The sequence below is a fragment of the Chiloscyllium punctatum genome, chromosome 43, assembly GCF_047496795.1.
Source record: "Chiloscyllium punctatum isolate Juve2018m chromosome 43, sChiPun1.3, whole genome shotgun sequence".
NCBI classification, from domain to species: domain Eukaryota; kingdom Metazoa; phylum Chordata; class Chondrichthyes; order Orectolobiformes; family Hemiscylliidae; genus Chiloscyllium; species Chiloscyllium punctatum.
In genome coordinates, this window is record NC_092781.1 from 3,831,646 (window position 1) to 3,903,734 (window position 72,089).

The 72,089-nt window shown below is 41.9% G+C and overlaps 1 protein-coding gene across 1 annotated transcript; it reads right to left on the minus strand.

Moving 5' to 3' along the window:
* Window positions 1-15,148: 15,148 nt before the first annotated feature.
* LOC140466501 (cathepsin J-like) lies at window positions 15,149-40,848 on the minus strand. The gene is made up of 7 exons (XM_072561983.1): window positions 40,707-40,848; window positions 39,765-39,887; window positions 36,171-36,350; window positions 27,982-28,200; window positions 20,025-20,190; window positions 17,691-17,793; window positions 15,149-15,280 (listed from the first exon to the last, which is right to left on the minus strand). The coding sequence occupies exons 1-7, from the start codon at window positions 40,836-40,838 to the stop codon at window positions 15,181-15,183; spliced, it is 1,023 nt and encodes a 340-aa protein (XP_072418084.1). The 5' UTR covers window positions 40,839-40,848; the 3' UTR covers window positions 15,149-15,180.
* Between the last annotated feature and the right edge of the window lie 31,241 nt (window positions 40,849-72,089).

Consider the following 72,089-nt stretch of genomic DNA (forward strand, 5'->3'; position numbering starts at 1 on the left):
CTCTCATTTTTCTCCTTGCATTTTCTCACGCTTTTATCCTTTGACTCCTCTGCTCTATCCTATTGACTGTACAGGCAGCATTGGGAAGACATGGACTCAGTGACACAGAGAGCTGTGCAGTTAATGCAGTGGGATCCTCCTTACACCGCCTCTGCCCCACGTTATACCACCACTATTTTTCTCAACAGAGGATGGGGGAGTGGAAGGGGCATGCAGTGACCTCCTGATGACAGTGTGCCCAGGATGGCTGAAGACTGGAACCTTGCATTGAATTCATGTGGTCAGTGAAACGGCTAGATCGTATTGAGCGAGGGTGGAGTGTTTTATGGGGGTTTGGGAGGGAGGAAGGAAGGGTCTGTTGTATGAGAGAGATAGAGGAGTTAGCACGAGATGCAGTATGTAGGACAGGATGAAGGAGTGGTCTCCACAGAAAGATTAGTCAATGAGGCCATTCGCGGAAAGTCCTGAGCAATCGCACAGGACCAGGATGATTGAATGAGGAGCCTAAGAGGACAGCCATTGTGACTTGAAGCTTCTGTAATTTTGGCACTGGGGTCTTGCTTAGCGTTAAAGCCATCTGATATTTATAAGTCAGTCCACACAGACTCACTTATGTCTACCTCAGAGAGTGGGCTTGGCATAATATTTGGGGACAATGGTAAGGCCACTGTTTGCAATTCTCGTCTCCCTGCTTAAAGAAGGATGTTGTGAAACCTGAAAGGTTTATAAAAGATTTACAAGGATATTGTCAGCTTTGGAGGGCTTGAGCTGCATTGAGTGGTTGAATAGACTGGGCCTATTTTCCCCGGTGCACTGGAAGCTGAGGAGTGGTCATATAAAGGTTTAGAAAATCATGAGGTGCACTGATGGGATGATTAGCCAAAGTCGTTTCCCTTGGGTGGGTGAATCCAAAACTCGAGGACATGTTTCGAGGTGAGATGAGGAAAACGTATAAGGGATCTAAGGGGCAACATTTTGATGCAAAGTTTGGTGTGTCTATGGAACGAGCTATCAGAGGAAGTGGTGGAGGTTGGTACAATGATAACATTTAAAAGGCATCTGGATAGGAATGTGAGCGGGAAGGATTTGGATGGATATGGGCCAAGTGCTGGCAAATGGGATGAGAGTAATTTCTGTTATCAGATCGGCATGGACAAATTGGACCATAGGTTTTCTGTGCTCTACAACTATGACTCTGTGACAAACGTAGAGACACGCTGATACATTTCCAGGCAGAGGTAAACCCCAGGAGAGGAGGAGTGTCAGAAAATATCAAAAGTGCTCGGAGTAACTGGGATAGCGAGAAACATCCTTCATTCCGCCGTCCTTGTTTCTCTTTGTTCTCTCTCCCGCCTTCTCTGTCCTTCTCTCCATCCTTTCTCTCTGTCCTTCTATCCATCTTTTATATCTATCCTCCCTTTCTCCCTCTTTCAGATCTGTGTGTGTTTCTCCGTGGCAGTGTCTCTGTGAATGGGATCTCTATTATATTTGGACTGAATCCTGTCTGCCTCTCTCATGTTCTCTCTCTGTCCAGCTTGTGCTTGGAGTGATAAAATACCACCTTGTACTGGACAGCCAAGTCACTGCATAAGAAGCTGATTTCTGAGGCGGTAATATCAGAGTCTGTGTGTATCTCACATTGCAAAATAAAAATCATACATTGTGGATGCCATAAATCAGAAACACGCATAGAAAATGCTGGAAAAGCAGAGCAGTCTGGTAGCATCTGTGAAGAAAACTCAGAATTCTCTTTTGCGTCGGTGCAGTGGAAGCATTCTATATAATGTATATAATGTCATGAACACTGCACAAACAATAATCATTTACCAATTGGAGAGGGAGCACAACATTTCCACCAATGACGATGTTCAACACTGAGACGTCGACGTCCAGTTGCAACCCTTTCCACAGCTGTCTTGTATTTGTGTCTCCGAGTGTGTGTGTATGTGTGTTTGCATTAACAGTGTTGTTAGTTTAGATGATGTTGTGAGCTGCTGCCTTCCTCCTCTCCCTCCATGATTGAATCCACAAACATCTGTTCCCACATCACCGACCGTCATTAGCAGAAGTGTGTCCCATCTACAAGATGCGCTGCAGACATACATGCAAGATCCTCAGACAGTACCTTCCAACCACGCGTGCATTTCCATCCAAAATGTGTTGCAGCCTCTAAAGAAGGACAAGGGCAGTAAACACATTGGAACACCAACCTTCTGCAAGTTCCCTTCTTGATTAAGAAATATATCACATGTTCTTTTGTGATACTGCATCAAAATCCTGGAATTCCCTCCCTCACAATCTTGTGGGTCTATCTACAGCACGTGGACTACAGCAGTTCAAGAAGGCAGCTCACTGCAACGTTGTCAAAAATAAAAGCAACGAGGGAAGGGTAACATGTTCTGGACCCAACCAGTGATACCCTCATCCCACTAGTGAATAAAAACGATTAATTCATAATCTGGAAACAGTGGGAGCCTCCTGTGGACTACACTGAGGAGTTTGTTTAGTCATAATTCAAGGAATTCATGTTAGCAGTTATTTTATTGCATGACCGTTCTTCGGTGTGCACCTAAACAATCATGTCTTTGTGCAGCAACGTACGCTTTATGACATGAAACCAACTACAATAAAGTCATATGGAATCAGCAGGTAATCGACAAGATTAAATCCTTGAAAGACATAATATGAGAAATGTAAATGATCGACTGAACACAGGTAGTTGAAGCTCCGAGATATTCAAAAAAGCAAAATCACAGAATTCCTCCTGCCTTCCATCTCTGGGTCTCTGATTCTCTCCTTGTTCTCTACCGTCAGCCTCTTCCAAACTTGACTGATCACTAAAATGTGTCTGACTGTCAGAGCACTGAGCAACAGACTTAAAACGAATGGCAGTAAAGGCGTTAGAAACAAATCAATCCAGTCTAGTGCCACCCACCAAGTCTCAGTAAGATAGCTTCATTTTGTGTGGGCCAGGCAGGATCAATCGTTGTGTTGGGGCCTGAAACGTTTCACCTGAGTGTGTGAGGAGGCAGGGTGAATTGAGGATTTAGGGACAGGAACAATGTGCCTAAGAGTGTGGTGTAGGCAAGGTCAATTGAGGGGTTAGGATCAGGAACATAGTGCCTGACAATGTGGGCGAGGCAGGTTCATAGAGTTGTGCAGCACGGAGACAGGTCCTTCAGCCCAAACTGGCCCGTGCCGACCAAATTGTCCATCCATGGTTACCCTATTTCCCTATACCTGGCCCGGATCCTTGTAAACTTTTCCGATCCATGTATTTGTTCAAATGTTTTTTTTTAATGTTGTCAATTGAAGGGTTAAGATATTGAACACATTGACTGAGAGTGCTTCTCAAGGATTTAAGGTATGAACATGCTGCCTGAGGGAATAATAGATTTAGGGTCCACAAAACACTGCCTGAGAGTAAGGCAGGGTCGATCGAGGGTTTAGCGTCTGGACATGCTGCCTGACAATGTGGGGAAAGCAGATTCGATCGAGGATTGAGGGTCTGAACATGCTGCCTGAGAGTGTTGGTAAGACAGGGTCAATCGAGGTGTTCAGGCCTGAAACGTGCTGCCTTGGTGTGTGAGGGAGGCAGGGTTGATGAAGGGGTTGGGGTCTCGAACATTCTCCCTGAAAAAGCAGTGCGAGCAAATTCAATCTGGAACCTGTGGAGCAGAGTTCGTCAAAAATGGAAAGCGACACTACAATACTGCGGCACTTCTTCAATACTAACCCCTGACAGTGCGGCATTGCATCTCTACTGTCCTGAGACAGGACTGTACTAAGGATTAGATAGTACAGCACTCCCTTAGTAGTGATCCTTCCAACAATACAGCACTCCCTAAGTACTGATCATCCAACAGTACGGTGATTCCTTAGTTATGACCCTCCAATAGTGCAGCACTCCTTCACGATTGAAGTCATTTGCTACCTTTCCTCTTAATTTATCTGCCCAGTTTTCCTTCGCTGTTCTGACAGTCATTTCATTGCAATTGCTGTTGATGCAAATTACTCACTCCCAAACTGAATATTATATTCTATCATGTTATAATTGCAGCATCCGAGAGGATCTTTCACTCAGAGGTCCTCCCCTAAACATGCCCCATTCCCATTTTCAGATCCAGTGTAAACCACAATAACAAAGTAAGAACAAGAAGCACACATAGTCCAATTGGCCCATTGAGCCTGCTCAGCCATTCAATTACATCATGTCTAATCTTTTCATGGGCTCAGCCCCACTTCCCACCTTCTCAACATCGCCCTTAATTCCTTTACTGTCCAAAAAGTTATTTATCTTCGCTTTAGGACATTCAATGAGGAAGCTTCAACCATTTAATTGGGCAAGAAATTCTATAGATTCACTGCCCTCTGGATGAAGAAGTTCCTCCTCAATTTAGTCCCAAATTTGCTCCCGCTAACGTTGAGGTATCTGCCTTCTTGTTCCAGTTTCACTTGCCAGTGGAAACATTCTCTCTAATTTGATACTATCTATTCACCTCATAGTTTGATATGTTTCTTTTAGATCCCCCACTATTCTTCTAAGCTGCAATTTATATATTCCCAGAAACCTCTGCCTCACGTCATCGGTCAATCCCTTCAACTTCAGCATCAAACAAATGCATCTCCTCTGCTCCCTCTCCAGAGCTAGTACATCCTTTCTCAATTAAGGAGACCAAAAGTGCACACAGTGGTCTCAACAGCACCCTGTAGCATACACGCCCATTTGCAATGAAGGACAAAATTCTAAATTACCTACTGTACTTGTATACCAACCTTCTGTGTATCTTGTGCAATTCTACTGAGGTCCCTGTCCGCAGCAACTTGTTGCAATTTTTCCCATTCAAATAATAATCTTTTTAAATGTTATTCCTACTAATTTGGATGACATCACGTTTATTAACATGCATTCTTTCTGTCAGATGTTTGTCCACTCATTAAAACCATCTTTGTTCCTCTGCAAGCTTTCACAGTCTTCTGCACACGTTGCTCTACCACTCATACGAATGTCCTCTGCAAACTTTGACACACTACACATGGTCCCCAATTCCAAACCATCTATACAAAGTGTGAATAATTGTGGTCGCAACACGGATTCCTGAGATGCAAAACTCGTCACTGATCACAAACCAACAATGCTCATTTATCCCCACTCTGATTCCTGTTAGTTAACCAATCCTCTGTTCATGCTAACAGATTGCCCATAACGCCACACAACCTTACCTTATCCAACAGCCTTTTGTGAGGCATCTTGTCGAATGGCTTTTTGAAATCTTGAGAAACTACATGTACTGTTGCCCCATTGTCCACAGTGCTTGAAATGTCTTCATCGGATTTCAGTGAATTAGTTAAGGATGACCTGCCTTTCATGAACCCATGCTGCATCTGTCCAATGGAGTAATTTCTTTCTTGGTGTTTTGCTAATTCTTCTTTGATAATAGATTCAAGTATTTTTCCCACTGTTGAAGTTAATATCACCTCCCTATAATTCCCCATCTTTTGTCTACGTCCTTTTAAAAAACAAAATCGTTGTCATATTTGCTGTTCTCCTATCTTCCAGAACTGCCCTTGAGTCCATTGAATTTTGGAAAATTACCAAAAGTGCACTTGGTATTTCTGTCCCTATCGCTTTTCATACCCTAAGACGCATTTCATTAGGAGCAGTAGAGTTGTGTTATGTTTAGCTTCATTAGCTTCAACAACACTACTTCTTTTGTGATAATGATCATTTGTAAGTCCTAACCTACATTACCCTCCCTGACAATTACTGAAATGTTATTCGTGTCCTCCACGGTGATGACTGACAAAAAAAAAGCTTTTCCATGTATCACACATTTCCTCATATCCCATTATTAAATCACACTTCTTGTCTTCTTAAGGACCAATGTTTACCTGTGCCACAACATTTCATTTTAAATTTTGAAACCTTTGCTATCAGCCTTCTCATTCTAAGTTAGTTTACTATCATAATTTATCCTACTTTCGGTTATAACTTTTTTGTGGCTTTTTGTTGTCCTTTGATGTTTTCCCAATCTTCTAGATTCGGGCAGGTCTCTGCCATTTTGTATGCCTTCTCTTTCAATTTGATAGCCTCCCTTGTTTCCTTTGGCATCTATATGGCAGATTTCCACTTTTCCTACAGTCCTTCCTTTTCGCTGGTATATACTTTTCATGAGCACGTTGAAGAATTGTGTTGGAAAGTCCTCCACTGTTCGTCAACTGATCTACATTAAAGTCTTTGCTTCCAGTCTACTTCAGCCATCTCCTCCCTCAACCTATTGTCGTCTCCTTTGTTTTAGTACGTGACCTTGAAGTGGGATTTTCTTTTCTGAGTTTCCATCTGTATTCTAAACTCAACCATACTGCAATCTTACCTACCAACAGGATCTCTTACTAGGAGATCATGAATTATTCCTGTCTCATTGCACAGGACCAGACCTCGGGAAGCTTGTTCCATTGTTGGTTCCGTTATAGACTGTTGAATAAAACTATTGTGGATACATTCAATGAACTCCTCCTCAAGGCTACCTTGATTGACCTGGTTCAATCAATCGACATGTAGATTAAAAATCCCATAACACTTACCATACTATTTTTACAGGCAAATGGTACATCATTGTTCGTTGTGTACATCACTGTGATGCTATAATTTCATGGCCGACAAACTATGCCTTTCACTGACTTTTTAGAATTTCTAATCTCCACCCAAATGAATTCAATCTTAATCTCTACAGAACTTACATCATCTCTCACCATCGCCCTGATCCTTAAATATGAAAGCTACATTACCTTCCTTACCTTCTTTTCTGTCATTCTGAAGCGTCTGAATCACCTGGATATTAAACTCCCAGTTGTGATCATCGGCAACCATGTCTCTGTAATGGCTACTAAATCATATTCCTTCTCAATGATTTGTGCCATTAACATTGTTTCAAATGCTAACAGCATTCATGCAAAGTGCCTTTCTGGTAGTTTTTATACCCTCTTTTTGAATTGTAACATCTCTATTAATAATGTCTCTTGAGTTGTCCTTCCTTTCAACTTCTTTCATAGTTAAACTGTGCGTAGTTAAACGCTGCGTAGTTAAACTCTGCAAACAAGCAAACCTGCTGCTTCGCTGTCGTTTGCCCCTCCCATCCTCCCCACCAATGCACTCGTGTGAATTCCAAGTGAACACGCTATTTGTCCTTTTCGATGCAACACTGGTTCTGTATCGGTTCAGACGTTGACCATCCCATTCGGTCAGATTCCCTCGTTCTAAAATTGATGACAATACCTCATGAAATGGAACCCCTCTTCCCACACTACTCCAAGAGCCATGTGTTTACTGACTAATTTTCTTCTTACTAAGCAAAGTTGCAAGTGGTTCAGGTAGTAACCCAAAGATTATAAACCTTGAATACCTGTTTCTTAATTACTTTTTTAGGCTTGATAATCCCCAAAGAGATCATCTCGCTGAGGCATGCCTACGTTGTTGGTCCCAAAGTGGACCACAGCAACTGGATCATCCTTCTCCCTCTCAATCTCCTTTCAGGCCGGTCAGCGATGTCCCTCTGCCGAACTAGGGAAGGCAACAGACCGGATGAGACCTGTGATCCTCCTTACAATTTATTCTATCTATCGCCCAATTAAAAATCCCCTACAAATCTCACTTGGCTTTCTCTGCCCTCTTTTTTCTCTCTGATTTCTCTCCCATATCGCTCCTCTCACTCATGATATTGATACAAAGCATCCATTGGGACCACTACCGCCATCATCTGGTTTCAGATACGAATTATCACTGTGGTCCTGAATGCAATCTGTTTTTCTCTGGTTTTGGTTGTATCCTGAAAGTTCTAATACATTTCATTGATTTTCCTTTATTTTCGATTATCTTATTGTTAAGTTTTTCCTTGATCATTCTATACTCCTTTTTAAGTTCTGCTGTCTTCAGCGCACAGTATTGACGATAAGGATGTGTAGAAAATACTGATTTTGAGGGTTTCACGATTTTTATTTAATTGAACATCCTGGCATGTACTCTCCTCACTTTATTCTTGAATGTGCAAACTTTCCGACACTTTCAGACTTGTCGAGAAAAAGTCTTCTTCCTGTCCTCTCTGGCCAAACCTCACATGACTTTATGTAAAGCGGTCTTCCCCTCATTTAGAACTTCGATTCCAGGCCGATTCTCGTCTTTTGTTTTCCATACAAATCTTGATTAAAACGGAGTCTCTAATCTCCAGCATTTGCAGTTCTCACTTTCGCCTTGATTATAGTGGATTCGTGACCAATAGATGTACTTTAAGAATTCTCCTGCCTCTAAGCCATTCACGTTATCATTATTCCAATTAATAATCGGAAATTTGAAATCGCCAAACCAGCTCCATATGAATTTGACATTCCTGGAAATTTACAGACATATAAACTCTTTTGTTTCTTTTTCCCGAAGTAATAGAGGGCATATAGTACATTCCTTGGTGATGTAATTGCTCCGGTTTGGTTTGCTGTATTTACTTTTAATTGGATAAATTCACTTGAGGAAATTCTTCATACTTTATTATTCTGTACTCGTGGAAATTGATCACTGATCAATATTATGACTTGCCCTCCAATTTTCACTGCTTCTCTGTATTGCTTGAAGCCTGGACATTCTGGAAAATTGACCGACATATCTCTCTGCTTGCCTTCACTGACATTAATGACTTCAAACCTGTCTCTTAACTTATGATATCAAATCCTCCGTCTTTGATCTTGAGAACGCTGGCTAGAAAATATGTATCATTCAATCTTAACAATTTCAATTTTGCTTCACCGTGACTGGCTTTCTGCTTATTAGTACCTCCTAATTTATTTCCGGACTGTCTTTTCTCGATCTTACTCTGTATCTTCCCCTGATGACTCATCCCTCGGGATACCTCCCCCAACCATATTACTTTAATATTGCCCCAACAGAATGAGCAATCATTACCGGAGGGATTCAGTTCTCATTCTGCTTAAGGTACAACTAGTATGGCTTTGCTCCTACCTGACCAACAATTGTCACAAAGTCCAAGAAAGCAAAATCATCAAGAGAAATTTCATGCAGACTAAAAACAAAAGTAAGATTTATTCTTATCGAGAAAGACCTATGATGTACTTTCATGGATTGCAAAACAATTTAACACAAATATAAATAAAATCCATGAGTGGTACAAAGAAATTCAAAGGACTTGAGAGATCAGAGGAGGGTTAATGAGAATGGTCGGGGAAATATTCATCCTAGTAGAGCAGCCGACCAACTGTACAATCCTTAGAAAAAGGATTCTTGAATGAGCATCAGATAAACTATAACATTCAAGTCTATGGATCACATACTCAAAAGTGGGAAGAGTTGATAGACCATAGTTTTGGCAGAGTATCCTCGATGGTCCTAAGGCCTTATTATTTAGTGGGCGATTCGATGATTCTGTCTTATGACACGAGGTAACCCCCCCCCCCCCCCACCCCTCCGGCTCGCTAACTTAAACGAGCAAGACAGATAAGATTTACCCCATGCGGTAATATGAACATTTGAGATGCAAAGAACTATCCCAAAAGTGACTATTTAAAGGAAAAATCAGCATCTTTGTTTAAGGTCTATCAGGGAATATGAACTAACATCTGATTACAACTCATTTATCTCACCCTATCGATTACCTTTCCCTCTACAATACTGGTCTGATAAAACACCTGATTAAGCTTTGCTGAAAAATTCAATTTTCAAAAAACAGCCAGCTGTTGAATCTTCTCTTGGCATCTTCCTCTGTAGGTTTGCTCTCCGGGTCGGTGTCGATCTTTTTTTACTGTGCAAACTCCTTCTCCAGACAGGTAACTCTGAGAGAGTTCTGATGAGCAGTCTACATTTGCCAGTATTTTGGCAATTCTCTCTCAACTGATCAAGTTTCTTTTTCTTTTCTTATACCCCAAAACATCGGAACACTCCATGGTTTTAATATTGTCCAAATACCAAATTCAAATTTGATTAGAATTTGTTGTCTTGGGGCATAATGCAAACTGACTGGTTGAATTTGCATTTGCTTTTGCCTCATAGCAGCTCAGCCAGTGCTAGTTGTTCTGACCAAGCGTTACATTGTTATCTTGTTCTGGGCTCTGTGCATCTCTAAGTCCTTCTTTCAACTGTCTTCAAGGTACAGCCCCCCTTACGTCATTAATGATTGCAAAAGAATAAAAATCGTTACAAGTCAATAATTTTTTCATGAATGTGGAAAACTAAAATATTACTCGCTGAAATCACAGAAACCCAAGCTCACATGAAAGTTATGTATCATTCTTCATATTCAATATCGCACTTAATTTATTCAACATGTAATACATATCACACAGTTTACATTACAACATCTTGCAAAGGTGTCCAGCACACTGGCCAGCATCTCGGAACAGCACACTACGTTTCAGTGACGTTGTGAATAAAATATATCAAGTTGCATTTCAGCTTGATGAATCCCCATTAGAATTGGAAAATGTTTGAGATGTCACTTTTTTAAAAATGTGGCAATGGCGACAGGAAGAAACTAGTAGAACAAAGGCAAGAAAAGGGCACAAGGCTCTGGTAGGAAGAATGTTGCTGGTGATTATGTGTGGTGCGGGATGAAAACACAACAAAAAATATCTGGACAAAGTAATATTCTCTGGAATAGAGCAAATTTGCAGGATTCTTTCCTGGAACTACTAAAGGTAGAGTTGAAATTTGATACGTCCAGTGATCATCTGTGTCACAGGGGAACTTGTCTCATAAAATTCTTCTTATCGAGAAAATGGCATTGTATACATCATTAAATCTGTATCATTAATGCACATCAGAATTGAAGTATGCATACAGTGTGCCTTTTGAGACTTGACAATCCAAAAAATCCAGTTTCAAAAACACGCTTTTCATAACCTTTGGTTTTCTACAGATACCATGTAGTCACTTGGCAATACTTCCTCCTTGGTCAACATAGAGCTCCGTTTCATCAAAGTTTTCGTCATTTCATTCTTCCCAAAAAATTTCTAAGTTCTGAAAAACAACAACAGATTCATAGCCTATTCCACAGGAGAATATAAAACTTAGAACTTGGGCTGGCATGATGGGTCAGGGGTTAGCATTGCTATGTCACAGTGCCAGGCAGCTGGGTTCAATTCCCATCTCGGGAGACTGTTTGTGTGGAGTTCACACATTCTTCCTGAGCCTGCAAGGGTTTCCTCCCGAAATCCAAAAGATGGGCAGACCAGGTGAATTGTCCATGCTAAGTTTCCCGTAGTGTTAGGTGCATTCGTCAGGATTAAATGAAGGGAAATGTGTCTGGGTTGGTTTCTCTTTGGAGGGTTGGGCCAAATGGCCTGTTTTCACACTACACTGAATCTAATGTACAAAAACACATGAAGGCCCTTCAGCCCATTGAGTGCGTGCTGTCCACGTCGTCGTTTTAAACATACACCGTTTGTCTGCACATGGTCTATTTGCCAATTTGTTGGCTTTTCATGCAACTATCTGAATGATTCTTTGGTGTTCCTATCGTATCCATTTCTAACATTTGTCCGGACAGCATATTCCAGGCCCTGTTCACGTGCTGTGTAAAAAGATTTTTTGTTGCAAATCCCCCTTAAACTCTTCCACCCCCCCTACTCCACTAACTTCAAACTATGCAGACCATTATGTGATATTTCCACCCTGTGATAAAGGCTCTGACTATCGACCCTATTAATTCATCCCAACATTTTGTAATTCTATCAGGTTTTCCCTTTGCCTCTGAAACCTCTTGAGGTCATTAATCCAAGCACATCCCTCTTCTACTGATAACTAATGGATTCCGATCCATGAAAATCCTTGTAAACCACTTTTGCAAACGAAACCAAGACTTCATTTCCTTTCTAAATTTCAAATAGAACTGCACGCAATGCTCCAATGTGGCTCAAATCTTACATGCTTACAAAATGACTGGCCAACTATCGCAGTGAAGGATCATACCGATGTCAAAAAGCATAGCGTTTGCCTTCTTTACCACCTTATGCACTTGTGTTAGATAGTTATTTTGCATTTGAAGAAGATAATCTAATTTCAGACGCACAAGTATGCAAACCCTCTTTCTCAGAACCAATGTTTCACAAACACACACGAATACACATGCACACGTGTTTTCACACATACTCTCACACAAACTTTTTCAAACATTCTCATTGTATCATATACACTAACGAAAGTCTCTCTCGTTCTGTCTCTCTCTCTCACACACAAATGTAGTCACATGCGTGCTCTATCAGACATGCAGAAAGACCCGCTCAGTCTCTCCCAAATACACTCACTGACGCACATGAGCAATTCCTGCCTCGCATACATACGCTGGTCGTAATCCAGGAGTTCGTGTTTTCATTTTAATGCTTATATTTTGACAGTTCATGAAGACTTAGTTGCAGCTACAGGTCTTTAAATAATTCTTTGTTGTTCCAGGCATCTGGTCTGCTCTCTGTTTCGAATGAAGTCCAATTGATCAGTAAATTGAGACAATTCGTGCACTTAATGTGCAATTCAATGACAATTTTCTGGAATAACGGGACTTCCATTTTCAACGTTGCTCCCTCTGACAGGTAACCCTACAGTACTTTACTGATAATTGTGGACTATCGTGGCTGTTCGGGCCATGTGTCCTGTCAGCAGAGTCTTCAAATCTCTACCCTCAACCTTTACTTCTAGGTTTATTAGTTGAAGGGACTTTCGCACAAATTGAAAAAATGTTTAGTTTGTATGTTAATTCCCAGAACAGTGAGCGCCTTGTGGGAAATCACTGCAATTTGAGAGAAAAAAAAGTATGTCAACGTTATTTGAAACCTAATGAATGCAAAATTAACCGGATGCAAAGTAGGTTAACAGGTGAAGCACATAAATTATATCCTTCACTCTCAGCAGAGACTTTCGGTACTGAAAACAGTGCAAAATAGAATTAGTTGTCAGTGAATGCCTCAAGGCATAGAGGGAAAGGAGAGAGGAGAAAGTGAGGACTGAAGATGCTGGAGACCAGAGCTGAGAATGTGTTGCTGGAAAAGCGCTGCAGGTCAGGCAGCGGTTCCTTGGATGCTGCTTGCCATGCTGCGCTTTTCCAGCAACACATTCTCAGCAGGGATAGGAGAGAACCAGGGCAAACCTATATCAATTCTAATTATGACAGGTGAATATTCGAAGCCAATGCAACACCAGAAGATCTTCGACCAAATATGCAACCACTCGATTCAAAATAAAAACTCACCAGCTGGCCCCCACCTTGTAGGAGGTAGCCAACGACCAGCTGAATGTCAAAACTGTTGGCATCCCCAATGGCACCCTGCAAAACTGGATGATTCAGGACTATCTGCTGTTCGAGAAAGTGGGCGCATGCACCCTCATCGTTTCCAATTGCTACACTTACTTACCCAACCCCAGTGAGGACATCAGTAACCCAGCCTGGCATATCCAATGCACTACAGCTGTACTGCTCAACCAAAAACCAAATGGGACCGATGGAACTGGGCAAGAACTGTGACAGTTATCCTGGAGCACAGCCTTGCGACAGGGATTCATATTCATCATTACTATCATTGTCGATATCGCACTTCTTGCATGGCTATTAAAATGTGTTTAAATCGCCAGCGTTTGTCTTCCAAGGTGCTACCCCCGCCGCCTTACCATGCATCAATGAAGGCCCATTCGAACAATAACTTTGCAACCGACACGGAATATGCAGCTTTGGACCCGGACTTCAAATACAACCCAACTGATGCTGCCCCGACGGCGTCAGATAAACTTCTGGTTCTCGCGACACACCCTCTTCATCTCAAACCCAGTTCTCAGACAAAAACAAAAAAAGGAGGAATTGTCGGAGAAAAGAAAATGAACTACTCTGCGTGCCCACTACTTGATTGCAGAAGCCATGTCGGTTATTAACTAAACACAACATACGAAAAATACCTCAACTTGACTACAACGAGCTCAGTAACAAAACAGCAAAACAAGCCATTTTCTAAACAGCTTCCAGACTCAATGAATACACTCCTGAGATGATCTGACCACAGTATTCCTAGCTCACAATAGCATCATCTCGATCGAAGTGATGAGAGGACATCCCCAGTCTCCTCAAGTACATAACCCCACAAAGCCTACCGAGACTGAGTGACACCTGATACGACGGAAGATTGCACACCACCCTGCATAAGCATTGAAACGAGGATACTGGAGATGAGCACCTGCACTAGACGAGGAACGGGCACCCCTGTTTCAATTACATTTTTTTTCCCATTCCATATAATTTTATTCATATTGTCTTGGAATTAACAATGCATGACTGGAACACGGATGTAACACTATACACACTATTTGTATCTGCAGCACGGGGTAGAGAATCCTGGAATTATCTGTGCAGTGTGTCCATGCTGTACCACTCCTAGCAATTTCTCTTGCCCATGATATCGTCAGAAATAAACCAGTATTCGTCTATTTAACAAGATATGTGTGTGACCTCTTTATGTCATTGACGATTCTCCACCAGTATTGCTTTGCCACACTTAAAGTACTCAGATTTCCAGTTTTTTCTATTCAGTGCCAATCATAGATGACATTCCATCTTCGCATTTGGCTGAACTGAATCTCCATCGGGACACTCCCAGTCTACAGCCTAGCCAGCTCAACCTGTTTCCAGGAGGGTTTCTGGTTAGACTCTGTTCAATTAAGCTTGATTGTCCTCAACAACCCCATTGCATTTATTCAGTAACGGTGCTGGTGTCATAAAACACAGACACGTTAAATTTTCTATACATTTGTCTCCAACATGTTTGGACAATATATTTCATAGCAGACAAGACAATTCATTAGGCACAAAGGCAAATACGTTCGTTTGGAACAAACATGCTCTGAAAATGATTGCTGGCAGCCTTTATTATGTTGTTGGACATCAGCAGTACATGTAGATTATTGTCTTCTACAAGCTGGAGAATTTATTTATTCTATCATTTACAGTGGCTATATGTATCAATGAGACAATGCCATTGGTTTTATATGAAGCGATAGAAATGTGCAAAAATCGTTATTATTTCACTTTTTAAATTTGCAGAAGACAATTAAAGCAATGTCCTTGAATGAGTCAGCATGAACAGAAATGGTCCGGTTTTTTATTCAGCTGGGATTGATGAAGCTCTGTCTTATCAGTTGGCTCGTTACACGACAGGGTACCACACAAAACTGGCAATTCCACAGTGATTCCCTCTATCCTTAGCAATTTTTATGTACCCTTCTTCACCCCAGTCTGTTCCCCAGCTGGAAAATAAGAAAATCAATTGATGCTGGAATCAAAACGCTGATAAAAGAGACATGTTTGGAGAAGCAGCTGTTTTCACTCTTGTATATAATTGGAATTATTTTCGGGACTGAATACTGGAATTACTGAGCTCGATAACGATTTGTAATGAATAACTTGCATCAGGCTGGAAAGAGTGAATTGGTTTTTTTTGCATCAATTGCTGATCTGTACATTATGTATGGACTCACTACAACATTTAAAATGGCATGAGGTGAGATCATTATCAGGGATAGTTCTGCAGCTGGAGTAGATATGAAGGGAAAAGTGAATAGGGGCGAGTGAGAGCAGTATATGTGGCCTCCTGGAGATTTCCTTCTTGCCTTATGGAGAAGGAGATTTTCTCAGAGATTTTTTTAACCATCATCGTTCTGAGATTGCCTGCCACAGGATAGAGTCTGTGCAGAGTATGCGTTGATTTGGGCACAGGTTACCCAGTGTCTCCTAAACTGCCTTAAAATTTGTTCCATATACGGTTTCCCTGCCCAAATCACATTTCCAGCTTTACCAAACTATTGCTGCACCCATTACATTGTAATAATAGCTAACTTATTAACCAACAATGTGGATGTGGATGGTGTCGTAAGCTACCCACATACTGTTTCCTCTGGGATCATGTCGAAATATGTGTATGTGTCAATGTGTGTGTGTGTGTGTGTGTGTGTGTGTGTGTGTGTGTGTGTGTGTGTGTGTGTGTGTGTGTGTGTATTCACCCGAACCACAGGATTTATTTAATCAAACATGTATCCAGTCTGGCCGTGAAGATGTGACTGCTTCTTCCAAACCTGACTGACGTGATTGTAATAACGGCATCCAGCGACGCCTCATAGAATAAATCTCTTAAAGGAGACAGACGGTCGTTGATGGAAAATATTCATTCTAGATTTCAGTTACTAATGAAGTACTGCAAAGATCAGTTTTGCATCCACTTTTGTAAGTCGATTTTTATATAAATGAACTGAATGAGAGCACAGAAGGATGGTGGATTAATATGCCGATGACATTAAGGTCGTTAGAATTGTGGACAGTTACTAAGGATGTATGGATTGCAGAGATAAGTAGATAAGCTGCAGAGCTATGACGAAAAGTGACAAATGCAGTTTAACGCGGAAAAGTGTGAGATGATTCAGTTTGGAAGGAATCAAATGTAATGGGCGAATGGTCAGATTCGTGCTTCTGTAGATGAGCACAGAGATCTCGGTGTCGAGGTACATCGATGTTTGAATGTTGCCTCCCAGGTTGATAGGGTTATTGAGATGCCATATGGTGTGTTAGCTTTAATTGTTAAAGGAGGATTCAGTTTCGGAACCAGGAGATCATTCTTCAAGCCGTGCAAATCTCTGTTGCAAACACATTCTGGGAAATATGTGCAGTTCTGGTCACGATATTACAGGAAGAATGTGCATGCTTTGGAACGTGTTCAGATGAGATTGACTGGGAAATCGCCAGTAATGGAGGGAAATATTAAAAGGAAATACTGAGGGAGTTAATGCTGTTTTCGTTAGAACAAGGTTTGAGAGGTGAATTAATTGAGATACATAAGTTAATGAAAATATTTGATAGGTTGGATAGTGAGAGGCATTTTTTTCTTGAATGGCGATGGCTGGCAGGGGGGCTTTAAAATCTAGAGTGATAGATATTGGACAGATGTCAGAGTTAGTTTCTTTCCTCAGATTGTTGTCGGAGCTTGGGACTCTGCCTGCAACAGTAGAGGCATTGTCACATTTCAGAGCATTTAAATGGTCAATGGTCAGGCATATGGACGAGAATGGAATAGTGTTTGTTACATGGGCTTCAAATTGGTTCCACAGGTCGGCGCAACTTTACTGGGCTGTACAGTTCTATTTTCTACGTTCCAGAATTGGGGCTGTTAATCTGGTCCCATCAGTGCCCTGGTGACAGGTGAGACGGTTGATTGATTCGAGCTTTGTCTTTGTTTCCCTGTGAATAGGTTGTACAGTTGGGTTTGGGGTCTGGCTTTCCCGCCCATTGCACCAGTAAATTTCTTTTTGTTGTGTATAGCTGTTAATTTTAACCATATGTTTGTAATTTGTACTGGTAATTTTTAAAAAAGGTTGTGTTTAAGGGATAATGACACTCTGATGCCTTCCTCTGTACGAAGCAATACTTCAGGCAAGAACCGTACACTTGTAAGTGCAGCGTTACTTGGTGATTGGTTACCTGCCTCTAACGTTTTTTCAGATATCATCCCAGACAGCACAACCATTAAGCATTCACTGACAGATAAACACAGTGTCACGTGCTCGTTGAACAGATACACAGGTTGCAGCACAGAGACAGGAAATTCACGCCATGTCGCTATCATTCTCCGTCTGTGATCAGATGTTTGTTATTTCATAGAGTACGGACCTGTTTTTAACCAGCCAATAGCTCATTCCATCCTCAATTCCAAAACCAACCACCAGCACTTCATGGGTTACATATCCATAGCAATTTTCATCATAGTAAACGCCTGTTAGGAGACACATATTAAATGGTTTATCGGTGAAATATTTAATTAGTGTTAATTTAGCTTTGATTAATGAGGATTGACATGTCTCTTTTTACTAATTGTCTTCAAATTGATGGTCCTCACTCCTCACCATGACGTCTGTTGACTTTAATCAATGTTTCCCAATGACATCGCCTCTGCCATTCTCACTTCCTCTCGGCACATCCTTCAGAGTCATAGACTTTTTTAGTGTAGAAATGCTTCGATCCTTCGATGGAAATCGTCCATATCCTCAACCAATCTAGTCCTATTTTCCTGCACTTGGCCAATATCCCTGTAAACCATTCCTATACATCTACCCATCCAGATGCCTTTTCTAATGTTGTATTTGTATCACTCTCCACCACTTCCTCTGGTATTTCATTCCAGACACGTATCATGCTCGGTGTGAAAACATTGCACCTCAGGTAACTTTTAAATCCTTCCCATCTCACCTTAAACTTATGGTCTCTAGTTTTGGACTCCTGTCCTCTTTATTCGTCCCATACCCATTATTGTTTATGAAATTCCACAAGCTCACCCTTCAGTCTCTGTCGTACCAGCGAACAAGGCTGCAGCATTCTCAGCCTCGGGTGAAAGTGAGGAGTACAGATGCTGGAGATCATAGTCCAGATTAGACTTATGCTGGAAATGAACAGCAGGTCAGGCAGCATCTGAGGAGCAGGAAAATCGACTTTTCGAGCACAGATACTTCATCAGGAAGGGCGTTTGCCCGAAACTCAATTTTCCTCCTCCTAAAATGCTGCCAGACCTGCTGTGCTTCTCCACCAAACCTCTAAGCTGGGCACAATTCAGCCTCACTCTCCCCCTCAAATACTTGAACCCTTGCTAAGTCCTTGTAAATATTTTCTGGATCCTTTCAGATTTACTAAAAAAATTTCTTCTAGCAGAAAGTACAGACTTTAGCATATAATTTAAAGCTGTCCTTACCAATGTCCTGTGCAGCTGGAACATGACATCCCAAAGCTTACGAATGCTGCTTCCACTACCCTGTTTACGTGTGACTCCAAGATCATGGAATTGTGCACGCGGGCCCCGAGGTCTCTTTTTTTAAATAACACTCCCTCAGGCCCTGAAACCTACTGCTATACATTTCTTTACTTTCTTTAATTGTCTTCTTTCCATTCCTGCTGGCACTGCTCCATCATCCCTTTTCTTATTTAATCTCCTTGTTCGACCCAATCACAGACTATCTGTTTTCGAATTGATGGGTCCGAACTTGATTACATTCTTCCATTTTTGACAAATTTTGCTGTTGTGTTTTGTATCAATGATTGATATAGTATCTTGCTGAGATTATTTTCGGTGTAGGGATAATTTACCAGACACTTGCAGAACACACTGACCATGGTATCTGACTGTGTGAAACTTCAGTTTGGTGCCATGTGTGTTAACACACTCTGTTAACTTACAATATCCGACACCTGGGGTGATGAAGGAGCGCCAATCTGCATTCAGTATTTTTCGGGTTTGTCTCCAATTGTGGGTTGTACAGTAGAAGTGCTTTGTGATTTGAAATGCTGATGGAGTCAATAGGGAATGGTCCTGCACATGGAGACGACCTGTGTCATCATCACAAGGAAGCTGTGCAGGCGTCCACCTCCCTGTTCAGACCACCGTCTTTGCAAGTCATCTCGAGTCGCCACACGAGAGGAGATCAAGAACAGAATAGAAACAGCTGCTGAGAGAAGAGGTGGAGCAGAGAGTGAAAGACTCTCAGCAGGAGGCCAAGAGATTTCAAGTCGAAGGTCTCGCCCTTCCTCTTAATCCAGATACAGTGACTGTAGCGTCTTCAGTTTACAATTAATAAAACACTGACATGTGCAGGCACTCAGCAGCACATCAGGACAGTTACACCTCACTATCAGTTCTCTTAGCTATCGCACAACGTTTTGAGCTATTTGCATCACTCCGAATGGGAGCAGGTCCATTTCTCATTACCATTCATGAGCTCACCTTGTAGCATAGTCTAGCTTTAACTCGATGATATCTGACAGAACTGGACGGCATGTCACACGAGAGGAGTGTAGGGAGGAACAAGGATAAGGGTCATGGTCCATGGTGAACTTTGCAGTAATATTAATACCAAAATAGTGACAGTAAATGTGTCTATAGATTTATGATTTCTAATACCTTTTCTTGAACACTCGATAATCGGATTCAAAGACATCATCCAGTACTCTGCAACTTACCTCCTTTATAATGTTGAAAGGATTTCAGACTTGCATTAATCACAACAGACATCGGTCCTATCTCTCTCACTGCTTGTTCCAATGCTGCCTCGCCTCCCCAAACCCATTTGTAGTCAGTGATTTTAGCAGCAATTTTATCTCGTTGAAATCTGCAGAAGCCTCCATCCTATAATTTAAATAAAATGTTGAAAAGGAATGCTCATTAAGTTCATGATAAAGCTATTTTTTTATTTTCTTGATACTTTTCTGCATTCCTACTTTGGCAGCCAATTTGTTTTCCCAAATCTGTGTGATATTTGTTCACTTTTTTTTAGAAAAAAATACATTTATAGTGACTAAGCATGAAAACAAGCCGTTTGTTCCAACTCGTCCACGCCGATCATATATCCTGACGTATTGTCGTCCTATTCGCGACCATTTGGCCCTGAACACTTCCAATCCATATACCCATCTGGGTACCTTTTAAATTTTATAATTGCCCCAGCCTCCACCACTTGTTCAGGCAGGTCATTCCATACATACATGAGCCTCGGCGCGAAACAATTACAAATCAGATCATTTTTAGGGTTTTCTTGTGTCAAATTTAATATTTATTGCTCAATGTATTCGAAATATTCTACACTGAGACCAAGCAATGGTATTGCAAATGAATTGAAATGTGAGGACATGAAGAACATTGTTATTTGTCTTGACAATTCAGTATCCCAATCAAGCTCACCCCCTCGTTAGCTCATAGCGAAACTAGACTAGAAAGAGTTAAGCCTCTTCAGTGTTTTCGGTCGACTCATCTGAAAATTGTGATCGTCCTTTAGTAAACTCAAATCTTCACATGCAAATAAATGTTTCCCAAACCGTCAATACTTGCAACATTAGAGTCATTGGATTACAACTAATTAGTATTAGTCTCAGCGCTTATTCAAATATTTCCCCTTTCACCTTAAGGCTCTGCTCTCTAGGTTTGAACGCCGATCCCATGGCTAAAACATTCGGCTCTTCACCCGATCCATGTACTTCATGATTTTTTAAACATCAATAATATCACCCCTCAGCCTCTGTTCTTCCGCTGGGAGAAAAGCCCCGCCTATTCAGTCTCTCCCGATAACTGAAACCCAAACCCAGCAACATCCTCATCAATATTTTCTGCACCCTGTGAAAGTTAAAAACATCGTCCCTTTAACAGAGCAACAAAACTTGTGTAGAGTTTTACAAAAGTGGCCTCGTCGATGTCCTGTACAGCTGCAATATGACGTCGCAATACCTGTACCAATGATTTGAACAATGAAGGTAACTGTGCCAAGTGCCTCCTTCACCATCCTATCTATCCTCGGCTCCACTTCCAAGGAATTATGCACCTGCACACTTGGCCTCTCTATAAATTCCTGCATGTGGGAAAGGATGGAGTATATTGATTGTCTAAAGTATGGCCACTATGCCCGTGTTTTAACGAAAATTGGAAAATTATAAATGTGTTGACTTTTCAGAGTGTTGCTACTGACTTATGGAGTGAAGATTCTGGTCAATAATTTTCAATTACTTCTCATCAATGTTGCAGTTACTTCAGCTTCAGGACACAGGGAAGAACATGATGCCAATTCTGGGGTGAGATTGATACTGGGAGTGATATTGGAATGGGTGTCTGTGTGTAGCAGGAGGGATTGCCACATTCACCCAGGTTTAATTCCAAGGTGGCTTAAAATGTAGTTGTGGCAGACTGTGTCAGCGTTCATTCAAACTTGGCTTGGAGAAGTTGTGATGAGCTGCCTTCCACAACATTTCCAGAATTTTTGATTGGTACTATTCTGTTCGAGAGGGAGTTCAAGTCTTTTGACCCAAAGTCGGTGACGGAATGACAATAAATTTCTGAGCCCGGATGGTGACTGATTTGAGGGGATGTTGCAGGGAGTGGTGTTCATTGTATCTCCAGCCCTCCTTGGCGGAAGTGGCCTTCGGTTTAGAAGATTCTGTCGACAGTCCATCAGTCAACTTCACAGCTGTAGCTCGTGAATTGTATATACTGCTGTCACTTTGTGATGATATTGGAGGGAATTAATATTTGTGGATTTGATGCCAGACAAATGGAGTGAATGTCCTGGATGGTGTCAAACCCACTCAGTGTCAAAACATAGAACACTGAACAGTGCAGCACAGTGCAGGCCCTTCGGACCCCAATGTTGTGCCAAATATTTATCTTCATCTAAGATCAACCTAAATACACACCTCTCCAATTGCTGCCGTGCATGTGCTTGACCAGCAGTCGCTTAAATGCTGTGAATGTCTCTAACTTTACTTCCAAAGCTGGCAGTGGAGTCCACGCATCAAAACATCTGCGGAAACAACCTACCTCTGGTATCTTCCCTTTACTTTCTCCAGTGACCATAACTGTATGACCTCTCATGACAGCCCTTTTCCTGGATAAACGTCTCTGGTTACCTTCCATTTCTTTATCCAAGCCATTTATATAAAAAAAACAAAGAGCAAAGGCCCAAGAACAGATCCCTGTAGGAGATCACTGGTCTCCGACCTTCAAATGAATGACATCCCATCCACGACCATTTCCTATCTTCTCTTGGCAAGCCAATTCCGTATATAGTCAGCCAAATTTCAGTAGATCCTATAACCTCCTAACTTGCTGAATGAGCCTGCCGTGGGGAACCCATCAAATACCTTACTGCAATCCATATACATCCTATCCACTGCTCGACCTTCATCAACCTGTCTCAACACATCCTCAAAGAACGCATACGAATTGTGATGCATGACATGCTCCTCAAAAAGCCACATTGATTTTCCTTAATCAAAAATCATTATCTAAACAATCCAAAATCCTATATCTGCGAACTTTTTCCAGTACCTTGCTGACCACAGACGTAAACCTACCGAGACAATAATTTCCATTTTTGTTTCTCTATTTAATTCCTTGAAGAGAATTACAATATATTCCTCCCTCCAAACATAACGAACTACTCCTGTGAAGAGGTTGGATTCAAAGATCATTGCCAGATGTGCAGCAATCTCATTTCTCACTTCTCGTAGGAAATGTGGATATATCTAATCCTGCCCTCGAGATTGAATCATACTCACGCTTTTCACAATTTATACCATATCCACATTCTAAATATCAATCAGTTCAAGCCTAGTAAGCTCTTCCCCAGTATTCTCGCTATCATCAATCTCCCTCTCTCGCACGACTACTACAGCAAAATAAAACTCATTTTGATCCTTCTCTATCTCGCCACGCTCGATGCTTAAGTTCCCTCCATTGGCTTGGATCCAGCTTAGACTCTCGCAGATCATTCTCTTATTCCTAATGTAAGTGTGCAAAACATTCGGATATTTTCAAATCCTTCTCGCCAAGGCTTTCTCATGCCCCCAACCAGTTTTCCTTCGTCCATTTTTGAGTTCTTTCCTTTCGACGCTGTAATCGAAAAAAATTTCGCCAGATCCCTTTCTTCTGCTCTTGTCATCCAGGGCTGATTTCCTTTACAATTCCGCACCGGTTTCATTGGGACAAAGTTATTCAACACAGTAAAAAAATGCTCCACATTTCTGTTGTGCATTCCCGTAGAACAATTATTCCTAATTTACACTCCACAGGACCTGTCGAAGAGTAGTAAAACATCCCGTCCCCAGATTAAATTCCCTCTCATAAAGGAGAAAGTGAGTACTGCAGATACTGGAGATCAGAGCAGAAAATATGTTGCTGGAAAAGCACAGCAGGTCAGGCAGCATCCAGGGAGCAGGAGAATCGACGTTTCAGGCATGAGCCCTTCTTCCTGAAGACGGGCTCATGCACGAAACATCGACTCTCCTGCTCCTTGGATGCTGCCTGACCTGCTGCGCTTTTCCAGCAACACATTTTCGGCTTCCCTCTCATACAGTCCGTTTCTATTCCTACCCACGGCGACTGCACATTTGTGGCATTTATGCTTTCTGTCACCGAAATGCTCTTCCATCGAGATATCTAACACCTGGCCTGGCGAATTGTCTCGAACCAAATCCAATGTGGCCTCTCTCAGTCGGCCTATCTATTTAGTGCATCAGGAATACTTCCTGGTAACACCCAACAAAATCATCTCCATCCTGATAATCTTCACCGCGGATGTTCCAATTAATATTAGGGAATTTCAAATCACCCTTATCAGCTATTCTCTTATATCTGCACGTTTCCAAGATCTACTGTCCAATCTGTCCAATGTCTATAGTAGACAACCAATAATATAACTGTTTCTTTCTTTGTTGTCGGAGCTGTAGTCATCCAGGGATGATGAAGTATTCCACCATATCCTTGCCTTTTGTTTAGTTGATGGAAAGGCTTCAAAGATGTTGATCATGTGAGACTCAGTGATGATTACATTACGTCACTTGTTGGATTATGTCATTGCCTGGCACTTGTCTGGTGAGAATGTCATTTGTTATTTATCTTCGCAAGTGGAGATATTGTCCACACCTTGCCGCATTGGACACAGATTTCTTCAAAATGTGATAAATTCAAATGGTGCTGACAATCGTGTAGATAATCCCCCTGCTTACCTTTTGGATAGAAGGCCACTGACGAAGCAGCTGAAGGTGGCTGTACCAAGAAGGCTACACTGAGGAACTCCGATCGACATGTCCCGAGCAGAAAGCCATCAAATAACTGCAAACACCTTCCAGTGTGTTCGATATAATTACAACCAAAAGATTTTTTTCTTCCAATTTCCATTCACTCCAGATTTTCTTGGGCTCCTTGATGTCACGTCACGCCTGAATGGAAAGGGGTGTCATTCTCACTTTAACGCTTGATATCAGGTCGTTTCCCCAACTATGGAGTGTAAATTCGGGACTAAAGTTGTAATGAATCACAAGCCGAGTATTCGTGCTGGAGTCCAAACTGAGGCTGCCAAATTGGCAATTTATCATACTGAGCAGTTCTGATCCCAATGCCAATATAATTCATTCAGTGGTGAGTGAGGTGATCAACATGAGACGACAACGACATGCAAATGTGTTCAGCATTGATTTGTAGATTTAGGGGTCGGGAAAATATCAAGTACCAGTTGAGGAAGGGTACCCCTGCTGTTATCTGACCTCACTGCACCACACCCCACCCCAGCCAAACACACCCCGACTCAAAGCTGTGTTGTGATCGTCACCTCCACTCCTCTCACTCAGTCACTTACTGTTGGTCTGTTACCCAAGATCAATACCAGCCCTCAGGTTGTTGTACTGAATGTTACTGCCTTCCTGATGAGCAGCGCCACTGGCCTTTGGCTGGTAATGACCACTCCTTGGCGCTGTCCTTTGTGCAAAGCCCTTCTCTTGTCCAGCTCAGTGCCTGAGTGACAATTCCTACACTGGAGCTTCATGAAAAGAGGAGACTCTCTTAATGTTGACTCGCCAGCCAGTGGGTGAGAGGCCATCACTTCCATAAAACATAGCCAGAGAATAGGTTTAGTGTAGAGTGATGCCCAGTCACCAGATCATGTATGCCTGTCATATGACGAGAGTGTTTCTTTCATTCAGTTGTTTCTTTGGCCAATGAAACGCTGGATTTTGGAAAGCGGGGAGCGTGGGCAGACAATGAACTTAAATTTTGCGTTGCTTGTGGTCTCAGATTACCACAGGAACAATTAAACAGTGTTGACACAAACCTAAAACAAAAGCAATTGCTGTCCTGGATAATAACGCGCAAGTCTTCTACAATGAGTCCAGACATGAGAGTGTGGAAGAGCTGGGGTAAGGACTTGAAGAATGAACCGAAGAACAACGTGAAACTGTGTAACACTGAGACAAAGAGCTGGGATTTGCACGCAAGAGGCTGATCCCAAACAAATCCAAGACTCGGGGCAATTGTGACGTGTTGACAGACAACAACGGCGTCTGGAGGAACAACATCAACCGTAAAGCAACTTACGCAAAAACGTCTCCTGAGTATCGATTCAAGCCAAGTTTCTTAATTACACCACAATATGCCAAATGTCAACCCAGCAAGTCGCATGGTAAATGACATTCCTAAAGAGTAAACGCCTCTCTTAATAAATCAACATATTTACATTCCTTTTCATGTAAAATTCCAGATTATATGAGAGTGACTGACCAGCCCGTTGGGGCATGTGGGAGAAGCAGACAGACATTCCTGACTCTTCAGATCTGTCCATCGCTGTGTTAGGATGTTAACTGTTATAGTGGATGGCGCACGTCCCACTCTGAAGGACAGAATATGCTGAATGTTCCGTTGATTCAGCCGAACCTCACATCCAGATGCTAAATCACAGTATGATAGAATTCCCAGAGTGTAGAAAATGCCCATTCGGCCCTACCTTATCCCTGTAACCCTGCGTCTCCCATGGCTTAAACACCTAACCTATAATTCCCTTCGCACTCTGGTTAGGTAACATAGACAATCCCCCTAACCTCCATATCTTTGAACTGTGGGAATGGTGAGCATTAATTCACAGAAAGTGAAGTATTCTTAACTCCTCAGACATATTGTCTGAGGGTACGAGGTGTTGTGTCAAGATGTAGGAGAGCTTTCCAAGATAAGGTTGAGATGAGTGGGAGTGCTGAAAGATTTTATTCTCTCAGCCTCCTTAATGGTGCTAATACAGTGACACTTTCAGAAACCTGAGGGCAGACTCTTACGGAAGGACTGACAGAGATCCAGGATGGCAGCTCCCATTTGAAAAGCATTGCGTTTCAGGGTCTAACACCATGGATGTTGGAAAAAGTCCGTGCTTCTGAAAAGCACCGAAGAATTTTCATTTGAGTTATTTAGTGTCACGTGCATATTCTTTGCACATATCGGGAAATGTGTTGTCTCGTGTTGCCACGCTGCAGCACCATCTCAAAACACATTTAAAATCACAACATACAATATAAAAGAGAAACATATGGAGATATAAAGAGAACGTCCAACTTCATAGTCATTGCTAAGTGCTCCATCATGGACATGCTGGTCAGGCATGTGTCCCCTTCTCTATCACCGTCGGAATGAAAGTCGCCAAATCTTTGGCAGCATCTTGACTCCGCTGATGCCTTGGTCAAAAGGAGGCCTTGATGGACCTCAGCAAAGTAGTTGGCACTGATTCTGCTAGGCATGACATTGGTCCAAACACGATTCTGTTGTTACCACGAGGCTGCTTTAGATATCGCTGTCTAATGCAGTCACTGCAGTTGCTGCCGGATCTTGTACTGGGCCTAAGCTCCATTGCTGCCTCCATGAATCTGTGATGGCGACCTGCACTGACAGGAACCCGAACTCACCTTCCCCCCATCTCCATGAATCTGTGCTGGATACAGATCATGACAGGAACCCGAAAACACCTTTCCCGTCCCTCCATGAATCTGTGCTGGATAGCGACACTGACAGAAACAAAACCAATCTGCACTAATCTATGATGGATGCAGTAATGACAGGAAACCAAACTCACCTTTTCTGCCTCCATGAATCTGAGCTGGATACAGATACTGACAGGAAACAAATCTCACCTCCGCTCTGCCTCCGTCAACCCCTGCTGGATACAGGCACTGACAGAAAACTAACCCACTTGCACGCTACCTCAATGAGTCTGTGCAGGGTGCAGATGCTGCCAAAATCCCAGACTCACCTGCACAGCTAATTTTGTGAATCTCTGATAGACGCAGACATTGCCATGAACGAAAGCAGAGCTCATCTGCTGCCTGCACGAAACTGTACTCAATACGGACACTGCCAGGTACCTAGACTCATCACCGCCTGAGCAGCCATGAATTAGCGTCAGGACAGGAGCCATAAGCAACCCAAACTCTCTTGGCTATTTCCGTTGTGAGTCCATGCTGCTCGACACACTCACAGGTTTCGTTGCTCTTCACCAAGAGGTAATTAAAATAAACTCCAATATAACTTGCATGTGAACACAGACAGGACCGAAGAAATGAAATAAAACGAAATGAGAATCCCGACTCCACCACCATCTTACTAGAAGTCTTGTGGATTTACCTTTCCTGTGTAAGGGTAAGTTTCCTCAGAGTTGATGCCTTGAAATTCAATCACTTGAAGAAAGCCGTGCCATGCGAATCCAGTAGAGCATCCATCAATTGGTATACTACAATCAATCAGATTTTGTTCACTGAGAGAAACCAGGTTTCCATGCCTTTTTGCCCACTGTCCTTCTATGGCACCAGTTGCACTGAAAGCCCAGGAAGAATGACATTGACCCTAGTGTTGACAGAAATATAACCACATTAACTCATATTGATCGACAAATGATAGCCAGTTTGCATCAACATACATTTGGAACACCGTCTCACACGAACTTTTAGAACTTCATCTAAAGGTTTGTTCAGGTTTCTCAGAATTACATGGAACCTGTGAATATCGGTGTGCATGGGTTCAGATGTGATTTGATTTATGTATTGTCACGTGTCCCGAACAACAGTGAAACCATTTGTTTATGACCAATAGAGGCACATGATAGTATGCGAGGATGAAGAGATCAAAAAAGAGTTGGACAAATGGTACATCGCAGAGAGTGGGCACAAGGCAAATTCAATTTCAGCAAGATCAGAAGGATTTGAGCTAGAGAGTTTCAAAGCCGACTAAAAACAGCTGGGGAAAAGCTGTTCCTGCACCTGCTGGTGGATGTGTTCCAGCTTTAGTATCTTCTACCTGACGGAATACATGTAAGTAGTACATTACCGGGGTGAGGTAGGTCCTTGATTTATGTTGCCTGCCGTTTCATGGCAGCGAAATGTGTAAGTAGAGTTCATAGATAGAGTATTCGATTCAATGATCGTCTGGGACTCGCATACAACCTTCATGAGTTTGTTATGATCCTGAGCTTCGCAGTTGCTAGACCTGGCCTTCCGGACCCAGACAGTATGCGCTCAAAGGTGCAACTGTCGAAGTTAGTGATGGTCCTTGTTCACATGCCAATATTCCTGAGCTCTCTGAAAAAGAAGAGGCGTTGTTGTATATTTTCCAACGGCACAAACACATGGTATTTTCTGGAAAGTTTGTCCATTATGTTCAGTCTAGGAAATTTGACATTTCCATTCTCTCAACCTCATTCCCATTGATGTAGATGGAGCGTGTTGTTCTCCTTTCATTCTGAAGTTAATTATGTGTTCTTTAATTTTACCGGAATTGAGAGAGAGAGAAGCTATTCCCATTTCACCACGTCAATGATCCCTCTATCTCCATTGTGTCTTTTCATTCATCGTTAACAAATTTCCCTCCTGTTGCAGTGCTGTCGTCAGTGAATATATAGATGGTGTTCGTTCAGAATTCGTGTGTGTAAAGGTAGTACAGTAACTGGATGAGCATTCATTATTGGGGGACGCAAGTGGTGAAGGTTATTCGGGAGAAGGTACAGTTGCCGATCTTCAATGATTGGTATCTGTGGGTCAGACAGCTGCGGATACAGTTGCAGACGATAGAATCATGAACAATGTCACAGGGCTTTGAGTTCAATGTGGCAAAGGTGTGATAAGAGTGTTGAAGGCAGAGGCACAGTCAATGAGTAGAAGTCTGACGAAAGTGTCCTATTCCCAATGTTCAAGGCTTGCAGGGCGAGAGATATTTCACCCACCGTGTCCCTGTTACTTCAATCGGCACATTTTAATTGTCAGAGGGAGGCTGGGAGAATGGAGTTGATGTGGGCCCTCACCAGCTTTTCGAAGCACTTCATGATTATTGTGCTCAGGTCACTGGTCTGTACTCATTAAGGAACAATGCATGAGTTTTGTTTCCTTACTTACGAAGATGATGGTGGTCTTCTTGAAGCAGGTTGGGACTTCAGCTTGTAGAAGAGAGAGTTTGAAGATGTCGGAGAATTTTCCGCACTGGAGCTGTGTCGCCTGGCGGGGACAGTGTTTGGGCCAAGCAGCGTCCTTAGCGTTATTCCCAGGAGGACTGATCTGATTTCTACAGCAGTGACCAACAACTTGAAGCATTGAAATGTAACAGGATTATTTGATTATGAAAAGTCTTCTTAATACCAAAACTTGTCTCATTATTCAATTTCCACTCTTGACAAATTCGCAAAATGCATTGGCTATCAAGGGAACATGGCATTGGCTCTCAGAGAGGGACAGGATGAACGCTGTTTCCGATTGGTTACAAACGACCATGGTGTTCGATCAGACCAAATATCATCTCAGGACAAGATGCACAGGCTCCAGTTGTATGGGCCTTGCCCATGAACTTTAGCATCTGGCATTTGCTCGTCCCCAGTCCAGGGATCGACCATAGTCTGGTGCCGGGGCGGGGAGTTGTCCTTGCGTCTGCAATCCAGAGACTTGGTTTCAACAGTCCTTTGGCTACAAAGTGACTAGTTCGGGGATTGGGAACTGTTGTCACTGGGAGAAGAGTTTGCAATTCTTCACCTCTGAGGGCTGTGCGTTGAGAGGTCTGGGAGATTGCAGTTATGAGCGAGGTTGGGTGATAACACGATATGCAATGATGATTAAAATGAATCTTGGATGGGAAGGGATTCCATAAAGTTGTTGGATGAAGTGTGATGGTGTTAGCAGCACAGCCTTACCTCTGCAAAGCTTGCTCCTCTTCCTTCCACATGCGACACCAAGCTCACAGTACACACGTTGGTCCGATGTGACCATGTCATTGGGCATCATGGTGGTGCAGTTTTATTAAGGCTTCTCTCCACCGAGAGAAAAACAGCCAAGTGGAAGGTCAAGCTGATACCACATATCGAAAAGGATCAAATAACGTACGAGGTTTGTCACGCTTGCCACTAAACTTCATATTTTAGTGGCTAAGGGATTGGTGTGGGAAAGAGGGATTCCACTTCATGGGGCACTGGCATCAGTTTTGGAACAGGGGGGATCTGTACCGTTGGGACGGTCTCCACCTGAACCGATCAGGTACCAATGTTCTGGCGAAGAGGATAAATAGGGTGGTCAGTAGGACTTTAAACTTCTGAGTTGGGGGGAAGGGAAAGTGAAAGCAACAGGGAGTATGGAGGTAAATGGAAAGATAAGCAGCAGGATAGCATGTTTCCAGGCGGATTTAAAATTGAGGCAGACTGAGAATGCAGAAAAAAGCAAGGATAACTTAGGACATATGACTTACAACATCTCTAATAAGGAAGTTAGCATTAAGGCACTTTACCTGAATGCTCGTAGCATTCATAATAAAGCCGATGAATTAATGGCACAGATAATAGTGAATGATTATGATGTAGTAGGCATCACAGAGACTTGGTTACAGGGGGGTCAGGACTGGCAGTTAAACCTCCATGGTTTTTCGACTTATCGAAAAGACAGAGAGGTGGGCAGAGGGGGTGGAGTTGCCTTGTTAGTTAAGAACAAAATTAAATCTATGGTATTGAATGACATAGCGTCGGATGATGTTGAGTCTGTGTGGGTGGAATTGAGGAACCACAAAGGCAAAAAAACCATAATTGGAGTTGTGTACAGACCTCCTAACAGTGGTCAGGACCAGGGACGCAACATGTACCGGGAAATAGAGAAGGCATGTCAGAAAGGCAAGGTTACATTGATCATGGGTGACTTCAATATGCAGGTGGACTGGGTAAATAATGTTGCTAGTGGATCTAAAGAAAGGGAATTCATGGAATGCTTACAGGATGGCTTTTTGGAACAGCTAGTCATGGAGCCCACAAGAGAGCAGGCTATTCTGGACCTAGTGCTTTGCAATGAACCAGACTCTATAAAAGATCTTAAAGTAAGGGAACCCTTAGGAAGTAGCGACCATAATATGGTAGAGTTCAGTCTGGAGTTTGAAAGGGAGAAGGCGAAATCTGATGTAATGGTGTTACAGTTGAATAAAGGTAATTATGAGGGCATGAGAGAGGAACTGACTAAAATAGACTGGAAGCAGAGGCTAACCGGGAAGACACTAGAGCAAAAATGGCAGGAGTTTGTAGGTATAATTGAGGACACTGTACAGAGGTTCATTCCCAAGAAAAGAAAGATTAACCGGGGAGGGATTAGACAACCTTGGCTGACAAAGGAAGTCAGGAAATGTATTAAAGAAAAAGAGAGATCCTATAAAGTGGCTAAGAACAGTGGGAAATCAGAAGATTGGGAAGGATACAAAAGCAAACAGAGGATAACAAAGAGTGTAATAAGAAATGAGAGGATCAAATATGAAGGTAGGCTAGCCAGTAATATTAGAAATAATAGTAAAAGTTTCTTTCAGTACATAAGAAACAAACGACAGGCAAAAGTAGACATTGGGCCACTTCAAACTGATGCAGGGAGCCTAGTGATGGGAGATAAGGAAATAGCAGGAGAACTTAACAAGTACTTTGCGTCAGTTTTCACAGTGGAAGACAGGAGTAATATCCCAAAAATTAAAGGGTGTCACCGGGCTGAGTTGAGTATGGTTGCCATTACGAAAGAGATAGTGCTAGAAAAGTTAAAAAGTCTTAAAATTGATAAATCTCCTGGCCCCGATGGGATACACCCTAGAGTTCTGAGAGAGGTTGCTGAGGAAATAGCAGAGGCATTGGTTGAGATCTTTCAAGAGTCACTGGAGTCAGGAAAGGTCCCGGACGATTGGAAGATGGCTGTAGTAACCCCCTTGTTCAAGAAAGGATCAAGGCAAAAGATGGAAAATTATAGGCCAATCAGCTTAACCTCGGTTGTTGGTAAAATTCTAGAATCCATCATTAAGGATGAGGTTTCTAAATTCTTGGAAGAGCAGAGTCTGATTAGAACAAGTCAACATGGATTTAGTAAAGGGAGGTCATGCCTGACAAACCTGTTGGAATTTTTTGAAGAGGTAACAAGTAGGTTAGACCAGGGGAACCCAGTGGATGTGGTCTATCTGGACTTTCAAAAGGCCTTTGATAAGGTGCCACACGGGAGACTGCTGAGCAAGGTGAGGGCCCATGGTGTTCGAGGTGAGCTGCTGGGATGGATTGAGGATTGGCTATCTAACAGAAGGCAGAGAGTTGGGATAAAAGGTTCTTTTTCAGAATGGCAGCCGGTGACGAGCGGTGTCCCGCAGGGTTCGGTGCTGGGGCCACAGCTGTTCGCATTATATATTAATGATTTGGATGAGGGAACCGGGGGCATTCTAGCGAAGTTTGCCGATGATACAAAGTTAGGTAGACAGGCAGGTAGTACTGAGGAAGTGGGGAGGCTACAGAAGGATCTAGACAGGTTGGGAGAGTGGTCCAGGAAATGGCTGATGGAATTTAACGTGAGCAAGTGCGAGGTCTTGCACTTTGGCAAAAAGAATATAGGAATGGACTACTTTCTAAATGCTGAGAAACTTAATAAAGCCAAAGCACAAAGGGATCTGGGAGTGCTAGTCGAGGATTCTCTAAAGGTAAACATGCAGGTTGAGTCTGTGATTAAGAAAGCGAATGCAATGTTGTCTCTTATCTCAAGAGGGTTGGAATATAAAAGCAGAGATGTACTACTAAGACTTTATAAAGCTCTGGTTAGACCCCATTTGGAGTACTGTGTCCAGTTTTGGTCCCCACACCTCAGGAAGGACATACTGGCACTGGAACGTGTCCAGCGGAGATTCACACGGATGATCCCTGGAATGACAGGTCTAGCATATGAGGAACGGCTGAGGATACTGGGGTTGTATTCGTTGGAGTTTAGAAGATTAAGGGGAGATCTAATAGAGACGTACAAAATAATACATGGCTTTGAAAAGGTGGATGCTAGAAAATTGTTTCTGTTAGGCGAGGAGACTAGGACCCGTGGACACAGCCTTAGAATTAGAGGGGGTCATTTCAGAACGGAAGTGCGGAGACATTTCTTCAGCCAGAGAGTGGTGGGCCTGTGGAATTCATTGCCACGGAGTGCAGTGGAAGCCGGGACGCTAAATGTCTTCAAGGCCGAGATTGATAGGTTCTTGTTGTCTAGAGGAATTAAGGGCTACGGGGAGAACGCTGGCAAGTGGAGCTGAAATGCGCATCAGCCATGATTGAATGGCGGAGTGGACTCGATGGGCCGAATAGCCTTACTTCCACTCCTATGTCTTATGGTCTTATGGTCTTATATTCCTTCATTGTCTCAGATTTAATGAATACCAGTTTCTGGGTTGGGCAGGAAGGATCGGACACATTGTTGCAGCCTGTTAGCCCTGCAATGGTTTGTTCAGTCAGTCTCGCAGCAATTTTGTCTGTCGGGCGTGAGGGAGCACTGACAATGCTGAGCAGAACTGGGCAGCAGTTTGGAGGTGGAGGCTCAGCCACTTCTATGATATCTGGAGTCTGGGTCTTCGGAGTGACCTGTGTGTGCCTCCTCCTCCAGCAGGGCACTGTCCCTTTTACTTGTGATTAGAAAGTGGCAACTCGACTACAGGCCTGTGGAGCAGTTGGCGATGGGGTACAGCTTTGTGCCCATGGCCAGCAGACGCTGAGGGTGCTGGGCCTGCTTCTCCATGGCAACTGGCATACTGTCCTTGGACTTTAGATGATTCATTGATTGGGGTATCTGGGTCCCCGCAGAGTATCTGTCATCTTTCAAGTGTACATCCCTGTCTGCTGCATCTGCTGCGCCATGGTACATGTAGATTTTTGTCGACACCACGGTCTCCTTTGCCCGTTCCGGGTCGCTGGCAGCCCTCTGAGTGCTGTAGGAAATGACACAGTGAGGTGCTTACCAGAAAGTGCTCCCATACCCTCAATAGCTCACATTCCCAGGGAGCTAGTGGTGTGTGCGGGACGCAGCCTTACTGATATTTCCACTGAGGCCTCAATACTTTCATGCTCAGAGAATGAGGAGGTGTCTTCTTTCCCTGTGGAGCTAGAATAGATGCTGATGGAACCGACAGAACACGAGAGACAGAAGTTTCTGGGGTCAATGCAAAGACACACTGAGAATTAATGAGAGTGACAGAATGCTAACAAAGCAGTGATGAGTGGTATTTACTCGCTCAGTGGAATGTGGGTGTATCATGTTTTCTGGTGAGAAACAGGAGTCACTCCTCACAGGCTGAGGAATCTGGTGTCAGACATCTCTCCACCAATCCAAGAGCTTTCTGTCCTCCAGTGTTCTCTCATCTCCTGGAATGACAGGGCAGGAAGGATTGAGTGAGAGATTTAAATTTGGCATGGCCCTTGGTGTTGGTACATGACGGGAGTTATTCCGAGGTCGTGAAGTGGCAATGCCAATGCGATGTTGGTTTTGAAGATGAGGAAGACGTCAGTGACATCATGAATCTGGGTAGGAGGGGGTGCTGAGGCTGGGATATAGACGGAGGGGGAAGGTGGGTGGCCACAGCGCTTCTGACACATAGCATTCTGATGGCAATGTTGGTTGTTTTTCTGTACCATTCTCTGGCCTGTTCAAAAACATTCCTATCTGAGCAGGGCAAGGTGACCATGCTCGTGCTCATGTGGGTTCACAGCAGCTTTTTCATGATGGGTGAGCTCCCAGGATATCGGGCACTATTCATGAATCTATTGAATAGCTCCGGGAAGAATGTGTGGGAAGATTAGACACGGAGTGGATATGTGGGATGTTATAGCTGCATTGACGTGGCTACCGAGATGCTTTTGATAACGATAGTGAGAAATCTCACTGAGCCTCATGGTGTTCTCTCACCCAAACATTCAATGCAACTGACACTTAGTGAATTACAGTATAGTCCGATCGTTTACAACTCCCATTTGTACACAATATTTCATATAATTACCAGCAGGCTCTGCCCTCCTGTCGATCAGCCTTGTCCAGTTGGAGAGAATGATTGAGAGAGGTACAAGGCCCAACAGAAGTGAATGTGGTTTTCAAATTTGGGGTGTCGAGCATATGATCGAATATTCTTTGAATAAGACTGGACATGGTATCACAAGGAAGCTTGGCACTGCAGCTCGCAACATTACCATTATTGAGTTGTGCCAATTTATATCTGAACTTATATTTATTACATCGGAATTGTACTGGTAGACTTCAATTTTACAATTAAATCTAACCATTGAATTTGTTTTTGCAGTATGATTTCTCTAGATATTATGAGTAAAAGCACGAACATTATCATTGATACATATACCATGCTCCCTTGAATACCAGGAAACAAATGCAACAAGAAAACAGGAGAAGCAATTTGTGTTAAAAATTATCAACTGAAACGGAGCCTTTCCTAACAATTCCGACAAGCTGATCAAAACGTCCAATTCTGTTGAGAAATTAATGTCTGCACTTAATAATCTTGAGAGCTTTTCATGATTTGTTTACCTGGTTTTTCACTGGAGTAACTAAACCTTCTCTTCGCCAGTCAACAGTTGCAGTTCTTAGTTTAAAGTAACTTTCTTTAGATGCACTACTTTCATCTGTTTCATCAGCTTCAATTTCAGTCATGTTAACAGCTTCGATTCGGCGATGTCCATTCATGAGCTTATTGAACTCTTCATTGGTCTGAAAATTCAAACACATTGGTGAAATGATTGACTTTTAGTGGTGATTATGTCGGAGAGTGTCAATAACGTAAGAGAGCTACATTCTACATAATCGCTGACTTTAGCATGAAGTGCGGGGAAAGCAATGAGGGCATTCATTACTCGTGTTTAATCTTTAACTGAATAAGTGAGCAGCAGGCAAATAAGTGGCCATCCATTTCGTCCCAATCCAATAAAAAGCTGTGTGAGAAGGCTCGAGCAGCTCAAATATCTCTGCTCGATCGTTCAATTACCAAAATGGCAATTGCTTTGTACATGTGTTTCATTTTGCAAGAATCAGTTCGATAATGGTCTATGATCATTAAAACCTGACAGGTCAATTTCATCATGGAAGGATAGGTTAACTCACCTCAGATTGGTGGGGTTTATTGGTGTTTGAGATGAACCTTCCCAATCAGGAGGATTTCACATTCCATCACTGGCCTGATCTGAATTCCGGATAACACGTTGGTCTTGAGTTGGCCTCATTGCCCATGGACTATTAGGTTTAGGTACGAAAATGAAATTGCTCTTTTTCAAGAAGATACTGGATTGGAATGGTTAGAAAAGGACCAAATTTGGTGCTATCTATCATCAAATATCGTATCATCAGGAACTTTGGATATCTCCATACCAAACCCAGCTTGCAAACTGGTAGTGAGTCATCTGGTGTCTCTTTTTGATGGGTAGGAAGGGATACATGTCGGTTTGAAAGGGGAATGAACATGTCCCATCCTCTGAGTAATAAGCGTGGCCCTCGGGACATGCAAAAGTCAGAGTTGCGCCTGCCTTTTTGATGGCTATATGGAGCATGCCTTGTTCCAGTCCTACTCTGACCCCTGTCAAAGTTCTGTGTCTGATCCATTGATTGTTGCTTTCAACTCTCACCCAGAATTAGAAATAGTAATCAATTTTACTCCGAATTTCCACCCTTCCCCCAACTTCACCTGGAATCTCTGAAAATCTTCCTTTCCTTTCTTGAGTTTAGTGTTTCCATTTAAGGGCTAGACCATCTACTGTCTCCCACAGTTACGTTGAACTACGTCTCCTCACACCCTGCGAACTGCAAAGATTCCATTCCATTTCCCAGGTTCTCCACCTGTTCATCGGTGTCACCACCCACTGGGGTGTTTGTCACATCTTCGCTTTTCCTAACCTAAGGACTCCTCTCAATGCCGTTGACAGGCATTTCAGCTGTCTTACTCAATTTGCGCAATTGTTTCCTCCCCCATAAGAACATAACAAATAGCAACATGAGTAGACTATTGGCCCCTCCACCTTGCTTCATCATTACATTCAGCCTCTCCCTATCGCTCAAATCCTGCAGTCCTGCCAAAATACTTGTAAATCTTTTCTGACCCCTTTCAAGTTTCACAACATCTTTGCGAGTGGAATGAGACCAGACTTGCACGCAATATACCAACAGTGGCCTAACCAATGTCCTCCACAACAGAAACATGACCTCCCAACAGCTCTATTCAATAACATGACAAATATAGGGCAGAATAACAAACGCTTTCTTCACTGAACTATCTTCCTGCAAAGACATTCAGGCCTCAGAGAGAAGGAATTCCTCTTCATCTCGATTTCAAAACGCTGTCCATTTATTGTAATTCGATGATGTCAAGTCCTAGCCTCTCTCATTCGCGTCAACATCATCTGTGCACTCACCCTGTCAAACCCAGTAAGAACATGTAAATTTCAAAGGGATCACCTGTCAATCTTCTAAACCCCATTCACTAAAGTCCCAACCTGGTTGGTCTTTACTCACAGGACAATCTTTGGTGCAGTTGTTCCCCTTCATCCCAGAAGGAAAATAGGATTATTTCTGTCTTCACTTTCAATAATCCCATTCTCTGCTTTCTGTTTAGCGAATAAATCCTCAACCAATGCCAATATGTTACGCATTTCACCATAATCTTTTATTTTGTTTAGCAACAGCTGGTGTGGCCCTGCATGAAATGTCTTTTAAAATTGCAAGTGAACACAATCTATTGGCTTTCCTGTGGTTAAAAAAAAGTGTTGCCTGTTTGTTCACTTATTAACATTTGTGTGCACATAGGTCCAGCAAGTTATTAAAGAGGCAAAATATATAGTTGCCATTAATGCAGAGCAAAGACAGCATCAAAGTGGGGAAGTCTTGTTGTGATTGGACAAAGTCAGTCAGACAGCACAGAGGGCACTGTGATTAGCATTGATTTCACTCTTTGCGGAGGAATATTTGGAAGGAAAGTTGAAGCAGGTTAATCAAAAATATTCCTACGAAGAAGAGAGTTATCACGAAAGAAACAGTTTGACAGACTGTGCCCACTCCTCATGAAGGATGAGAAGGTGGAGTGCTGAACTTACTGAAACAAATAAGATTCGAAGGCGCTTGACAGGGCTAATGGTGAGAGGATGCTTTTCTTGATGGTAAAGGTGAGTACAGAACAATGTCCTGGCATAGACATTGACGCTACTATTTACTTATCTATGTGACTGAACTCTGTGATCTGCCTGTATTGTTCGCAAGACAAAGCCTTTCACTGTGCCTTGGTACACATCACATTAAATTCAATTCGACTCAAAATAATTCAATTAATTTCAATTCAGCTTAATTCAATCTAATTCAATTCAATTCAAGCCAATTCAATTCAAATCATTTCTTTTCGATTCATGGGATGCTGGTGTAATGCTGATGTCATTAGTCACATTTTGTTTGAAGTGCCGAGAACAGGGGAAATGACCAACTGTCCTGAGGAGCAATAATACAGAGAGCAGGATTATTCTTTAATATGTTTGGAAAGCAAGTTAGTTTATCTGCTGTGGATAAAGTTTAGTCAGCAATAGGTAGGACAGAGGCAGAGATCCAGCAGTCTCAAGAAGAATATTATAGCCGAAGGGAGCAGCCTCCACAGTACAGAATGCAACTCAGGCGTCCAGACTTCATAATAGACAGCATCGATAAAGGCTCAACAACACAGAGGTGTATCCATGGTGTGACTGCCGTCCATAGAGTGTGCTCAAGCCAGCCGGTGCTGTATAATGCAAATTAGTTGTACAAAATATGATCATGCAAGTGAGCAGAAATTGTCAAATTCAGGGGATGGCCAGTCATTAGAGTTGTCTTCCAAAAGAGAAATGGAGACTTGAGTCATTGAATATATTCAAACTTGAGCGAGATTATTTTGATTTCCAGATGAGTAACGGGTAATGGAAGCCTGGAATGAGAAGGAAGGAATCAACAAATTGGAGTAAAGTGAGATCAGTCATTGAGTGTACTGAATGAGTGAGTCAGCTTGGGGGACGAAATGACCAAGTGCTGCTCCTGTAGCTGAATATAACCTTGTACCAGCTTCACAATTTCACAATGACCGGCATCAAATTGATCGTAGACGATATATCCTGTACACACCAGATCTCCAAAGTTGTTCATTCCCAATTTAGATGTGCGTTTCCCCAATGAGTGCTCGAGGTTGTGTTGTTCGATGTATCTCATATTGTCCTCCCATATCATTCTCCTGTAGCTCTCCTCATCCTGAATAAACAGGTTAATATAATTAGACTCCAGCTTCTTTCATTCATAAAATAATACAGAAGCATTAGAAAACGGTTTGTGAAATCTGAAATAACATTTTCCTGTCAGGATTCATCGTCCCACCCAGATGTGAAAATGATTACTCAGGTTCCCCAGACCCAACTCAACATAACGCACCCACAGCAAAACCTGTCGAGCTGCCAGTCTGAGAGATTCATGCTGAAAGTGAATTAAAATTAAATAGCTGAACAAGAGTCCATGCCTGAAGCAAGATTAGGCCAGTGGCAAGCATGGAATTCCTTGCAAAACAACTGTGGCCACTACATGGGCAATTACTGTCCATGTATGTATCTTCTTAACCTGTTGTGTGAGAGAACTGCGTTAAGCTGCCAGCATAGTAAACTGGGTTTCGGCAAAGAGATGCTTCATTGAATGGGCCGCTTGGAATGATCAGACGGCTCCCCCATCCCTCAGTCTCCAAGATGCCCACTTACAAATGCCTCTTCAACACCAAGAATGGATCTTAATCTTCTAGAGTCAGATTTGTGTTTTTTGTCGTAAATCCAACAGGACTGCAGCGGGATCCTAGTAAATTAAGATAAACCAAGTCGCTGCTGATTCACTTTGTATTTGGTCAGTTCATTAATGAAGATAGAAACTTGTAGAATACCATTGAATTTCAAGATCAATATTTTCTCAATGTCACTTCACTCAGCAGATGCCTCTCATTGACTGCAACTACATATTCTCAATCTCTGTCAATTGTGTGCAGTCCATTCTTATTCTGAATGAGCTGAACAGTACAGACTCTCCTTTTACCTTGGTGTACTGGTTCCCACGTTGTGATTTCCAGTTTTTCCAGTCTTCGTCCAATTTTGAATCAAATGTGTCTGTTGAGGCTGCAGCCAGAATAGATACCTCCACACTGCACAGCAACAGCCAGACGTTCATGATGCACAACCTCATACGCAGGACCAGTAGGTTTTAGATAGGGAGTGGGCAACTATCAAGTTAGCTGTTTCCTTATTCTGAGAAGAAACAATACACATTGTACAAATAATACAAACAATCAAAAAACATTTCATCCAATGCTGAAAGTTTAATGTAATTCACCTTCACGAGACATCGTCTGTGGACTGGAATCTTCCAGCACTAGATTGATCAAATTAATGACGTACCAAATTGAAAACCAAATATTGGAAACAACACAGTATGATGAAATTGTACTTTTCCATAAACTGCCTCCGTGTGATGAACGTTATTTGAGTCACGGTCCACAGTTCATGTCGTGATAATTATATTGCAATAAGTTCTTAGAAGGTTTGACTGTGGGATTAGCAACAGGAAAAGATGTAAATGTATCAGTATCTACTGTCACTTTAGACAATGCAAAAAGCATCCGAAGACTACATGTAAACCGCGAGTTGAAAGCGAAGGAAGAAATTGAAACAAATTCAATCAAAATGAAAGATACAGGTAAAACAAATCAAACCGAAAAAGCTCGTATGTCCTCAGTAAAAAGATAGAATTAATAGTTCCCAAATTGAATGTGTGCAGCACTTTTAAAATGTTGATGTAAAAAGTCACAAAGAAATTGATATGACATGAAAGTTGTTTCAGAGATGTGGTTCCAAAATGATCACGGCAGGGAACATTCAATTGAGTATTCAAGAATCCTTCATCTTTATGAAGTCAACGAACATAGCGGAGGGAATTTTGCCAGCTAGTTTGATAATCTTCAATGTGAAAAGGGGAAATTGAAACGAGAGGCAAGCGTTTGTTTGTTTTTTACACAGAGTCTGGTACATGCCTGGAAAATGCTGTCAGTTGATGTGCTAGAAGTAGATGCAATGTCGAAGTTAAGAGACATTTTGACAGACACATGAACAGGCAGGATATGGAGGGTCACATAACATGTGAAATCAGATGAGGTTAAATTAGAAAATCATCATGGTAGGCGCATGCATGGTGGTCTGAAAGGCCAGTTTATTTGCTGTACTGTTTCAAGTTTAAAACATCGGATATTAGTGAAATAGTGAGAAATGGTTTTGTGGATGTTTATGTGAGGTGATGAGAAAGGAAAATAAGTCTCTGTTGGGTCTCATTCATGTGTTTTTTAAGAGTGTAGATGGAGAGCACACACACCAAGGAACAGTGGGACTTTGTAAGAAAGGTACCGAATTAGTCATTACAATAATAAATTTCACGTTGATTGGATGAATCAAATTGAAAAATACAGCCTTGCGGTTGAATTCATGGGGTGTAACTATAAGAGTTTTTTCGAAGAATACGTTCTAGAATCAACTGGAGAACAAGCTATTTTCGTCCTTGTTTGTATGAAACGCGACAGGATCATCAATAATAATATCGTAAATGATTCGTTCAACAAAAGTGGACACAGCTTTCCAGAATTTCATATGTAATGTAAAATTGAAAATCTTGGATATCAAGGTAGTGCCTTAAACTGAAGGAAGATCAAGCACAAGGAGATGATGACAGCGTTTACCTGAGTGGGAAACGGAAAAAATGTTGAGAGGGAAAAGACTGGATTAACAGCGGGATACAGTTAAGGTAATATTTCGGTGTTCTTATCAAGGAACTATTCGATAATGCAGAATGTAAGAGAAGAATGTACCATTTATGGATAACTACCAAGTTCAAGGCGAGTCTAAAGATATTGATCATCATCGATTAGGACATTAAAAAAAGTAGAAACTGACAGATGACAAACAGAGATGAAGAGAACACGAATATGAATGTTAATACAAATAGAGAAAAGAAACTGAAAGCAAGGACTTTTATCCTTATTCAAATGAAGAAGCTAGCTGAAATATTGATTATTTCCATGGTGAGATTTGCGTATGGATAACGGGAAAGGAGAAAGTTGCAAGAGAGTTTGAACAAATATGCAGTTTCATGTTAAAAAGACCGAAACAAAAAGATTCAGAATCAAGAGGTAAAGGGAGGGAACTACCTTGATCGCTGAAGGAACAATTAGTCAGAAAGCAAATGAGATTAAAGTCTGACATTCACTTGGATCTGAATGATTTAGACCTAAACGTTATAAATATAGTTATTGCAGTGATAATGGCTACGATAGTGGCAATATTACTGCGGTTCAGGAATTGTTTTCGCTACGGGAAATCTGCAAATAGGGCAACCCACAAAAAGGAAGAGAATAGCAAATTGGAAGATTTATGCAAGTTAGGAAATATGATGTCATAGGCTAAAATCGAACAAAAAGTAACGACTGTTACAGCACACCAACAGGCCTATCGGCCCTACAAGCTTATGTTGACACATATTGCCCGTCACCAATGAACTGTCTTCACTTAGAGGACCCATGACAGACAACCTCCGTTCCTATTCTTGTTTTCTACCAGGTACTGCCATTGTGTCTGCTTCCAGCAACTCTTTCGGAATGCGCTCTCAGCACTCATCACTTTGTGTGAAATACTTGCCTCTTTTAAAATGCACGCCCGCTCCGCATGTTTCCCTGAGTAACTGACCCCTCCCCCCTGGGAAAAAGGTCTCCGACTCACCATTCGATCCATGCCATCCATGTCCTATTATCTGACAGGTCACCCCAAAAAGCAAACCCAGTCTCCGTGATAATGGACATAACACATAGAAAATTACAGCACAGCACGGACCCTTCGGCCCTCGTTGCAGCGAACTGTGGAATAAAAGTAAAACACATCTACCCTACACAATAATGCATTCATCCGTGCGTTTTTCAAATGACCATTCAAATGCCCTTAACGCTGGCGGGTCAGCTGCTGTCGCAAGCAGTACATTCCCCACCTTTCCTACTGTCTCAGAAAAGAAACTACCTCTCTCATTCGTCCTCTCTCTAAGGTACAGCCCCACAATTTAAAGATGTCCCGTCGTGCTAGCCATTTGAGGAATAAAGGCTGTCAGTCTCCACTCTGCCTACCTCTCTGACTATCTCTTATGTCTCAATTAAGTCACCTCTCAACATTCTTTTTTCTGACAAAACAGCCTCAGTTGCCTCAACCTTTCATCATAAGACCTTCCATCCAGACCAGGCAACACTCACGTAAATCTCGTCGAAAGCCTCTCCAAAGCTTAAACACTTTTCCTAAAATTCAGTGAGAAGAACTGTACGCAATATTCGAAATGAGGACACACCACAATTTTGTACAGCTGCAACATTTCCTCGTGGCTACGAAACTCAATTCCTCTGCCAATAAATTTGAACACAGCCCGTATGCCTTATCAACAAATTTCTTAACCTGCATAGCTATTTTAACGGATCTCTGTACATGGACACCGAGATCTCTCTGCTCATCTACACTTGCAGGAATCTTATCATTCGCCGAGTAAATTTATTCCTGTTACCCCTCATACTTTTGTGCGTTGACTAACATTTGGCTCCGCAGCCCATCTCTGCAGATTATCTTTCTCCCTCCGTACCTTGTAATATACATGAGCACTATCCACAACTCCAGCGACCTTAATGTCACTCGCAAATTTACTATCATATGCTTGTCCGCCCTCATCCAGATTATGTCCAAAAATAACAAACAGCAGTGTCCCCAAAACAGATCCTTGCATTACACCACTACTAACGGAATCCCAGTAAGCACATTTCCCAACAACCGCCTCCCTCTATCTTCTCTTAACGAGCCAATCTCTGATCGAAACCACGAAATCACGCTGAATCCCATGCCTCAGTACTTTCTGGAATAGCCAGGCGTGGGGAACCTTATCAAAAGACTTACTGAATTCCATTTACACCACATCATCTCTTTACCCTCATCCAACTCGTTGGTCACCATCTTATAGAACTCAATAAGTTTTGTGCGGAATGGATCTCCCCTGCACAAAACCATGTTGACTATCCCCAATCAACGGATTCGTCTCCAGATGATTATAAATCCTGTCGTTTATAAACTGTCCTAACATTTCACTCACAGGAAATGAAAGGCTCACTCGTCTATAATTATAAGAGTCGTCTCTACTAGCCTTCTTGACCAAGGGGAGAACATTTGCCATCCTCCAGTCTTCTGGCACTATTCCCGTCGCCAATGAAACCTCCTCCTTGTTTCCCAGGATCCGAGGATAAATCCTATCCAATCCAGGGGACGTATTTATTTTCACACTTCCAGAATTGCGACACCACCTACTTGTGAACCTCAGTCCTATCTAGTCTCTTAACTTGCATTTCCGTATTCTCGACAGCCTTTCGCCATAGCCAAAATGTCCCCCATACCAGGCAACATGTTAGTAAACATTTTCTGTACACGCTCCATAGCATTGACATCCTTCTGGTAGTGTGGTGTACAGAAGTGTGAACATTATGCTGAGTGCGGCCTGAAGTAAAGTTCTGTAAAGCTGAAGCATAATCTCTCCACCCTTACATTTACTGCCCTTTCAATGAAGCCAAGCATGCGATATGCATTTCTCTAAATACCTATCGATATACGCTGCTGCCTTCCATGATCTGCGGACCCAGAAACCCAGATCTCTCTCCATACTAACTCTCCTAACGATTCTTCCATTCACTATATATTTTTCATCTGTACTTGACCTTCCCTAATGCATCAACTGACCTTTTTCGAACTCAACTCCACCTGCCATTTTTCTGCCCATGCAGTGACTGATTTATATCCTGCTGTCTACTCCGAAGGTCATCCTCACTGTCCACAAAACCACCAATCCTTGTCGTCCATAAACTAACTAATTTGGCCAGCTATGTTTTCCTCCAAATCATTTATGTAGATCACAAACGACAGGTGTCAAACCACTGAATACTGTGGAATTTCACTTGTCAGAAGCCACAATTTTGAAATGAATTCTGATTAATTCCACAGCTATACTCTTCCTTGTTCGGGTAAGCAAGGTCTGTTTATATCTTGCCAGCTCAACCCTGAGACAATGTGACTTCACCTTTTATACCAATCTGCCATGAGGGACCTTATCAAAACTTTTACAAAAGTTTTTTGTTGACAGCATCAACTATTATTCCCTCATCAATTAACTTTCTCAAACCCTAAAAAAATCGACCACGTTCGTGAAGTGTGACCTTCCCAACATAAATATATTGAGTCTATCCTTCATAAGTCCATTTGCTTCTAAATGCCTACAGATCCTACCTCTGAGAATCTTTTCCCATCGTTTCTCTGCAAACAATATGAGGCTCACAGGTCTGTAATTTCCATACATAACACTCTGACCTTCCTTAAACAGTGGGATAACAATGGCTACTCTCAACTCCATTGGATCCTCACCTGTTGCTTCCCCTGGTGGAATGCATGACAACACAAATATTAAGTAAAGTCACAAAATGGCTAAGGACCATGGGTTTCCACTCTCTCAGTGGACGCAGATGGCATGTCATAGATAAACATAGGGGTCACCATATCTCAGGAAAGGGCTTAGCTCAAGAATGTGGGACTTTCAAGGTAACCGTATGCGATATGGAAAGTAAAGAATAACAGCACCTTGAAAGATCACACTTTCAGCAAGGTCAATCAACGTCGTTTTCTGAAAGGAAATTCCATTTGTTCAAACGATTTTGAGGATATAACTGCAGGTTGGAAATCATAGGAAGCAGGATAGTATTGTGATTCGGTAGCTAAAAATGTTCAAAATTGTTAGAGATGAAAGATGCAAGAGCTCACACTGACAGAGTTGTATATCAGCGGAAATAGGGAGTTAGCGAACAAATAGCAGACAGAGAGTTGGGATGAACAGATAACTTCTAAGTTGGCAAATTGCAATGCGTGGAATGCCGCAGCAATTGAATATGGAACATCATCTGTCTATTAGCTATAACGGTAACATAATGAATGAACAGAGTCTTTAACAGCCAAATCTTACGAAATCTGCAATGTAAATTGGGAAGAGGACACAAACTGCGTGCAAAGTCACGGAGAGAATTTCTCGGGAGACAGATATTTGGGAGGTGGAATAAAATATGGCAAAGTGGTCGATTCTCCATTTCGTTGAGTCAGCAGGAAAGCAGAACGTTATTAAATTGAGAGTAGAATGTAGTTGGACTCAGGGATGCAGGACAGCCCCAAATAAATTCTGAGGAAACTCAGAAAGTCTGCAGAATCTATGGAGTGAGAAACAGAGTGAATGTTTTGAGTCTGGTTTGACATTTTCAGAATTGAAAAGGGCTGGATCTCCATGCCGTGCAACAAAACATGCAGTCACAAAATTATGTGTATCGAAATTAATTTGACAATTGTTAGTCCATTTTGCCCATTTAATTTGAACAGTTCCCATAATTTACTGTTGCCTACTTCGAAACCTTCCTCAAATTTAGAAATTGTGCTTTTAATTACAAAGAACAATCTATTAAAATCAACGAGGATTAAGTGAGGACTGTAGATGCTGGAGTTCACAGCTGAAAAATGTGTTGCTGGAAAAGCGATGCAGGTCAAGGCAGCAGTCAAGGAGCAGGTGATTCTCCTTGGATGCTGACTGACCTGCTGCGCTTTTCCAGCAATACATTTTTGAGCAACAATCTGTTAAACCAAAACTTGAGTAAAATGGCCATCATCCTATTCTTTAATTCACATGACCTGAAGACCAGTGTTGGTTAGGTGGGCTTGGATCGGCGCAACATCGAGGGCCAAAATTCCTGTACTGCGGTGTATTGTTCTCTGTTCTATGTTCTATGAGATCTTCATTTCACGCAGAGATCTCTGAATCAATCATTCTGTAGATTATATTTTCAATCAGAGTACAAGACTGTGATGTAATTCTTATTCATGCCCAATACTGCCTCACTGTTTCTGATTTCTCGTATTGTCAGAGATATAGACAACAGGGGTATATACAATGTGTGCGTGAAGTCTTCAGTTCACATATGATGCGGGGCGAGAGAGGCACGTCAGTTGGAAGCTGGGTTTGAGGAATTGGCTCGCTGATGGGTTAAAGATTGGTGGGTGATGGCGAAGAGTATACAGTGTTATGGGTCCGTAAGTCAGGCTGAAAATGACGAGGAATGCTGCGAACTGCAACATTTGATGGTTATTGAGTGTTTAGGATTGTGACTTCAGGGGGTCATTTCTTTCACAGCGAGTCAGAGCGTTGTGTCAGTGTGAGAGATGGGGCGGGTGGTGCTGCGATTAGCTGCGGGAAGGATAGTTCTTTTGGATGGGTGGTTTTCCAATTTGGTAGATGACACAAATTTAGGAGTGCAGTGGAGAGTGAAGACTATCCCACAGTAAATGGGACGTTGATCAGATGAATCAATGAGCCGAAAATAACAGATGGATTTTAATTTCGGTAAATGTGAAGTGTTGTATTTTATTAAGGCAATTGAGGGCAGGGCTTATACACTAAATAATATACCCTGGGGAGCGTTGTTGAACCAAGACACCTATGGGTGCAGATGTAGAGTTCCTTGAAAGTGGAGTCACCAGCAGACAGCATGGTCAATGAATCACCAACATGTACAGCATGGAAACTGGTCCGTCGGTCAACATTTCCATGCTGAGCAGGTAGCCTCAATTAATCGAGTTCCATTTGCCAGCACTGATGCATATCCTTCTAAACCCTTCCTATTCACACACCCATCCAGATATCTTCTAAATATTCTCATTGCACCAAACTCCACCACTGGTATTTGTGTTCATGCCTTCTCTAACATATGCAATACTCTATTACAGTCGTTAAACAAACCTCCCACCAAATAATTTCTGTCCATTAAAATTTCAAATCTTTGTTATCTTCATCTATGTCAACTCAGTATCATGATTTCCCTGACCAATATCCTCTTTCAGTGTTGGATTTATATGAATCCTTTCCAAACTGTGCCACCCTACCTCCTTTCCACTTTTGTTTGATGACTCATGAGATAGTCAGCTCCTATATTTGGTCACTCTGCAGTCATATCTATGTAAGCATAACTACACCATAACCGTGTATATGTATTTACACAACTGCTTAATTTACTTTACTACAAATGCTCATCACAATAAACACAAAGTCTTCACACTTGTCTTTTCAATGTTTTTCATCTGCTTAGCTTTACGTTGGCTGCTTTTGGTACCCCATGCATTTTCAGTTTTCCACTTTCGTGGACAACTGTTACATTTGAAATTTGGCTTCTTAATTTTGTAGACGTTCCTCACAATAATTGTACAGGACCAATTCCTCGTTCTGAATGAGTCATTGGTACGTACAACGAGAGTGTACTGCTGAAAAAGTACAGCCGCGCAGACTGCTGTCGAGGAGCAGGAGAATCGTCGTGTCGGACACAAATCCCCAATCAGGAAATGTTCAGCACCACAATCTCGACTCTGGAAGCCAGCATCTACAGTCCTCACTTTGTCATGTTTGGTATTGAAATGTCAACTTCATAATAATGACCCCTCCCCCCTTCCATTCTATGTTCGTTTTCTTACCTGAACAGCTTTCCTAATCCTTTCAATGGCTGGACAAGAGTCTGGACTCTTGCTCAATACTGCAGAAAAAACAACATTCAATACCCTTCACAATACTGTTTCCTCAGCCTACGTTTCATTATTCTCTCCAGAAGGTAATGTCTTACTCAATTATGGTGCAGTGGTCCGTGAGGTCATCCATCCCTCAATCATCAAACTCCTCCAAGGAAGGTGGAAGAACCAAACATCTGCTGAATAACAGGAAAGGCGTTGTCTCCTCCACCTCTTCGGTCCCCAGAGCTATGCCACCTGCACCCTACCTTACATCATTATTGATCAAATTGGAAGACCATAACCTTAACACTGTTGCTGCCACCTCAAAGAAAGTATCAAATGTACATTGAAACCTCACTGGTGCACCGCATTGTCTTCATCTTGGTCAGTAACTTATGAACTCTAAGGAGAATATCTTCAAGATTAACGTATCCTTTATCCAATAGCCCGCATAAATCCCACACCCGACAGTCACCACACATCACCTGTTCTGCCATTCCCATTTCATGAAGCTTCAATTTTTTAAAGTAATTGATAACGATAAAACTATGTACTCTCACTCAAAATTATTAATGCTCTGAATCATAAGAAAAGATAAGGGAAAAAGTATGAAAATATATCCTGGATCTTTTAAAGAAAAAGCAAGTGAACAATCGCCATTCACTCACGAACACATTTCTCTAAGATTCCATGTCATTTTTTCATAACTTCATGCTTTTGGGGTTTGGAAGTGTTCACAGAGCTGACTTTTTGATGGCTTTCTGAAAGTCAACTTTCAGCTCCTGTTCAGCTGCAGAGTGACAAATTAATAAAAGAAAGGATTGTCTAAAATCCCTCACTCACCGAAGTCTCCAATGTGCACTCGGTTTCAGATGTACTACACAATTTCTTTGGAGGACTACAGATTACATATGTAGGGAGATAAAAAGAGATCTATGAGTTCATTCCAAATTCCATTGGTATGTTTGCTGAATCGACACCAAGGTTGAGCAGAAGTGATAAGTAACTAGTTAATATATTCACATTAAGTTTTTACAGTACGTATGCCCACAAAAGTCACTGACTGTAGCCGATAAGCAGCATTTTTTAAATTCCACATCCTGCACAGACAACCGCAGAGAGATAGCAGCATTTTAGAACATAAGACGACTGTGTCACCAGGGATTTTTTTCCACAGACCAAAGTGCCATCCTTGAAAGCCAGCAGCTCTTCAATACTCAGTGTGGCCAGATGAATGGTTTCTAAATTAAAAGGTGAAAGGAATGTTCTCTGTCTGGCCTGACAAGCTGGCAGTGTGACAAAGCAACTGAGTCAAATAACTAAGATTAATGAAAAACTCAACAATGCAAACATTCCACATGAAGTAAACAGAGCGATAAAAGTGATTTGATGACAGTATTCCTCTGGCGTGAATGTGAAAATATTGTATCTTCGATTTAACCACTATAACTTGTGATATCTTTTCAATCTATGAATAAAGCCAACCAAGACCCACATGTTCGGAAGAAGGGTCACCGACCCCAAAATATTATCTTGCGTTTCTCTCCATAGATTCTCTCAGACTTCCTGATGTTTTCCAGAAATTTCTGTTTGGGTTTCCACTGAAAACTGTGTTCACTTTCCCCTTTAACAGAATCTCTTCGTGTAATGCCACAGGCCTTTGAAAAGTGTAAGGTTGACTTTGAGCTGACTTGATATTTCTGATTCAGACAGCGTAAAATAAACTTTTCAGCAAAAAATGCCGATCACAAAAGATAATTTTGATACAGACAAAAATGTGAACACGCTTAGGACATTAAACGCCAAAGACTGATCTGTTGTGCAGTGCTACACTTACGCATAGAGCAGAGTCATAAAGATTCTATTCTGAGTCTGTCATTGCGCTGTGCGTCTCGAGTTCATTCAAGCTCACCTTAAGAAAGTCAACGTTTTTTTATTACAACCCGAAAACTTATCAATACATCCACCTTGGGCAAATGAATGCCACTAGAAGCTGTATAATCGCATGGGTTGCAGCGTGCGGATGTCACCGCCGAGATTATGAATGTGAATAAGTTTGAAAAAGGACAGTGATCATTATTTGTGCGGAGGCACTGTCATTATACAATGTCTTCATTTATTCAAAATGCGTATACTGCTGAAGGAATAATTGTTGTTTTGTTTTCTAGGTTTAATCAAAGTCATTTCTTCCTTACAAATTTCAATTTCAATTTATAAATCATCATTCAAAAAACGCGCATAAATACTGTCGCTGTAAGAGCAGAACAGAGATTGGTAATGTTAAAACTATGAATGCACCCCCTGTGTCCCCAAAATCTGTCCACGATATAATAGGGACAAGTGAGCCTTAATGACGTATCATTCCCCACTTGTCCAGACAGGTGCAGTTCCAAATCCACTCAGCAGCCCGATGGCACAATGGTTAGCACTGCTACCTCACAGCACTAGGGGCCCGGCTTCACATTCCCGCCTCGGGAAAGGGCCCGTGTGGAGTTTGCGCATTTTTCCCGTGTCTCCGTGGGTTTCCTACGGGTTCTCCGGTTTCCTCCCACAGTCCTCCGATGTGCAAGTTAGCTGAATTGGCCATGCAAAATGACCGAAAGTGTTGGGTGAAGGAATAACTTTAGGGTTGCTCTTTGGAGGGTTGGTGTTGGCTTGTTTGGCCGTAGGGCCTGTTTCCACACTGCATAACATCTAATCTGTAAACAAAAAAAGAAGCAGAAGTTGCATGAAAAACGTAGATCTGGCTGCATCTGTACAGTGAAATCCATGTTATGTTTTTTGTGCGCCGTAACACGTTTTTAGAATCCACGGATATTTGACAATTTGCAACCATTCATGCAAAAGCAGCCTACTCAGTTGGCAACATTTCCACAAATATGCATGCCTTCCACCACCGATAGTCTGCAGCAGCAACATGTACTGTCTGCAAAATGCACTGCAGAAATTTGCCTGAGATCCTGGCACAACATATTCCAAAATGGACAACCACTTCCACATAGAAGGAATGGGCAGGAGATGTAGATGGATACGACCAATTGCAATTCACGTCCAAAGCACACAACAACCTGACTTGGAAATAATCATTGCTCCTTCAGGGTCACTGAGTTCAAAACCTGCATTACACTTCCTCATAGCATTGTGCGATTAACAAGGTCATCACCACCTCCTCATGTTTAAAAGAGGAGAGGACAATAAACATCAACCAAATCAATAAGCGCTCAATCCTGTGAATGAGTATTAAGGAAATAACAACTGGACTGAGACCCGATATTCACAGGACCTGCAAATGTTGCTTACCGTGACATTAAACAGAACTCTTTCCTCCTGTACTCCCTCACTGAATGATCACCGTATCCCAGAACATCTCATAATGCTGCAGTTGAACACAGCTGAAGCTGATTCAACCAGAGACGTAACATCCCTTAGACATAAATATCCACCCTGATCCAAACAAATCGTTCTTGAAAACAAAGATTCAAAACAGGAAAAGTGTCAAAAAGAAGATAATAATTACTATTGTTAAAAGTAGACAACTTTCATGGAAAATATCGACATGTAATCATGAGGCTACGTATGTTGAAGGATCCAGATTGAAACTTCCAGGTTAAATCTGTGCAGTATGACTCTGCGCAGTTTTGCGACCTGTTAGCTACTGTCAGTTAGTACAGAGTAGGAATGGCAGGATTTGGAACTCCATCACCTCCCAGATCAGGGGAAATGACAGAGCAGACCGAGGCAAAAATCAGAAAAACCCCTCAACGAATCGGGGTTAGTTCGGGTGAGGATGCCTCACAACTCCTCTCTATCGTGGCTGGGGACACTTCAAATCACAAATCTCAAAGACACCATCACATGTTTCATTTGAAACACCATATTCTATTCCTGTCTGTCCTGTTCCATCTGTCTACCCATCACTGAAGTCCAAAAGGAAAATAATACCTTGCATGAGTAAACTCATCTTTGAGTGATCCTGTCCATCTAAGTACAGCTGTCCCTCAATCTAGTTGAGTTGTGAACTTGTGTCAGTGGTGCGACTTTATATCGACCCAGCTTCCAATATTAATCCATCCTTCAATTCTCTGATTGACAAATAGGACCAATTCTCTTATTAATGATCTCAAATGATGATGTGGAGGAGTTGATATTGAACTGGGGTGGACCAAGTTAAAAATTACACATCAGGTTAACGTCTGACAGATTAGATCTCTATAAACTGGCGTTATGTGCTTTTTAAGTATGCTCAAATCAGTTAGTGCAAGTCCTTGGGAGAGGTACGTAAGAATTTTCCAACATTGTAAGCTTTAAAAGAACACTGTGTCCCAATGTGATCATATGATACGTCCACTTTTTTTATTAGCATCTTTAATTTCCACAAATGGTTTAACTCCCAGAATGTGCAAACAGGCCGTTTGGCCCAGGAAATCCACAACGACGCTATGAAGAGGAGCTCACCCAAACCAATTCCCCGACCACACATCATTTTGTCCGTTATGAATGCAATTAACTGACACATCGCTAAACTCTATTGCCAATTTAGCATAGCCGATTTACTGGACCTGCAATTTTTTGGAATATGGAAGGAAACTGAAGCACGCGGTAGAAACCAGACCAATGCGGGCAGAACGTGAAAGCTCCCCTGGCTGTAATCGAATAAGGATCACTGACGCTTGGAGACACCTTGCTAACCACTGAGCCACCAGGCCATCTCAAAAACCACTGCTGAAGAGGGAGGATCGTCAGCATTGCAAAGGGGAGATTGATCGGAGTGTCACCTAACTGTCAGCAACAAACATGTTTTTTTATGGATCCAAAAGTGGACTAAATCTCCTTCTACCCTGCATCAACCTTCAATTAGATCCCCCTGTGGATAAGGATGGTGTTACCAGGGGCAGCGTGACATCGCCATGCCGCAATTATGAGGACAGACCAAGTTCATAATGAACAGTGAACAACTTGGCATGTTTTCCAATTAATCATTCAATTTTAGCGACACTATCGGCAAAACAACCAATTGTTGCTGTTTCCAAACTGTCAGTAAAAGAAAACAACAACCACCGAGCTGTTCTGATTCCATTTTCTAACATTTCATCCATATTCTTGTAAGCCTTGACATTATAATTACCAAGTGAAAATAAGGTTGGCTTCCAACTGAGCCCTGAAACTTCCTCTGAAACTGACCAACATTCAGACTACATTTCTGGAAACTTACACGAGAGGAATTGATTCCTTTTATAATCACCACGAATGAGACTCGCATTGGAGAAATAATTTCATACATCGTCTTAGAACTGATTGAATTGAAAATCCATCGGTTACAGAAGTGGGTTTTGAATCCATATTCCAAACTGATACTACCTGAGGTTTTTGGGTAATCAAAGATGGAGGGCGAGAGAATTTGTGATTGTCAGTGCTGCAGCTTTGAGACGTTTGTCAATGTTAGATTTGATTTCCTCCGTTTTTTTCGGAAGAGTAATCACTGTTTATTATTTTTTTTGCATGCTCTATTAGGTTGGCAAAAGAATATCATTAGATAAACAGACATTGCTGAAAACTTTCAGCAAATATCACAGCATCAGAGATAATTTTTCAAAACGGGTGATCATTCCTCAGAATTCCAAACCTCCAAAGAAGATCAAAGCAATTTACTTTAAAGCAAAAGAGGGAGCAGGGGCCATATGAGAGGTGAAAAATAAAGGATAATTTCGTGTTGCTCAGTCAAGATCATGGAGTACACTGCCGAACAACATGACGGGTTTCCCAACATTACATGGACTGCCGTGATTTAAGCTCATTGCCACCTCCTCTAATGTAACTAGGACCGTGCACATCTGATGAACCAGGCAGTGAATTTTCAGAGCTGCCTACCTCTGCTATTAGTTCGATGTATCACAGGACAGCCCATTTCAGTCGAAGACGGATATAAAATCAAATTAACATTTGGCCATCAGAAAATTCGTGATGGGTAGTTCCTCGCAGAACGGAAACTGCGAAGTGGTTATTTTCTCTAATCATTCTCTATTTGCTTGTAAACTATTAAGTAGTTTTTTTTAAAAAAAAGAAGTCCTTCGTCCAATGCTGGAATTGGAACAATGACTAGCCCGAACTGTCAGGGCCAAGGTTATATCTTAAAGAAAGTTTCCCAGTAGGGTGACTTCTTAAATTGTATTTGCAAGTGGGCCCGTGTGTATTGCCTCATTATCGCATTAGACCACAAGTCCGTTCGCTATAGGAACATAGGTAGGTCATTCAGCCTATCAGGTCTGCTGCACCATTCAGTCATTGCTGAGAGAGTCTCGACCCTGATGTCCTGACTCCATCCCTTTACCCTTGATGGCCTTGCGATTCACAGACCAATCTACTTTTGTCTTCACTCCACTCAATGACGTTACCTCAATAGCCTTCGGTGGAAATAGATTCCTTAGATTCACCACACTCTTCCAGCAGAAAATCCTACTCTCTGTTCTAAAATGACATCCCTTCATGCTGAGGCTGTGCGTTCGAATGTTCATCTCGCCAACTCGCCGAAAATTATTCACCATGCCAACTTTATCTGTGTCTCTCGGTTTTCTGTAACTTACAATGAGATTCTCTATCATGCTGATAAACGCAATTGTGCACATTCTCAGAGACTCTAATCCCTTCTTAAATGACAAGCCCTTCATTCTTGTGATTATTCCTGTGAATCCCCTGGGAACGCCCTACAAGCTCAACATATCATTCCTTAGATAAAGACACAAAATTGTTCACGACATTTCCAATGAAGTCAGACCTTGTCTCAAAGAGCCTTAGAAGTGAACCCCTGCTCTTATATTTATTATTGCCTGGAGAAATAGTGCCAGAATATTGGAGGATGGCAGATGTTGTCCCCTTGTTTAAGAAGGAGAGTAGAGACAAGCGAGGTAATTATACATGAGTGAGCCCTACTGTGGTTCTGGGTAAAGTGTTAGGAAAAAAAAATTGAAATTGAAAGGTTGTATTTACAATCAACTACAGCTGAATAAGTTGATGAGCGAGATTCAAAACGATTTCATGAAGGTTACTTCGTGCCACACAAACCTTATTGAGTTCTTTGAGATGGGGACAAAACAGGCGAATAATAGTAAAGCAGTTGTTAAGGTGTATATGGATTTCATCAAAATGTTTAATATGTTTCTCTAAGGTAGGCTATTGTACACTATATGAAGGCATGGGATTGCGGATGATTATGAGGTTGGGTTTGTCTAGCTGAAAGAAGACAATGGGTGGTAGTTGTTGAAAATTGATCATCCTATAGTTCAGTTTCAAGTCTTGTACCTTACGTCAAGGATCAGTTTTGAGCCCAATGTTGTTTTTATTTTTATGAATGACTACGAATGAGGGCATAAAGGAAAGGGTTAGAAATTTTGCGAATACACCATGGTCGGTGGAGTTGTGAATAGAACTGAAGGATGTTATAGATTTCACAGGCACATAAATAAGCTGCTGAGCTGTTCCGACGGGTGGAAAATGGAGTTGAGCACGGAAATGTGTGAGGTGATTCACACTGAAAGGAGCAAGTGGAATAAAGAATACTGGGCTAAATGTAAGAGTCTTTGTGGTGGGGATAAGCAGAGAAATCTCGGTGTGCCTGTACATAGATCCCCGAAAGTTACCATCCAGATGGATAGGGTTGGTGAGTTAGCTTTTTGTGGTAGAGGTATAGCGTTCCGGTGCCAAGAGGTTATGATGCAACTGTACAATACTCTGGTATCGTCCCACATGGAGTATTGAGTACAGTTCTGGTCGTCGCATTATGCAGAGGATGTTGACAATTTGGAAAGGATTCAGAGGATATTTACTTGGATGTTGCCTGGTATGGAGGGAAGATCGTGTGAGGGATGTGACACTGTTAGAGGGAAGAAGGTTGAGAGGTCATTTAATAGGGATATACAAGATAATCAGAGATTTAGTTAGGGTAGATAGTGAGAGCCTTTCCCCTCTGTTTCTGATGGTTCACAAGATGGAACGTAGCTTTAAATTGAAGGGTGACAGATATACGACAAATGTCAGAGGTGGTTTCTTTCCTCAGAGTGAAGTTCGGTATTGAAAGCACTGCCTGTGACAACAGTCGACTCGCCAACTTAACGGTCATTTAACTGACAATGGATTGACTTGTGAATGAAAATGAAATAGTATACGACAGATGAGCTTCAGGTTCACTCAACAGTTCTGCGCAATGAAGGCCAAAAAGTCTCTCCTGTTTAATGTTCTATGTTCTATTCTAGCCATCTCCAAATGAATGCTAACGTTGCATTTGCTTTCCGAATTATGAAGTCAACGTGAATGTTAAGCTGACAAGAGTATTCACTCGTATCCTACACTTCTACTCTTCCTACTGAAGTCCACAGCCTCACGAGTTCCCACATTAATTTGTATCTGCCACTTTTTGCACACTCTCCTCGGTTGTCCGAGTCCACCTGCAGATTCCCGCCTCCTGAAGACGACATATCCTTCCACCTATCTTTGTGCCTTCTATGAATTCAGCGACATTGCTTTCCGTTGCTTCATCCCCATTATATCAGGATCTGTAAACTTCTGGTTTATGTGAGCAATTCTGCACAATATATGAGAGAGAGGAAACAGCATGGATACGATCGAGTCCGTGGTGGCGACACCGCAGACATAATCAAATTCATCCCTTTTGACCTTTTATTGATAAAACAGAGTTCTAATGTTTGGAAAAAGATGTTTTTTTTTTCTGCCCAAGACAGGATGCACTTGACAAACTAAAATGGTAAACTGGGAGTAGTCTGGATTGTGCAGTATATAATGATATCCAGGCTTAGTTCAGGGTAACTTCTGGATTCTATCCAGTTGTTGCATTGATAAGAACATGAATACAACTGTTTGGAGGTGTATGGCCCAGCCAAATGAGACTATTTTAGTTTGCAATTACAATCAACAGAGTTGGACTGAAGAGTCTGTTTCCTTGTTGTATGACTCTCTGAAAGTTCGTTAAAGTTGTGAATGATGAAGTCAGATCCTTTTCCATGAGCATTGTTTTTCGGGAAAAATTTAGTCAACCAAATCTTAAAGCATCATTGAAAGGGTCAAACCAGTTCGGAATCCCATGATATGTACAGATGCGAGCATGCAACGCAGAGAATGTTGCAGCTTGGAGATCATGTTATGAAAATAAGATAAATTCTGTATCAGAATGGAATGGTATGTTCCTCTTGGTTTTGAAATTTCAGGTTGAAAGTGTGACCAATGAAATTTGATTATCTTTCTGAAGACGCTTGTAAACTACAATAACCAATAAGAATTCATCTCAGCAACTGTGGAACAGTCGAGATGTGGTGAACGGCCTCCATCTACACCTGTGTTACTAAACGGGGTTGTTTGCGAATGTTGCAACAGGCCAGTGGATCGTTACTCAACAGTAGGACTATGATGGACTTGTTGAATGCTGACGCTCAAGTGTAACCTGTCTACACAATCTTCCTAGTGGTGATACTATCTCTACAGATATGGACACGAATCAAAATCGTGACGAAAGTGAGTACCTAATGTAACAATTGCATGTTTGATCTGTGTTCCTGTGAAACTGTGCATTGCCCTTAACTGAGATGACATATAATTCAGAAACTAAAAGGAAGCGAATGTCATAATCTTTAACATTACAAAAAGTTCTGCTGGTCATGCTTGGTTTTCGGAGAAATTGGATATGCAGAAGAAAACTAAAGTAATCGCTCTTGACACTTGCATTACATTGCCAATTACGGGTCTGAATATGTGGACCCTCCTGGCAGACTGCGTCCACGTAATGTGGGAGTCCAATTTTTATTTGCTGGACCTGCACTCACTCACTCACTCATTCACTCGCTGACTCACCTTCCAGTCTTCATTGATTAGTTGGAAGGCAAGGGACAGATCAATACTCATTCGCTGTGGTATGTTCAGACTTAACAGGGCATAAACTCTTCAGTGTCAGCATTTTGGAGAAATTATAAAACTTATTGTACATCACCAGCTAAATGAGCTCCTTTTTCCTGTTTGTTTTACTATTTGCCATTAGATGTCGAAGATGCTGTATTTTCAGTCTATATCAGCCACCACATACTGGCTTGAGAAATTGGTCTCGAATCATCAATGGAAATTTCTGCTTTACTGGTGGGGACTGCTCCCACAATGGTCTTACGGCTTTTGGAGACAATGACACTGACAAAAGAGCTGCAATATATTTCCAGAATGGTGTAGAGTATGGAGGGAAATGTGAAGTTGGGGATTGTAAATCAGTCAGTGCTGCTCTCGTCTCCTCAGTGATGGAGTTTGTAACGGAAGGAGCAAGCTCGGTGACACACTGCAAATCATCCTGCAGACAGAACATACTGCAGCTGCAGTTTAGTAGATATTGCAGGGGGAACATAATCGAGGAGCGGGAACCTCAATCAAGTGAACTGCTCTGTGTTGGACGTTGTTGTGTTGTTGTGGCTTCGACATCAGCATGAGTGTGGTTTATTCCACCATGGTGCTGACATGAAGATTTTTGGTTTTGCGGAGTTTCTGAAAAGTCACGAGTTGTGATAATTCTCAGATTCCCCAGCTTCAGTCCTGTGTCGACAATCATTGTGTTAGTCTCGGTGCTCCAGTCCATCTTCTGGTCAGTGAGGAGGACTATAAACTCATGGTGGTGACTGTTCGGGTGGTTCTATTTTCGGACAAGGAAACCACGATGAAAGCTGCATATCCATGAAATGGTACGTTGAGTTTCTAAATGAAAAACACAGGAAGAGGAGGTAACTCGACTCTGCAATTGCCTAGAGGCATGAGTTGCCTCTCTGGAATGGAAAATTGCAAACGTTACTCTGCTTTTAAAGGAGGCTGAAAGATGAAAATCGGGGAATTACAGACCAGTTCACTTAACATCTTTGAAGGGAAATTATCGTAATCTCTAATCAAGGAGGGAACGTAATTGAGCAGGAAGCCAAAATTCAGTTTCCTAAAGGTACAATGACGTTATCATTGTCTTTCCCAAATTAAAAAGAAATTGATTGGATCTCGCAATTGCTAGTATCAGGACTGCTCTTGTTTGAGTTTGCTCATCACTGGAAGACCAAGTCACCGGAAGGGCGTTTATATTTTCCACATAATTTCTCCCAAAATAGGGCAGGTGAAGTGAGGGTGGGTATAAAAGTAATGGCAGTCACTGGGTCAGGATGACCACTGTCCAGAACTGGTAGAAATCAGCCAGAATAGAGTATTTGTCTCCATTCAGTGTTTCTGAAGGTTGCATGTGATGTATGTTCGCATTGACATTGTCATTGTAAAACCAATCAGAACACATCTGGAAAATTAATTGAATATTGGAGACAAAGTCCACCAGGTCAAATGTAGTCTTCATTGGTTGTGATTATAACCTTTCCTTCTCTAAATTGATTTGTAGCTTCTTCATCATCTGGTGTGTGGATTTCTTTTCATTTTTTCCCCTTTGAGAGATTATACCGTGAATGTAACAAATTCATCTCAAATTTGAAGGTAGCCCTTTGCTAAACTGCTGGTTTTTTTTCTGCTAACCACACATTCCATTCTAACCGTCACAATACCGTTCTTGAGACAATGATGTCTATTCACCCTCAGTTGGTTATTCTTAGTCGGAAATGCTCATCCTCATTTTTCCCATCATTCTGAATTCCATGAAACATTCCCATACTGTCACTTAATCCATTTAGAGCTGAAAAATATGTTGCTGGAAAAGCGAAGCAGGTCAAGCAGCATCCAAGTAGCAGGAGAATAGACTTTTCGGGCGTAAGCCATTCTTCAGGAAAGGGCTGAAGAAGGCTTATGCTAGAAACGTCGATTATCCTGCTCCTTGGATGCGGCCTGACCTGCTGCGCTTTTCCAGCAACACATTTTTCAGCTCTGGTCTCCAGCATCTGCAGTCCTCACTTTCTCCTACTTAATCCATTTATCACAAATCATTTTGCAAAGCTTCCTTTACCGACGATAGGCTATTCTGTTGAATACATACTTGGAAAGTTAATCCCTCACTTCCTTTGATAATGTCACTGATACTCCCTCTAACCTTTCATTTGATGCGTGGATCCCCACAATCGTTGCATGGCGTTCACTTCCCAAGACCGGTGGTTGGTATGTCAGCACAATGTCCGTTGTGTGAGGAAGCTCAGTGTGATTGTGCAGCTCACAAAGGAAATTAACTATTACTATCCCAGGAACTGTTTGACTTATTGAAGTGCTCCATTTTAACTACCCGATAATAGTAAATTTTATCTATAAGCTCCGACATATTCTACGTCTATATCCTTCCCACTATTCGGTGGTCGTTAGATCGCACTGAATAATGCAATTATATATTTTCTTTCTCCAGTTTTAATGAAAGCACAGAATCGAACGAAAAAAATCTAAAAAATACCTGGAGGAAATCAACAGTTCTGTCAGCGTCTGTGGATGAAAACCAGTGTTGGCATCACTGAACTTAAAAACTTAAATCTCTGTCCTCTCCTCAGATACAGCCATGCCTGCTAGGTTCCTCCAACGATTTCTGATTTTGTTTCAGATTTCCAGCATCCAGAATCCTTTATTTTCTCTTTATCCATCCGAAATTGGGAGGCCGTTCGACTGCACTGAATTGCTAATTAATCTGACTGATTATAAATGTTCACCACAACTCGCACAAAGTCTTCACAAATGTCTGTTTACTTTATTTTAATTTTCTTAACTTTATTTTGTACTATTGCCCACTTTACCTCCCATGTCTTTTCAGATTTAACTTTTGCAAAATGAGGATGTTACCTGTGAGATTCGGCCATTTAATTTCGTGCCATACTTCTCACAATAAGTGTGCAGAGCATCTTCCTTGTTCTGTCTTCATTGTACATGCTGACATCGTACATACAGTCAACCTCACGATAACTGAATTCTCCCCTTCCGCTCGAAGTTGCTCGTCAGCTCTGAGTAGTTGTCGCAAGCCCAGTCAACGAGAAGGCAAGAGTGTGTTCTGGACTCTTGTTAATTCCCACAGAATAAATTGTCAATATCCTTCACCATGTTATATCCTAATGCTACTGCACTTCATTCTGCACCAGATGTGAAAGCCTCCCGATATTATGGCGCAGTGGGTGTCCGCTGAACAATCCTGCAGTCCTCGCCTTCATCTAAATATGCTGCAAATACCAAAGATCTGCTGGACACCAGCAAAAGCGCCGTCTCCTCTACCTCCTGGGTTCACAGACCGACGACAGCTGCACATTCCAGTACCTCAGCACTGACCAAATTGGAAGAACCTGTTTTAAAATTCTCTGAATGCCAATTCAAATGATGTATCGAAATAATATTACATTGGGGCACCACAGTGTCTTCCGATTGACCAACAGCTCATAAACTCTAAGTTGAATATTGCGAGATTCTTTTGCTCTGTATTCAAGATATCCCACACCCAACAATCACACCCATTAACTGCACTGCCATTATCTTTGAATCCACCTTTAATTTTGTTACTTAATTGACAACGAATAGACCTTATTAATGTTAGTGAGAATTATTAATTCTCTTAAACTTAACCAATATATACAAAGCCTTAAAATTGCCAAAAGATATCTGAGATTAAAAAAAGTTTAAATATCACAATTTTTCTGAGATGCTGTGCTATTTATTTCATCTACATCTTTTTTTAGGATAGAGAAGTGCACACATCAATTTCCTTTCAACTTCTGCACAGCTGTACAGTTACAAATTATTAAAGGAAACTAGCGTCTAAAATCCCTTACTCACCGAAATCTCTGGATTGTATACTATTTCAGATGTACGACAAAACTGCACCTGAGCACTACAAATTACAACTGCGTGACAGCAAAGAGATGTATGAGGTCAGTCCAACCTGCATTGGTTTGTTTGCTCAATCTATGCAAAATTTGGGTAGGAGTAATAACGATCCAATTAAGATTTTCACATTATGTTTCGACATTAAATCTCCACACAATGACTCTGACTCGACCTGTTATATAACGTTTTCCATTTACAAGTTCATTTTCCTTCACCAACAACTTCACACAAGTAGCAGGAGAAAAGGACATAAGAGGACCCCGTCACCAGAGATTTTCCAAAACACCAAAGTTTCATTCATGAAAGCCAGCAGATCCGCATCACTCTGTGCGGATACCAGCAGCTGTCAACCAGCCAATAAACAAAACTAAAGAACGAAGATTAAGGTATAAATTAACAACGCAAGAAGTTCCCCATGAAGTAGAGTAATGGAAAAAAAAGGTTTGATGATAGTTTTCCTCCTCAGTTAATCTGAGACTATTGTAACTGTGACTGTATTCATGAGACTTCTTCGATCTTTTATGTCTAAACTGTTCATTACACACATGTTCAAGATTCGGAGATGCCGGTGTTGGACTCGGGTGTACAAAGTTAAAAATCACACAACACCAGGTTATAGTCCAACAGGTTTAATTGGAAGCACACTAGCTTTCAGAGCAACGCTCCTTCATCAGGTGATTGTGCTCCTACCTGATGAAGGAGCGTCGATCCGAAAGCTGGTGTGCTTCCAATTAAACCTGTTGGACTATAACCTGGTGTTGTGTGATTTTTAACTTTGTAAACATATTCAAAGAAGTGTTGCTGGACCCCAAAAAACTAACTCTGCTTTCTATCCAAAAATGATGGGTGACATCCTGAGTGTTTCCAGCAATTCCTGTTTGCGTTTCCCACTGCACACTATATTTATTTTTTCTGTATCAAAGTCACTTCGATTAAAAAAAAAAGCCTAAGATTCATTTTGTGAAATAACTACCAGAGCCGTGATTGAGCAAAGGACTTGTTATTTTTGTTCCAGACCAGAGTCAAATAAAAGTTGAAGTAAAAGATACATTTCACAACAGACAAGAAAAATATAACCGAAGAATGAGAAACATCCTCTGCATTTCTCATTCAATGGAAATTCGTTCAAAAATAATCTTGGTTTTTCAAAGACCAAGATTGATCTGTTGTGCAATGCTACAGTTACCCAGACAGCAATGAAAGCGAACGATTCTATTCTGGGGTTACCATTTCACTCTGGGACTCCAATGCAAACATTCGCTCAAGTTTACCTTGACAAAGTCAAGTTTTTTTTAAATTCAACCCGAAAACAAATTAATTTTTCCAGTTGGGATACTGAGTGTCACCAAACGCTACGTGATCATCTGAGTTGTACAGTGCCAATGTCATCCTTGATATTAAATATATGAACAAGCTTTAAAAACCAAAGGTAATCATCGTTAGTGCGGAAGCACTGTCAATATAAAAGAACTTCATCCATTCAGAATACCTCATCTGCAGATGGAATATTTGTTGATTTTACTAGTTTTACTCAGTTTATATTCCTAATCCATCGGGAACTATTTTCTCGATCTAATCCACATTCAATAAAAAGCATATAAACACTATGACGACAAGAGCTGTACATAGCCGCTAATTTCACAATGAATAACCCACCTCCAGACTTCCCAAAACCTGTCCAAAATCTCATAGACAAGTCAGGCCTATGATGGACTGTTCCCATTTGCCTGTATAGGTGCACCTTCAAAGACACAGAAGTAATAAAAACAAAAATTGGTGGAAACACGAGGTTCTGGCAGCATCGGTGTGCGATGTTTGGGTGCAGTGACAATACCTCAGAACGCTCGAATAATGGACAAATTGAAGCTAATATGACAAAGCAGCCTCTTGTTTGGCCTCACACCATCAATATGTCTGCCTTCCGCCACCAATGCTCTGTCACAACAAGATGCACTGCAGCAATTCTCCAAAGGTCCTGAGACAATACATTCCAAACTCCATGACCACTTCCAACTGGAAGCAAATGGGCATCAGATACATAGGATCACAAAGACCTGCATATTCCCCTTCAAACCATTGTGCATCCAGACTTGGAAATGTATTGCGGTTCCTTCAGTATCACCGATTCCAAACCCTGCATTACACAACTGAACAGCACTGTGCGTTTTCCAACTGCACATAGACCTCAGTGATTTAAGCTCATCACCACCTCCTCAAGTGTAACTCGTAACAGACAAAAAAAACCAATAAGAACTAAATCCTGTGAATGAGTAATGAAGAAACAGCAAATGGACTGAGGCTTGGTATGAGGAGAAAGCGAGAACTGCAGATGCTGGAGATCAGAGTCAAGAGTGTTTTGCTGGAAACCAAAGCAGGGCAGGAAGCATCTGCAATTACACTGCCACCACCCACCACCTGTTCCTCAGCTATATCGATGACTGTAGCAGCGCCAATTCATCAACATAACAAACACCTTTTACACAGACAGCAAATTCACCCGCGTTAGTTAGTGCAACGTTTGTGGATGTAAACTTATAATGCAAGAGGCTGGCAACCAAACTGGCAGGTCAGAAAGTCAGCAGAAAGTAGAGGTGACTAGGATAAGCAGGCACAGTGATGAGGGAAGAAATCATAAACGTCCGAATGTCAGTTGTAATTTGGAGTAAATGATAGAGATGAGGCTCAGTATTATGAGGGATTAATAAATAAGAATGGACAATGGAAAGAATAGTGCCGAAGAAAATATTAAAAGAGAAAGCAGATCAATGGAAATTATTGAAAAGCTTTGTACAAAATTGCAAGCAGTATTTGGAACACAATTGATACATTGACAGCACAAACAGCGACAAATGCGTATGATGCGATGGAGATTGCCTGAAGTTCAGGACTGGGCGTTAAAAGCCATAAGTTATCCAGCATTCTAAAAGAATAGACAAGAAGGAGGCGTAGGCGCAGCTGCTCATAGAAGCATAGAATAGAATCCCTACAGGGTTGAAATATGCCATTCGTCCCAACAAGTGGACCTTTATCCTCTGAAGCGTAACCAACCCAGACAGAGTCCCATACAAGTTTGCAGAGTCTTTGGTTTTGGACGTTATGTCTTCATTGCCAAGAAGAAAAATCGCCAGAAGACTAGAGGATAGCGAATGTTTTCCTCGTGTTCAAGAAGGGGAGTAGGGACAAACTTTATAATTAAAGACAAGTACGCCTCACTTTGATTGTAGGGAAAGTGTTGGAAAATGTTATAACTGATCGGAATTATAATAACTGAGAGAGGATTAAGTTGATTAAGGATAGTCAACACGGTTTTGTGAAGGGTATCTTCTACGTCACAAACTTATTTAGTTCTTTGAGAAAGTAAACAAAGTGATGGATGAGGGGAAAGCGGTTCATGTGGCGTTTCAGTAAGGCGTTTCATAAAATGCCCCACAGTAGGCTATTGCATAAAATAAGGAAGCGTGGGGTTGAGGGTGATTGAGCAGTTTTATTCAGAAATTTTCGAACTGAAAGAAAACTGTTTGATGGGAAATGTTCATCCTGGAGATCAATACCTAGTCGTTTCCCGCAAGGATCTGTTTTGAGGCGATTGTGTGTTTGTCAATTTTATAAATGACCTGTATGAAGGCGTAGCAGGCTACGTTAGTTAATTTGCGGATGACACTAATGTCGGTCCAGCTGTGGACAATGCTGAAGGATGTCAGGTTACAGAAGAACACAGATAAGTTGCAAATGACATGTGCAAACACAATTTACTCTTTGAAAAGTGTGATGTAATTCAATTTGGAAGGAGCAAAAGGAGAAAACATTACGGGGCTAATGGTAAGATTTTTGGCAATGTGGATGAGCAGAAACAGCTCGCTCTCGACATACAAAGATCCCTGAAAGTTGAGACCCAGGTTGATAAGTTTGGAAGGAAGGCATGGGGTGTGTAGGCTTTTTTATTGGGAGAAAGCTTGCGAAGCAGCGTTCAAGGGTCATGTTGCGTTTGTCAAAAAACTCTGCTGCAGTTGAACTTGGGGTATTGCGTACAGTTCTGATCACGACATTATATGAAGGATGTGAAAGATGTTGAAAGGGTTCAGAAGCAATTTATCAGGATGTTGTCGGGTATGGAATGAAGATCCACTGTGGAAAGGCAGAGGGACTTGTTGCTGTTTCCATGAGAAAGAATAAGGTTGAGAGGCATCATAATAGTAAAATATTAGAAAATCAGTGTGTTAGATAGGGTGGACAGTCAGAGTCATTCCCTCAGATGGTAATAGCTCGCACCAGGTGTCATTGCTTTAAACCGAGGGTTGATAGATCCAAGCCAGACGTCAGAGATTGTTCCTACACTCAGAGTCCAATACGGCCATGAAATTCCCTCCCTTCAACAGTCGTACATTTGCCAAATTTAAGGGCATTTAAATGGGCAAGTGGTAAATACATGAATGAAGATGGAATAACATGGATTAGATAGGTTTCAGATTGAATTGATCAGTTGGTGCAACATCGAACGCTGAAGAGTGCGTACTGCACTGCAATGTTCGATGTTAGAGGTATTGTTCTGCATTTACCGCTGACTAATGCACCTGACCTGCACATCGCTGAACACTCTGGGCGATTAAGCTTGAGCAATTTACATAACCTGCGCATCTTTGGACTGCGACACGAACCTGGAGTACCATGAGGAAATCGGCGCAGATACGTGTAGAATTTGTAAACTCTGCAAGAAAACAGTCTACCGAGGCTGGAATCTCACCCAGGTCAACGGCGCTGTGTCGCAGCAGTGCTAACCATTGAGAAACGCTTCCGTCCGACTGGTTAAGAATGACGTAAATGCCGTAGCAATAAATTATATTAGCACGAGGGAGCAGAATGATGGTACAAGGCAAAGGAAGAAACCCATGAAATTGAGTAATTTCCACCACCATCACACCGTAACCAAAAGTGCTGAACAATATAATCCAGACAATAAGAGGACTTGTGAGAAAGGCACACAAGTGAATATGGGTGGTTTGAAGATGCGCATTCACTGGTTTAATACCTTTAAAGATTAGCTGTGAAGTTTGATTCATGAAGTGTACAAGTAATTGTTCCTTCGAGCAACATGCCATGGAACAACCAAAGAAATGGCTACTTCAGATTTGGTATTATATAATGAGGAATAACTGATAAATGGCCTTGTAGTTATGTATCGTCTTGAAAAGAGTGATCACTACGTGCTGGAGTTTCAAATCCAGATTGAAAGAGAGAAGACAGTGACACTTACAAGAGTTTTGGTGATGGGAAATGATAATTATACTGGCATAAGGAAGTAGTTGGGACTGGAATGCACTGAGCAATACACTTTAAAGGGTAGGACAGTAGACATACAGTGGCAAATATTAGGGAGAAGTCAAATACCTCTCAAACAAAGTATATTCCCGAGAAGAAGAGGAAATGTAACAAGGTGAAAAGTTATTCGTTTTCTAATATTGAATTGAATAGAATTGAACTGAATTGAATTCAATTTATCGTCACGTGTACCAAGACGCAGTGAAAAGTTGTGTCTTGCGAGCAACGCAGGCAGATCACAGAGTTAAGTAGCATAGATACGTAGATAATAATTTAACAGCGGAAAAACAAAAACACAGGTACAAGCGTATGCCACGAGTATGTCTATCAATTCAGTTTTCTGACAACAGTCAGGTAGAAACTGTTACGAAACCGGCTGGAGTGTGTGTTCAGGCTTCTGTACCTTCTCCCCGATGTATGAGTTGTACAAATACATTGTCAGGGTCGAATACATTTTTGAGAAAGCTGGTGACCTTTCCTTGGCATTAGGCCTGCTAGATAGATTCCAATGATGGGAGATTAGCATTTCTGTTTGTCGGGGCTGAGTTCAGTCCTCTCTGCAACACTCTCAACCGTCTACAATTTTGAATAGTACAGTTTTCATACCAGGTAGTGGTACATCCAGACAGAATACTGTCGATGGTGCACCTATAAATGTTGATAAACGCATTCACCATCATGGCAAATTCCTCATGTGTCTGAGGAAGAACAGGCATTGATGGGCTGTTGTAACCAGTGCAGCCACGTGAAGAGTCCAAGAAAACTTCTTGCAAATGACAACTCCGAGGCGCATGATACTCTCAACTCGTTCCACTTCTGTGCTGTTAATTTGTTGGTGATCATGAGTACCACCCACCCAAAAGTCAATAATGAGTTCCGGCATTGAGAGCTAGGTTGTTCTCAGTGCACCATTTTTTCAGGTCTTCCACCTCCCTTCTGCAGTCTGTTTCATCGCAATCTGAGATTCGACCGACGATGGTGGTGTCATCAGCGAACTTGTAATTGGCATTAGTCTGGAATTTGGCAACGCAGTCATTGATACACAGTGAGTAACGTAGGGGCTGAGGACGCACTATTGTGAGGCTCCCGTGTTGAGTGTTAGTGAGGACGAAATATTGTCTCCGATCTTCACAGATTGTGGCCTGTTGTCAGGAAACGAAAGATTCAGTTGCAGAAAGTGGGGCTTAGTCTGAGATCACTAAGTTCAGCCATCATTCTCGAGGGGATAATAGTGGTGAAGGCGGAAATATGGCCAGTGAGTAGGTTTCTTACGTAGCTATACTTGGTGCCAATATGTTCATGGGAGGAGTGAAGGACAAGTGTTATGGCATCTGATTTGGATCTGTTGGTCAGATAGGCAAATTGGACTGGTGCAAGGGTCGTGGGGATGCAGGACATGATTAATGTCATGACCAGCCTTTCAAAGCACTTCAGGGCACAAAAGTTTGGGCCACTGAGCGGTCGTCATTGGGTCATGCTGCATGAGCATTCTTAGGCACAGTGATGATGTTGGCCATCTTAAATCAGGCAGAGAGAGTGGCCTGCTGCATGGAGAGTTTGAAGATGTCCGAGAAGACTTCTGCCATTTGATCCGCACGCGCTCCGAGTGCACAGTCTGGTGTTCCGTCTGGTCCCATCGTTTTCCTGGTATTCACAGGAAGGAAAATGATCTGACGTCTGATGCAGGTACTGTTGCGGCAGGTGCATCGGGACGTGTTGGAAGAAGTTTTGACTCTCCACCGAAAATCTGCTTAAAACGTACATAGAAGGCTTTGAGACGATCTGGGAGGCATGTGCCATCGTCTGCTATCTTGCACTGTCCTTTTTTAGAATCTGTGATGTAATTCAGTCCTTAACATATTAGCTTTCTGTCTGTTTGTGTCTCTAGTTTGAATCCGTATTGGTCCTTGGCTGTCTTGAATGCTCTGCGAAGCTAATTTGTCGATTCGTTATATTTGAGTGGGTCTCCCGATCACAAGGCTCAACGCCTGGTTTTTAGCAGGTTCTGTATGTCCTTGTTCATCCAGGTTTTCTTGTTTAGGAACACGCAGATTGACTTCCTTGGTATGCAGTCCTCCACACACTTGCTGATGAAGACTCTGACGATGGTGGCGTACTCGTCCGTAGTACCTGCGGACTGTTTGAACATGGCTTATTCATCCGATTACAGATAGCGCAGGAGTTGATCCACTACCTCCTCCAAACAGTACTGGACCTGTATCCGTGACAGGGTTTCCTGCTTGAGCTGTTGACTGTTAGCTGGGAGAAGAAAAATGATATTGTGCTCGGAGATCCCCAAATGCGGGTTGAGGATGGAGTGTTGGCCATTGTCGCAGTCGTGTAACAGTGGTCTAAAATGTTTGGGCAGATAATGTTACGGCGGTACTTGGGCAAAACATTCCTTACATTGGCTTGACTAAAGTCGCCAGTTATAAGAAACAGGACCACGGCGTGTTCCGTCGCCAAATTGTTTGTAGTGATGTACAGCCCATCCAGATCTTCCTCAACCTTTGCTTATGGTGGTATGAACACAGCCGTTAGTAAAGCAGCGGTAAATTTCCGTGGTAGATAGAAGGGGCCGCATTTGATGATGACGAATTCAAGGTTTGGGGAGCAATAGCAGCACCAGTTTGCAATGTCCATTCACCACGTGATTTTGATTAAAAAGCAAACCCCTCCACCCTTTTTTAAAAATTATGTAATGGATAACATCAAGGCAAAATTGGGACATATCATGCTGCACAAGGTAATTGCATTGTACAGCATTCGAGTAGGTGCTGGCCTCGTCATATTAACACTTAATTGTTAACACTTAATTGGGTTTGAATCCTTCCACAGCAGATGTTGGAGTTTGAGTTCACATATTGAATTAAGATACTGATCGTGACCTTGAATCGATTGTTAAGAAAACCCAAGTAGTTCGTTCGTGCCCTTGAGGAAAGGAAACAGCTATCGTTACCTGGTCTGGCCTACATGTAACTCCAGACACAACACGGTGGCTGTCTCTTAACTGATACTCAAAATGTTTGGAAAACAGGTATTGATGAGGAGACAGAGATCACAGATAAATATTGACACGCTAGGAAAATGGGGAGGTATTGAATAGATGGAATTTGACGTGGATAAGTACGAGGTTGTCCATTTTGGTCCAAAAAATGAACGGGAAAATTATTATTTGAATGGAAAACAGATTCAAAGTGCATCAACGATGGCTTTTGCGGCTGTCGATCTGCTTTAAACGCAGACAGCAAGTGTTGAGATGCAGAATTTACCAAGAAAGGCAAAAGAAATCCAGGCATTTGTTACAGGCGTACTGGATTAGAAATGGAAAGGAGCATTTTTACGATTATGAGGTTTCGGTTCATGGCCTGTAAAACAATGCGTAGTTTTGGTCTCCTTATTTGAGAAATTCTGTGTTGGCACTGGTGGTTTTTCACAGGAGTTTCACCAGGTTGATTTTAGGTACAAAAGGTTACATTAGGGGGAGTAGTTGAGTAGCTTGCTGGAGAACAGACGAATGAGAGAGAGATCTCATTGAGGTGCACAAAATGTTGAAGGGAATTGGTAGTGTGGACATGGGAAAGATGCTCGCTCTTTTAAGACAGTCTGGTATAAAAGATAAAAGGAGATAGGTTCAAAACTGAGATCAGGTGAAAGTACTTCA

Excerpts from the sequence above, each read along its gene's own strand:
- LOC140466501 (XM_072561983.1), bottom strand. The coding sequence starts at position 40,838 with ATGAACGTCTGGCTGTTGCTGTGCAGTGTGGAGGTATCTATTCTGGCT. Across the intron at positions 39,888-40,706 it reads GTGGGAACCAGTACACCAAG|GATGAGGAGAGCTACAGGAG; the intron begins GTAAAAGGAGAG and ends CTGTTTATTCAG. Across the intron at positions 20,191-27,981 it reads CTTACCCTTACACAGGAAAG|GATGGAGGCTTCTGCAGATT; the intron begins GTAAATCCACAA and ends TTTAAATTATAG.